At 52.1% G+C, this 69814-nt stretch overlaps 3 protein-coding genes and 1 pseudogene across 6 annotated transcripts in view; 3 read left to right on the top strand and 1 right to left on the bottom strand.

Annotated features, from left to right (window-relative positions):
* CIMAP2 (ciliary microtubule associated protein 2) overlaps positions 1-22729 on the bottom strand; it is a 25253-nt gene extending 2524 nt beyond the window's left edge. The window contains 10 exon segments of the mRNA XM_060003579.1: positions 7862-7995; positions 12232-12357; positions 13417-13578; positions 15229-15372; positions 15507-15644; positions 20573-20695; positions 20900-20934; positions 20937-21063; positions 21524-21611; positions 22524-22729. Coding sequence (XP_059859562.1) covers positions 7862-7995; positions 12232-12357; positions 13417-13578; positions 15229-15372; positions 15507-15644; positions 20573-20695; positions 20900-20934; positions 20937-21063; positions 21524-21611; positions 22524-22729 — 1283 coding nt within the window.
* LOC132425324 (charged multivesicular body protein 4b pseudogene) lies at positions 9063-9739 on the top strand (annotated as a pseudogene).
* Positions 22730-27343: 4614 nt separating the features above from the next.
* On the top strand, positions 27344-49710 carry TTC22 (tetratricopeptide repeat domain 22). 2 transcript variants are annotated; one of them, XM_060005352.1, is made up of 7 exons: positions 27344-28111; positions 41492-41547; positions 41751-41866; positions 42495-42613; positions 43856-44017; positions 47203-47355; positions 47899-49710. In XM_060005352.1, exons 1-7 carry the CDS (start codon positions 27545-27547, stop codon positions 48436-48438), a joined length of 1713 nt encoding a protein of 570 aa, XP_059861335.1. In that variant the 5' UTR covers positions 27344-27544; the 3' UTR covers positions 48439-49710. The 2 variants fall into 2 exon arrangements, with proteins under 2 accessions (XP_059861335.1, XP_059861344.1); XM_060005361.1 differs by having other exon boundaries at positions 47825-48100.
* A 12137-nt stretch (positions 49711-61847) lies between these two features.
* On the top strand, positions 61848-67551 carry PARS2 (prolyl-tRNA synthetase 2, mitochondrial). Of its 3 annotated transcripts, none has more exons than XM_060022604.1 (3): positions 61848-61894; positions 64284-64418; positions 65052-67551. In XM_060022604.1, exon 3 carries the CDS (start codon positions 65334-65336, stop codon positions 66759-66761), a length of 1428 nt encoding a protein of 475 aa, XP_059878587.1. In that variant the 5' UTR covers positions 61848-61894; positions 64284-64418; positions 65052-65333; the 3' UTR covers positions 66762-67551. The 3 variants fall into 3 exon arrangements, with proteins under 3 accessions (XP_059878587.1, XP_059878577.1, XP_059878597.1); XM_060022614.1 differs by lacking the exon at positions 61848-61894 and adding an exon at positions 63574-63618; XM_060022594.1 differs by lacking the exon at positions 64284-64418 and having other exon boundaries at positions 61858-63618.
* Positions 67552-69814: the final 2263 nt, after the last annotated feature.

Genomic DNA, 69814 nt, shown 5'->3' with positions numbered 1-69814 from the left:
GCCTTCCCCAGAAAGGTGGGAGCCACTCTGGGACAGAACTGCTGTCTGTCTGGTTCTCTTCTGCCATGTCCCAAGATGTGCCCGCCACATAGCAAGTTCTCAATTAATGTTTGAAGATTACATGCATGAATGCTGTTGCCTAGCAGCAGCTTTAGGAAATCCCTTTCTCTCGCCAAATTTCAGTTGTCTCAACTGAAAAACATTGAGAGCAATTCCTACCTTTTAAAGTTATCGTATACAGTGAATACATATAAAATCACTTTGAATATTATAAATATACTCTAGTGATATAAGAATTTATTATTGTTGTTATAAAAATGGATACTTATGATTTCAATGTCAGATTTCTGGACAAGGAATGTGACTTTAGTTAAAAATCCTAAAAAGTTAGTATGCCTACTGAAGTATTTAGGAGGAAGTATTGATGTCTGCCATTTACTTTGAAATTTATCAGATTGTAAGGTAATTCATAGATGGGTAGAAGGATGATCATAGATAGGTGATTCACAGATTAACAGACAGGAAGCTATGTCATAAAACAAGAAGAATAAAACATTAATGGTAGAATCTAAGTGATGCATATACAAGGGTACACTGTAAAATCCTTTCTATTTTGGTGTACGTTTAAATTTTTCGTAAAACAATGTCAAGTGAAAACACTTAGGAGAAATAAGCTTCTGCCCGATCGAACTGGAAGTTTCCTTTGCGTGGAGCACTGACTCATCCTTTAACAAATCTGCATTGAGCTCCTTCTACACGTGCCAGCCAGACACTGGAGTTTGAGAATAGAGAAGTTCTCTTTAGTAGGGACCACAGGCATGTGAATAAATAATTACAATATAAAGGGAAAGTGCTCCCAACTGGGAATGCACAAGAGGCTGAGAATACAGAGGCATTGTCTGGAAAAATCAGGGAAGCCTTCATATTTAAGCAGAGTTGTGGAGGATAAATAGGAATTTTCCAGACAGAAACTAGGAGAAGAGTGTTTCAAGAACAGATCACAGTGTGGCCAAAGCGTGGCCTGGCTGGAGTGCAAAGCGAGCATGTCCACACGGCCAGAGGGTGGCCAGATGGAGTAAAGAGACCAGGCTGTAACAGCCAGAAAGGTGACCAGGTGGAAAACTTGCTCCATGGGTCCATCAGCCACATTTATGAAGCACCTCCTATGTGTATAGCTCTAAATAATGGAAAGCAAAAGGCTGCCTTTCCACACGGGAGTCAAATCCCAGGCTGCCTCGCTGGAAGCCCAGAACCAGCGGTTTGGCAGGAAGAAGCAGGTGAGGCTTGGCAGTGACAGGTGAGAAAGATTAGCTGTCACTACACATTCCAGAAGGAGACTTTACAACTCTCCCACACACGCCCTCCCTCGCCTGGACTGAAGACAGCAAATTGTTCAAGGCCAAGTTGTGTTCCACACCCATGGCCTCTGCAAACCTGGCCAAGGAGGAGAGGCTGAAGTACAGGACCTGAGTCAGAGCCCTGGTCCCCGCCCTGCCTGTTTGGCTGCGGGCCTCTGAGCCATTTCCCCCACCTCTGCAGGCACTCACGTATAAGATGGGAAGACAGCCCTGACCATCGCTCTTTGCCTTTCTACAGCAGCCTCGCAGTCTGTGGACCCTACACTTTTCCATCCACACCCACACTGAGTCGTGGCCCGCATCCTACAGCCGAAGCAGGGATTGACAATAGCACATCAACATGGAGGAGTTGTGAGGCCCCAGTGAGAGCACCTCCATCCTTCCAGACTCTACTTGTTCTCATTAATTCTTTACTCCTGCCTTAGTTTTAAATTTATTTTGACGTTTTTAAACTTCTAGAGTAGAATGATTGCTTCTGTTGGTTTCAATCTTTCATATTTAATATTAAAAGCTATTAAAGCTATGAATTTTCCTCTAATGGGTGCTTTGACAATATTACATAGGTTTTTTTTGTTTTTTTTTTTTGTGGTATGCGGGCCTCTCACTGTTGTGGCCTCTCCCGTCGCGGAGCACAGGCTCCGGACGCGCAGGCCCAGCGGCCATGGCTCACGGGCCCAGCCGCTCCGCGGCATGTGGGATCTTCCCAGACCGGGGCACGAACCCGTGTCCCCTGCATCGGCAGGTGGACTCCCAACCACTGCGCCACCAGGGAAGCCCCTTACATAGGTTTTGATACAGAGTTTTTATTGTAATTAATTTCTAAATGGACTGTAATTTCAAACTAGATTTTCTCTTAGACCCAAGAGCTTTTAAGAAGACTACTTACTAGTTTCCAAGTACTTGGTTTTGAGGGTTATCCTTTTATTGTTAATGTCTTGTTTTATTGTACTCTGTTTAGAAAAAGTAACCTAAAATTTTCTATGTAGGGTGTTTTTAATTTAGATATTTTAAATGAAATTTTCTTAGAAGATTAACTTTTATAAGTGTTCCATGAATATCTGAAAATGATGTGGAGTAAAACACACCTATTCAAATCCTCTAAATAATTATTTACATGTCCTTGTCTGTCAAATTCTCAGGTCTATTAAGAATTCCCGGGCTTCCCTGGTGGCGCAGTGGTTGAGAGTCTGCCTGCCGATGCAGGGGACACGGGTTCGTGCCCCGGTCCGGGAGGATCCTGCATGCCTCGGAGCGGCTGGGCCTGTGAGCCATGGCCGCTGAGCCTGCACGTCCGGAGCCTGTGTTCCGCAACGGGAGAGGCCACAACAGTGAGAGGTCCGTGTACCACAAAAAAAAAAAAAAAAAAAAAAAAAAAGGAATTCCCATTATGATTGTGGGAGTTTGTTGCTGTTATTTTGAGTGCGTGAAGGGTCACGGTTTTTATAACTTCTTCATGGATTTCATTGTTTACCATGATTAAATACTCATCTTTGTCCCATTTAATATTTTTGCCTTGAATTCTATTTTGCTTGGTATTTGTATTACCACTTTTTGCTGTTGTTCACAGTTATCTGGTAAATCATAGCTAGATATATTCTTACATTTTATGTCTTCCCCTTTGTTGAGCTCCTATGCTAATTCATTTTTCACTTGCAGTATACCCCCCAGTAATATTTTCAGAAAAGATACATTTGGTATACATCCCAAATTCTTGTGCACCTCTATTTGCCCATGAATGATAGTTTGGCTACATAGAGAATTCTAGTCTCAAGTCTTTTTCTTGTGGTATAAACAGTGTTTTCTATCATTCATGTTTCAGAAGAGAGGCCCAAAACATGTCTGATTGTCTTTTATCTAGATCGTAGGTTATTTGTCTTCTTAGATCTGACATCTCCAAGATTTTTACTTTACTTTTGAAACTCAGAAATTTCACCACACTTTTAGTGGATTGAATGCGTATATTAACCTCCATCCCTCCTGAAATCTCACTAAAACAGGAGTAAAGGAATACAAATTTAAACTCATATACCCACAAGGACAAAAAGCATAGAAGCAGCAGCAGTAAGAGAGAATATTTAGGAAGTTGAAAAGCAGATGGAAGAATGGTAACTATGTTAGCATACCCAAGAAAGCTAAATCCTAAAATAGAAGAAGTTAAAGCTAAGAATTCCCTCACTCTAAAAGACCGAGGAATTGGCAGCACTAGGTACCCCTGGAATTGGGAGTGCACCAACACAAGGATATGGATTGAATGTCTGTGTAATATCAACCTCCCTCTCCACTCTCTGCAGCCAGATGAATACCCTTCATGAATGAAGATTGCAGAATTTATTCTCTGGAGACAGAGAGGTTCTCTGTACAGGATGATACCGGGAAGAGTTGATGTCACGAGTATCCTATTTAAAACAGGGAATCAAATGGGAGTTTGATCACTAAATATTGAGATCTCTAAGTTCTTCTCCCCCACGTAACGTTCTGGCATCCAGATTTACATCTCTCAGAAGAGCTTTCTCCAGCCAAGGCCAAGGGAAAAAGATCTAACAACACTGACACTGAAATTCCCCCAGTGAAAACACTCAGCTTGGTCATGCTATGGTGAACCAATGGTCAACAAGTGCCCCAGAGTCTCTAGTAGGATTTTCAATTAGACATGAGTGCACTGTCAAGGATCACCAGATATTTGAGAAAAATCTCTGATATGGAAGATTGAGGCCAAAACAAACACGTGAAAAAAAAAATTGAAACAGAAGGAGACTATGTCAGGCAAATTTGTCTTAATAATATCTTCAAAGGATAAGAAAGCATTGTATCCATGAAATATGAGCATGTTGTTACTAAAAGGAACATTCAGAAAACAAAAATAACTCTTAGAAATTAAAATATGAACTCAGAAATAAAAAACTCAGTGAATGAATGAGAGAACATTTCTCATCACCTGAAAACAGTCAGCAGCGCAGCTAATACTCAGGGCAGAACCAAGCACAGAACAGGTCTTTCAAATGAATCAATCCATGAAAGAGCATATAAGGAAATCCTTCTTCCCAACTTATGACTTACCTTCTGTGCCTCGTGGCAAAGTCCTCCTGACCCAAGAGTCCAATTGAGTTGGGGCTTCGTGAACAATGAACCTGAGTCCCAGTGAGAATCAGGCACCGGCCTGACCATCAGACACCCTCAGGCACCTGATGGTTGGCTTCCATTCAGTAGCATTCATAAGCCTTAATTACGCCCAGCCATGTCCTGTAGGGTATAAAGTATTTCCCTTTTACAGATGGGAAAACTGAGGTCTGGAAGACAAAGGGTGACTCTTGGCTAGAGATGGGTCCACAAGAACCCATAATTGGTGTAGTCTGCCTCAAGAGTTCTTGTCCTTTTTTTATTTGTTTTTTTCTAATTATAAAAATAATATATGTTTACTTTGAAAAATTCAAACATTTCAGAAATAAAACAAGGTAGAATGCAAAAGACCCCCCTGGTGTAACCATGGTCAACAGTCTGGGGCCTAGTCCTCCATGGGGTGTTGTCAAATGCCTGTGGCAATGCATTTGTTAATGGGATTGTTAGTCTCCTATTTTTTAATATTCATATGTATTTACTCTTTCAGACAAAGCTTATAATAAATGTATTCAATTCCCCCTACCAACCCCCTTACAATTTGATTAAAAATGGCACTAAATGTGTGCATCAATGGGGAGAATTACTATTTTTTCAATATTGAGCCTTTCCATCCATGAACCTGGTATTCGCTCCAGTTATTCAGGCCTTCTTTAACATCTTTTAGTAAAGGTTTATATTTTTCTCCATTTATGCCTTGAATATACTTGATTAACTTTATCCCAATGCATTGTATTGTGTAGCTCATAAGAATAGAATCTTTTTCTCAATTAAGTTTTCTATTTGTTGTGGCTGCAGAATCAAAGGAAACTATTTACACACTTTATTGCACTTGCTTCCTTACTTTGCAGTTTTAAAATGAACTCTCGGGACTTCCCTGGTGGCGCAGTGGTAAAGAATCCGCCTGCCAATGGAGGGGACATGGGTTTGATCCCTGGTCTGGGAAGATCCCACATGCCGTGGAGCAACTAAGCCTGCGTGCCACAACTACTGAGCCCGTGTGCTACAACTACTGAAGCCTGCACGCCTAGAGCCTGTACTCCTCAGCAAGAGAAGCCACCGCAATGAGAAGCTCACGCACAGCAATGAAGAGTAGCCCCTGCTCGCTACAACTAGAGAAAGCCCGCATGCAGCAATGAAGACCCCACGCAGCCAAAAATAAATTATTTTTTTTAAAAAAAGAGTGAATTTAAATAAATAAATAAAATGAACTCTCTTGGATTTCTTTAGGTAAACACACATACCATTATAAATTGTGATGATTTTGCTCTTCTTTACCAATATTTTTATTTCTTGTCTTACTACATTTGCTAGAACCTCCAGAACAATGTTGAATAATGCCACTGATATAGGCATCCCTTTTTTGTTCTTGACTTCATGAGAAACCTTTGGTATTTCACTGTCACATTTAATGTTTTTGGCCTCTACTTTCAAAGCTCCCACCCTCCTTCAGGGTGAAATGCCCTCCTGTTCCTCCCTGTCTCTATCAAATCTCCATCTTAGTAGTCTTTTCCTTGGGTCTTTGACAACAAAGGGTGATTTAAGCCATTGTAGTTTCTTTTCCTGGGTGATGTGCATTTTCAGCCTCTGTAAAGAACTTACCCCTTGTCCCCAATGTTCATTGCAGCACTATTTACAATAGCCAGGTCATGGAAGCAACCTAAATGTCCATCAACAGGTGAATGGATAAAGAAGATGTGGCACATATATACAATGGAATATTACTCAGCCATAAAAAGGAACGAAATTGGGTCATTTGTTGAGACGTGGATGGATCTAGAGACTGTCATACAGAGTGAAGTAAGTCAGAAAGCAAAAAAAAAAATCTTATATTAATGCATATATGTGGAACCTAGAAAAATGGTACAGATGAACTGGTTTGCAGGGCAGAAATTGAGACACAGATGTAGAGAATAAACGCATGGACACTAAGGGGGGAAAGCGGCGGGTGTGTGTGTGTGTGTGTGTGTGTGTGTGTGATGAATTGGGAGATTGGGATTGACATGTATACACTGATGTGTATAAAATGGATGACTAATAAAAACTGCTCTATAAAAAAATTAATTAAATAAAATTCAAAAATTTAAAAAAAATAAAAAGAACTTACCCTTGTATTAACAAGACGGAATTCGGCCAAGGCCTAGCGGCAGCTAAGGGCCCAGGAAGCCAGCACTTGCAACATACCTACAAAACATCATCCACAGGGCAGGGCACATTTACATGCATTATGGCCTTCAGTCCTTAAAGCAGACTCTACAAGGTGGTTATTTTGTTTACTCTCACTTTTCAGATGAAAGTCTGTCTCCAAGTAACATGTCCTAGGTCGCACAGCTGAGTAGTAGACACAGAATTCTAAGCCAGTTTACAAGGGAAATCCTGTAGCACTCACGCAACGGGAGAGGCCACGGCAGTGAGAGGCCCACATACCGCAAAAAAAAAAAAAAAAAAAAAAAGAAGACGACACAGGTCTACTTTGATAAAAATATTTAAAAGCTGGGGGGTTTTTTGTTGTTTTTTTTTAACCTCTCACTGTTGTGGCCTCTCCCGTGGCGGAGCACAGGCTCCGGACGCGCAGGCTCAGCAGCCATGGCTCACGGGCCCAGCCGCTCCGCGGCATGTGGGATCTTCCCGGACCGGGGCACGAACCCGTGTCGCCTGCATCGGCAGCGGACTCTCAACCACCGCGCCACCAGGGAAGCCCTAAAAGCTGTTTTTAAATATTTAGATCTGGTCCCCCAGAATCTGGTCCTCATGCTCTCACCAGAATTTCCGATGACAGAATGACAGAATTTCCAATTCTAAAGTCCATGTTTATTCATATTTTAACATTTCTGAAGTTGAGATTATATGGCAATTGATGGTATCTTAGGTCAATAAGACACGGCGGCAGCTAACATTTGCAAGCTGTTTTACAGTTAGCCACAGTATTCCATGCACTTTTTTCTTTAGGTTTCACAACAACTTCCTGAGGTGAGTTTTCCCAGCCCCGTTTTCAACACCAAGAAGCAGATTCCATGTGGTGATGCCATGCAAGGTAATCCTAGACTGTGTGGGTTGTGGGTGGAGGAGCTAGCCTTGATGGAGTTCCTTTTCTCCTTACCACCAACTTTAGACAGAATATTCCATTTGGGTCTCCACCATCCCCTGCTCATTGACAGCTGAGGGAAGTGAGGCTCAGAGAGGTTAAGCGATGTGCCCCACCTCACATAGCCAGTAAGCATCAGAGCCAGGATCTGAACTCTTTCCACTGCCACAGCTGTTTGCCTGGCACTAGGGGCAGCAGCTGTGCTCCCATGGGAACCAAGCACAAGATGCTGGAGCCCCCAGCCCAGCCCAGGGTAAGCCCCTCTGTGCCCTTGCCCCTCTGCTGGAGCTCCAGTGGCACTCACTGCATGAGCCTGTCCCGGGCTGGGTCCGAGAGGTAGCGCTTGGATCCACCCATGAACAGGGACCGGTATCGCTGCCGATGGTCCTTTGTCTCCATCAGCTGGGTGTTGAGGTAGCGACCCACACCCACGGGGTTCTGCACCAGGGAGAAGAGGCAGGACGTTAGCAAGCTGGATGCCTGGCTTGGAAACCTGATCTCAGGCCTCCTCCCCTCCCTTTAGGCTCCTCCTTACTCCATCTGCTACACAATGAACCGTGTTCCCCAAAGGGATGTGGAAGTCCTAATCCCCAGGGCCTCAGAGTGTGAGCTTATTTGGAAATAGCTGCAGACGTAATCAATAAGATGAGCTCATACCGGAGTAGGGTGGGTCCTTAATCCAATGTGACTAGTGTCCTCATAAGCAGAGACATACAGGGGGAAGATGGCCATTCAACATGGAGGCAGAGGCTGGAGTGATGCACTTACAAGCCAAGGAGTTCCAAGGATCGCCAGCCACCACCAGCAGCTACAAAGAGGCCAGGAAGGATTCTCCCCTACAGGTTTCAGAGGAAATGCGGTTTTGTCGATACCTGGATTTCAGACTTCTGGCTCCCAGAACTGAGAGAGGATAAATTTCTGTTGTTTTAAGCCATCTAGTCTGTGATACTTTGTTAGGGCAGCTTTAGGAAATGAATACACCATCCCACCCAGAAACCCGGGTTGTAGTACAAGAAGCGCCAGTGGAGAGGTTCAGAGAGGAGATGTAGCCTGTCCAGAGTGACGAGTGAGGGCAGGAGAATGGCAGGACAGGAAGCTGCCGCTTGTAGAGAATCTGTCCCAGGGTCAGACTGGGTCCCCAAGCGAAGACTCTCTCCCCTTGGAGGAGGTGCAGGCTGGAGGTGAGAAAAGGAAGAATGTAGGGACCTGACCGTCTGGACCTCACAAGAACCGAGCAGGGCAGAGGGTGTGGGCACACTGGGGGCCAAGGCATCGCTCGGGAGACAAGGAGGTGGAGTGGAAGAGGGAGAGCTGGGGTGTGGGCCTGCGGGATGGGGCAGGGGGAGCTTAGTAGGAAGGCAGGTTCCAAGCAAGATGTTCCCAGGGAAACCAGGAGAAAGCCACAGCTTAAAAAAACACAGCTGTTCAGGAGGGCTGCGGCGGCAGGGGGTGGCAGGGCGGGGAGCAGGCAGTGCAGGCTGGCACGTCCAGCAGCAGCAGTGTCAGTGTTTGGGCAGCTGTTCGGGGCTGGAGGGGGTAAAGCCGGCAAGGGCGGCCCAACCCCCCCACCCCCCGGGAGGCCATCCAGAGGCTTTGGAACACAGAGGAGATGCTCAGTAAGAAGTAAGAATTCCTGGAGAAGAAGATAGAGCAGGAGCTGATGGCCGCCAAGAAGCACGACACCAAAATCAAGCGTGCTGCCCTCTAGGCACTGAAGCGCAAAAAGAGGTATGGAAAGCAGTCGGTACAGATCAACAGCACGCTGTCAACCATCGAGTTCCAGCGAGAGGCCCTGGAGAATGCCAACACCAACACCGAGGTGCTCAAGAACGTGGGCTATGCCACCAAGGCCATGAAGGCTGCCCACGACAACACGGACGTCGATAAAGCTGATGAGTTAACGCAGGACATTGCTGACCAGCAGGAACCTGCAGAAGAAACTTCAACAGCTATTTCAAAATCTGTAGGCTTTGGAGAAGAGTTTGACGAGGAGGAGCTCGTGACAGAATTAGAAGAACTAGAACAGGAGGAACTAGACAAGAATATGCTGGAAATCAGTGGACCGGAAACAGTCCCTCTACCAAATGTTCCCTCTATATCCCTACCAACAAAACCCACCAAGAAGAAGGAAGAGGAAGACGACGACGTGAAGGAATTGGAGACCCGGGCTGGATCCACTTAACCGGTCCAGTGCGGGCTGGGCCCAGTCTGATGGCCTGCGCGGCGGGCAGGCACGTGCGTGTGCAGGGCAGGCAGGTTCCATCACTCTCGAATCTTCCTCCAAAGCAGTAGGGCAGCATCACTGCTCACTCTGCATAGCATGGTCTGCACCCAGCGGGACAGGCAAGGGGCGGGGGAGGTGCCTGCTCTTTATAATGTTGACTTTCTGTAAAATAAACTGTATTTGCAAATCCAACATTGAGCTTCTGGACTACACTGACTCCACTGCTGAACCTCAATGGATAGGGTCGACCGTTTGCAGTTGAAATGACCTGAAAATGTAGCCTCTGTCCTTTTAAGTCAGCTGACTTGTCACACATCTCTTTGTAAGACTTGTATGGTACTGGCAGGAGTTGTTTTGTATTTTTTTAATAAATTTATTTATTTTGTTTAATTATTTTTGGCTGTGTTGGGTCTTCGTTGCTGCGCCCAGGCTTTCTCTAGTTGCGGCGAGCGGGGGCTACTCTTCGTTGCAGTGTGCGGGCTTCTCATTGCGGTGGTTTCTCTTGTTGTGGAGCATGGGCTCTAGGCACGCAGGCTTCAGTAGTTGTGCCACGCGGGCTCAGTAGTTGTGACACACGGGCTTAGTTGCTCCGCGGCATGTGGGATCTTCCCGGACCAGGAATCGAACCCGTGTCCCCTGCCTTGGCAGGCGGATTCTCAACCACTGCGCCACCAGGGAAGCCCAGGAGTTGTTTTTTAAAAGCCATAAGCTTTTCCTTGTCCTTAGCTGTAATAATGCATCTGATTTTGGTTTCCTTGAGAGCTGTATTTCTGTCCATCACCTGTGTACTGGCCCCTGTGTTTCCCACTCTGGCCCACTCCTCACTCCCACTCCCCTGGTCTTTTTGGAGTTTGTGACACTGATTTGAAATGGATGGTGTTCTCTTGAGAGCGCGTGAGATTGTTAGAGTTAAGTCCCAGCTATACATTTTTCTAACGTAGCTCTAAGGTCCTTGTTGCTGTTTGTGATAACTGATAGATAACTCATACATTTATAATCAGATGAAACTATGGTTTGCACTGTCTATTAAATATCTCAATTAATTAAAAAAAAAACAGCAGTTCAAAACCAGGCAAAACTAACCTGCACTACTGGAAGCCAGGAGAGGAACCACCTGACAGGGAGGGAGGTTGGGGGGTGGCCCTGGGGTGCTGGAAACGTGCCCTTCAACCCTCTGGGGGGTGGTTACATGGTGAGTCCATTTTGTGACAATTCATGGAACTCTTCACTTAGGACTCATGCTCCCTTCTCTATGGTTATTAGACCCCAGTAAAAGGTGGGCTTAAAAAATGAAGGACAGGAATGAGAAACGGAATGAGGCTGATGACCAATGCCATCTGGTGCATGAAGAAGGCAGGCACATGAAGGCAAGAGCTTAGCTGTCTTACACAAACACCAACAAACCGAAGATTACGTCATATATGGGGGATGGCTGCCTCTGGGGAGGGGGGGGAGAGGGGAGGGGAAGGAGAGGGGAGGGGAGGAGAGGGGAGGGGAAGGAGAGGGGAGGGGAAGGAGAGGGGAGGGGAGGAGAGGAGAGGGGAGGGGGAGGAGAGGGGAGGGGAGGAGAGGGGAGGGGGAGGAGAGGGGAGGGAAGAGAGGGGAGGGAAGAGAGGGGAGGGGAGGAGAGGGGAGGGGGAGGAGAGGGGAGGGAAGAGAGGGGAGGGGGAGGAGAGGGGAGGGGAAGAGAGGGGAGGGGAGGAGAGGGGAGGGGAAGAGAGGGGAGGGGAGGAGAGGGGAGGGGGAGGAGAGGGGAGGGGAAGAGAGGGGAGGGGAGGAGAGGGGAGGGGGAGGAGAGGGGAGGGGGAGGAGAGGGGAGGGGAAGAGAGGGGAGGGGAGGAGAGGGGAGGGGGAGGAGAGGGGAGGGGGAGGAGAGGGGAGGGGGAGGAGAGGGGAGGGGAGGAGAGGGGAGGGGAGGAGAGGGGAGGGGAGGAGAGGGGAGGGGAGGAGAGGGGAGGGGGAGGAGAGGGTCCTTGCTCAACCAGAGATGAGAAATGGGCCAACTCCCTGAGCTGCCCCTGAGGCCTCAAGACAAATATGAAGAGAATGGAGGGAGCATTTCCCTAGAAAATAAGAGAGTGGGATGGCTCTGGGTGATGTCCATTAGCACAGTGGTTCTCAAACTTGTCCCTGGAACACAGGATCAGCATCACCTGAGAACTCATTAGAAATGCAAGTTCCCAGGCCCCACCCCAGGCTTACTGAATCAGAAGGTCTGGCGTGGGGCAAGCCCTCCAGGTGAGGCTGATGCCCGCTCAAGTTTGAAAAACCACTGCCTGAGAGAAATGAGACAGTGGGAGTGGGTGTTAGTCCCTGGTAGAAAAAAAAGAGGTAGGATGGGCTCCCTCAGAGCATCAGTTCCCAGGGGTAAGGAGAACTTGGGGCTGCCTGTAGAATTAGGAGAGTGTTCCCTGCTTCTCACTGTCTATCCCCTACCCAGACGCACTCACCCAGGTTCCCAGAATCATCGGGGAGGCCTTTATGCCTATCCGCTTGGGAGACAGCAGGAACGGTGGTTGGTTGATGTGTTTGCATTCCTTCTCTGGAGGAAGCCACATACCGGGACCAGACATGGCCTAGAGGTGAGGAACAAAGGCTGAAAGCTTGGCGAGGTCTGGTGGTGGTCAGCCTGGGGCCAGGCCTGATGAGGGCTCTGGGCAGCTGACCTCACACCCCTGGCAGCCCTGAGACTTGAGCCAAGGATGGTAGGAGGTACCTGGCCACCTCCCAACTTACCAGGAGCCCATCCTCTGGGGGTGAAGGGGCCCTGCGGTACTCTCATGACCCCTGCCACCCACTCTATGCCCACCCATCAGCCTGAAACCTCTTTCCAGGTTCCCAAGGGCTCTCCCGGTCTGGCAGGGTCCAGAGAGGTGCTCCAGACCCCAGTCTGGGGAGCAGAAGCCACACGGACTTTGCAGCTAAATGAGCTGGGCTCCAATCTTGGCTCCTCCCCCTTGCTGGGAGCCTGGGCAAATCCCTTCCTATCTCTGGGCCTCAGTTTCCTTTCATGAAATGCAAAAGACAATCCCTCCCTCCAGGGGGCTGAAATGTGCCCTCCCCAGAGCAGGTGTTCAGGAAATGTTGGTACCCTTTTTCATTCCTCTGGACACGCCCACCTTCCCAAGCCCTTAGCAGTTCCCCCCCTGGGGGGCAGAACCTGCTTGGGGGTCGACTAATGTCCAGACCCTACTGCCGGAACCCCAGAAAGGAGCCCACCGCTCCCCTAAACAGAACCGGTGTGTGGCCTTCTGTCGGGCAGACCCCTTATTCACACTTGGTCCCGCTCCAGTTTTCCCCTCATCCTCTCTGCAGGGGAGGGAGGGGCAGAGATCAATGCCCACTGGGCACTTCCCGGGTGCCAGGCTCCATGCTATAGGCTCTAGTACTAACCTCAATGAATTCTCACAGCCACCTGGTCGTGCTCACGGGACAAGCATGTAAACAAAGGCTCAGAGAGTGACAGACACTGATCCAATGTGACTAGTAAGTACAATACCAGGATTGGGAACCAGGTGAGTCTGGTACCCAAGGGTGACCTTTCGGCTGAAATAGCCACTTCCACCCCACCCTGCCCCCGCAGGAAAGCCCCCTTCCAAGAGAAGAAGGAAGGAAGGCCATAGGGGCACAGTGACTAGTTTTGGGGGACACTGGCTAAGTGTGGCCCAATAAATTCTTTCTGGAGGGGCTTCCGGGTTGTGGGGAACTTTTGAAAAAACTCCACGCTTCTTATTGTGACATGAGTTAAGTTCTTCCATGAAGCTCTTGAAATTCATCAGTTCCCTGGGCCGTTTTTTCTGAGAAACAGAGGAGGAAAAAGAATATGTTATGTCAGGAAAAGCAAGAGCTGCGATGCTGGACCCTTACCACAGTCAGAGACAAGCAGTGATCCAATGAGGCATCACTCTCCCCCATGCCTGCCACTGTCCCATGGCCAGGCCAGTCCACCCTGACCTGGGCGACAGAGACGAAGCCCCCCAGCCAGGGGTGGGGTCAGTCTGATGGGGTCTCTAACAGCCCCTCCTCCGTGCGGTGCCCTGCAGCCCAGCTTGCCTTCATCCATTTCTTCTTTCTTTCACTTGTTTCGTGGACATTTACTGAGTCAGGCACTGTTCTAAGCAGGAGCGATAGTCCAAATATTTAAAAACCAGTGTGACGGGGGAACACTCAGGATTCTTAGGGCAGCAAAACTACTCTGTATGATACTATAATGGTGGATACATGTTATTATATATTTGTCCAAACCCATTGAATGTACAACACCGAGAGTGAGCCCTAATGTAAACTGTGGGCTTTCGGCGATAATAATGTGTCAGTGTCGATTCACTGATTGTAAGAAATGTTCCCCTCTGGTGCTGATTACTGATAGTGGGGGCCTGGGCATGTAGCGGGGACAGAGGGAACATGAGAACCCTGTACTTTCTGCCCAATTTTGCTGTGAACCTAAAACTGCTCTTTAAAATGTTTATTTTTTAGATAACACAAAATAATATCCTGTGGCCTGGGCATTGGCTCTAGGGCCTACGGAGCGTCTGAGGCCCCTGCTCTGCTGACAGGACACCTTCGTAGCTGGTCATGGGGAGGCCTGGGAAGCCCCAGGGAGGAGCCAGGTTGCAGGGCTCATTCAGTGGCTGTTTACCCACTGGTCCCAAAGAATTTCAACATTTCACCACCGCCACTTCCTAGCGCTCCTGATGCCTTTACCACAGCACCCACTCCCTGCTAACATTCTATATTGTTTTCACTTGCGATTGTGTTTCTTTTTGCACGAGAAAGTAAGCACTTACTAGAAAGTAAGCACCACTGGGGCAGGTTCCCCTGCACTTAGACGATTACCTGGCCCAAGGCACACATGAGTGAAGGCACAGTAGAGACAAAATAAACAGTTAGACAAATACTTAAGTCCAATTACTATGAAAGCAAAGCCCACAGTGCTAGGGATCACACAACAGGAATTTGACTGGTGCAGGAAAGGGGGGCATCAAGCTAAAATTCTACCTCAGCTTCCCCTCCCAGCCCTCCAGTTCTCTGCCACTAACCCACTCAGCTTAGCTGGGTCTGAGATGGCTGGGAAGTGTCTCCCAAACAGCAGGACACTCAGGCCTGCACCATCTAGGTCCCTGCAGGCCTGGCAGCCTGTCTCCCATCCAGGCCTGGTACTGGGGCCCCCTGCACCTCCCCTGCAATTCGTGCTGGTACAGAGGAGAGGGGACTGGAGGTGAAGCCAGACAGATGCCGTGGGGTTCAATCCCGGCTCTGCCCCTACCAGCTGCGTGGCTAGCCTCAGTCTCCTCCTCTAACACAGGGCGCCTTACCCTGCCCTAGCTGGGAGGGGGGAGTGAGCAGGCTACGGGAAGAGTCCTGCGCAGAGCCTGGCACACAGGGTGCCGTGGATAGGTGAGGCCTGTTTTCCTGCCAGGAGAGGCATAGCCCGCCTGGGCACACACCCGCACAGAGTAATGTCCATAAGGCTGAAGCTTGCTTTGGTCACCCAAGAAAGTGTCATAGAGGCCGCGGGTGCCCATGGATCGTGCCAGGTACGTCTCGATGCCACTTTTGAAGGTGTAGGTGCCCAGTGCCAGACTGCTCCCCTGGAACAGAGCACAGAGGACAATCCCTGCAGGTCCATCACCCCTTGGGGCCTCAGTTTCCCCATCTGCCCTGGAGTCCCCCCTCCAGGTCTGCGCAGCGAGGTGGGTGAGGCCTGGCCAGGGTAGGGGGATACCTGATGAGCCAAGGGGGGCGGTTTGTTGGTCATCCTGCACATGAGGCCCTTGGAATGAGACCGGTTCCAGGCACTCTCCTCCAGCTTCGTGTACGGGTTGCCCTTCTCCCCATAATTTCCAGGGCCTGGATAGTAGTTCTGGGGGCAAGAGGGAGGGACATAAAGGCTGTTAGTCCCACGCCTTGTGCTGCTGAGCGCACCTGAGGAAGAGATGTCCTCCAGAGGGTAACGGGATTTTCAGAGTCCCTGTGTGTTAACTGCCCCCCAAAACACACAGCACTGTGGGCCTGTGAGCCTCTGCCACTGCTCAGACCTTCAGTTCCAAGTTCAGACTTCACTGGGGCCCCACTGGTCTGTCCAGCTTATCCCTCACTGTTCCCTTCCTACATCTGACGCTTCAGCCAAAGTGAGGTCCTTGCTGGTCCCCAAACCTATGCCATTCTGGCAACCTCCTCGCCTTTGCTTGCTTGTGCCATTACAGCCCTTCCCGCCTTCTTGGCCTCGGAAAGTTCTTCTAATCCTGCAAAGCCAGCTCGAATGCCATCTCTCCTGGGAATGAAGGCTTCCTTCCCTGATCACCCCAGACAGCTGCTTGCCTTGGTGGTCTCGGAAATCCCAACCACTACACCCCTGTGTTATAGCCCTACGTTTACATGAATGGGTTTCCCACTGTGCTGTGAACAGCGCTGCGACCTGGAGGGATCTGGAGTCCTGGGTTCGAATCCTGACTCCACTGCTTCCTAGCTGAGTGACCTCGGGCATATGCCACTTACTCCTTCTTAGCCCCATGGCCCACATTTCAAGCACAGGGTTAGTAGAACTTTCTTCCAAGATAATGGGGATGATATGAAATAACGTCTATAAAGCCTCTTGCACGTGCCCAGCCCCTAGTGGGTGCCAACACCTAATAAGACAGGGTGGGGTGGCTGTCTCGGTGGGGCGGGGTAGGAGAGAAAGAGGTAGGAGAGGTTGAGAACTGTGGCTGGAAGGAGGATCTGAAGCCTCGACGGCCAGGGTCGGAAATATGGCCTTTGTAGGTGGAATGAGAAGGGCCACCCTGCAGTACAGGTGGGTGAGTGGGTAGCCATCGTTGGGTCAAGACCCGGCAGGATGTTTTCTGCTGCTTTGCACCTTTTAGCCACACGGGATCGCTGCCACTCCACATATGGCTCAGCCCTGACTACCTCCAGTCCCTGGAACCTCCCAGGAAGCAGCCCAGAATCAAGGCCTGGCAGAGAGGGTGGGTAGTCAGGCCGTGGCAGGCATCAGGTTCATTCACCCTCAGAGGAACCAGAATGCACATTGCCTCCTTCCAGGGCCCAGGGTTTCCAGGTACGTTCAGGAGAAAAGCCCCAAAGTAGGAAGGTGGGTCTCAACATCATGTGCCGGCTGCTCTACTAGGCTTAATATCTTGGTCCTGGAGACATCCTGATGAGATCAGATCAGTGCCACTTGCAATCAATAGATGGGGAAACTGAGTCTCAGAGAGGCAAACCTTGTGTCCAAGGTCCCACCTCCAGAAAGGGGCAGCACAAGGGTTCTAACTTCAAAATCCATGCATGATCCTCTGAGCTTCTACTGTTTCCCAGGCACTGTGCAGGCACCAGAGGTGGGAGAGAAATAAGCACCACGGTGTCTAGGGAGACCTCAGAAGCGAGGGTTATAACAAAGGGGTGGAGCTGCTGATCCCGGAGCTCACAGACCAGGAGGAGCCCAGTGCCGGCACTCTGTTGGCAAAGCCTCATCTCTCCCTTCAAACCTTCAGGTTCAGAGGTGCAGCAACACACCTGGGCTGATGTGAATACCCCTGACTTTAACTAGAATGTTATGTTTCAGGGCTTCTGGGACCCAGGCAGGAGTGCTTAATTCTGGGGGAAGTGGGAATTGTCATTTACAAGATTTCCTTTTAGGTGGACCTTGAAGAAAGAGTCATCTTCCCAGAAGATGAAGGGGTGGGACAGGTGTCCCAGGTGGAGGGGGCCATAAGAGCACCTTTGAGGCAGTTGGGAGAGGTATACTGGGAAGAGAATGGGAAGGCCTTGAAGGCCAAGCGGGGCATCCAGACTTGATTCTGGGGCATGAGGACACTTAGGAAGGCAACTGGGGCAATAGTAAGTGACCAGGACATCAGTCCTGGGGGCGCCCCTGGGTAGGGGGAGTGTGGCTTGGGCTTGGGCAGAGGTCAAGGGGATGGAAGGAGGAGGATGGGAGACAGAAGCACAGACACCCGTGACTACAGGAGAACAAGGTGCCCGTGGGCCTCCGGCTCTGGCCGCTGGGCGGTGCCATTGCCCAGGAAGAGCAGGCCTGTGGGAGATGCTGACATCGCAGGAGCAGGGCATGCAGAGTTTGAGGAGCCTGGAGGACCCCGGCGTGGGGATCTGAAGCCATGTGCATGGAGCCTGGCTGCGCAAGAGAGAACACCCCACAGAGGGTGGTGGGGAGGGCAGGGCCTGGGAAAGAGAAGCCATGGAGGGAGGCTGGCGGAGGAGCTCCAAGGACACAGAGCCCAGTGTCCCCACAGCCAAGGGAGGGCAGAGCGTACTAGGAGGAGGATGGAGGCAGAGCCCAGTGCCAGCACAGGAGGCGCTGGCTTTGCAGGGGTGTGCTTCAACGGCCCATCCGCTCTGGGGAAGGGTTCACAGGACCCAAAGCAGGCACCCACAGCTTTGGCACTGGCGCTGCGGAGGCCCCCATGGAGAAGTCAGCACCCTGCACAGGTGGCATTTGTAGGCCTGTCCCACCCACACTGGGGGGACAACTGGAGGGACCAGAGGCCAGAGGAGGCCATCAGGTTCCCAGCCCAGAGCAAGATGGTAGCTGAGAAAGTCAGGCCTTGGATGTGAGCTCTTCCCGGGGCTGCCTTCTGCCCACTGGGGCAGTGCCACCTCCTTGAACTTTCTGTCCAGCCCTGAGCCCAGGAGAGTGGCTCGGGGAAATCCCGCAGGGCCCAGTGAGGTTACTGCAGGAGCAGATGTGGGGACCAGAGAGAAGAAGAGACAGCTGGAATGGAGGGACAGGCCGTGGGACCTTCACCCTTCTCAGCCAACCTCGCAGATGCTCCAGCGCTGGGGACCGGGCACAGGAGGAAACAGACAGCATCTGATTTGTTCCCCCAACTCCTCTGCCTTCAGTGGGGCTGGGCTCTGCCATTAGATCCTGTCCTCCACGGATGGTCAAGGAACAAACCAAGTGAGCCCAGCCTACGGGTCAAGTGCAGTTGTTACGTGTGGACACCTTGGACTCAATCCTGCCTCTGCCGCTTAGTAGCTCTGTGACCTTGGGCAGTCACTTAACCTCTCTGTGCTCGTTTTCTGTCTGTAAGTGGCGATGACAGTGCCTGCTTCACAGGGCTGTGGTGAGGACTACATTCATTAGTACACTCACGTGCTTAGAACAGTGCCTGGCACATGGCAAGTGCTGTATTAAGTGTCGGCTATTATTACTTTAGACTTGAAGGAAATCACTCATTTTTCAGTGCCTCCAGGCAGCCCCTCTCCCCACAGTGCAGTTACAGCTTCTGCACCTGAGGATGCATGTGCACGTCCCCTGAACGTGGCAAGGAGTAATTCCCAGGCTCCACAGAAGGCTTCACAGTGGTGAGGTGTGGAGGAAAAGCCCTGGCTTGGGGTTTGCCCATTTGGCCCACTGGGGCAAGATGTATATCCTCTCTGAGCCTCCAGGGCCTCGTCTGGAGTGGTTATAAAAAATTAGAGTGTTTTGGAGAACCAGTACTTAGTAGGCAGGCATAGGCATAGTCCACAAAGACTTATCACGTGCCAGGCGCTGCTAGGACCTGGGGATTCTGCAGCGAACCAACCGGGCAGATGTGGTCCACCCTCAGGGGCTGCTGTGCTCTGGGGGAGAGACACTGAACCCACAGCCACAATTGGGGCTCCTGGGAAAGGGAGATGGCCCCTCATGGGTTCAGGTCAGACCTCGGAGCTGAGAGCTGAGGGATGAGCAGGGGGTCCTTAGGTGAAGGGGCCGCTGGGGGCGGAATGGTACTTCTGGTAGAGGGGAGAGCAGGGGCAAAGCACAGGGCGAGTGCTTTGCCTCACTTTGAGGCGTGAGGAGGGCAAGGGTGTCCAGCCCAGGGAGCGTGAGGGGCAGGGGAGGAGGGGTGGCACTGGCAGCGTGGGTGTGACTCCCGCCTTTGCCCACACGACCCTATGGAGCCTGAACCCCACTCATCCCGACCCACACCGATGCCACGGCAGCCCTCCCGCCACCCCCACTTCTCACCACAGTCACCTCCCCTCTGGATGCCTCCGATCCCCTCCCCCACAAGCATGTCACTCAGTACCCCCCCACACACACACAGCAAAACCCTCCTCCGCTGTCCTCCCACAGCACCTGGAATCAAACCCGAGGCCCTCACCTTGCCAGAAGGGCCTCATGTCCTATTCCTCACCCCTCTGCTCTTGCCTCCTCCCCCCTCACTCACAGATTCCGTGAGTCTCCATTGCTCACCTACCACAGGTTTTGCTCGAACACCACCTCCTCCCAGAAGTCTTCCCTGACTACCCTATAAATGGCACCTCATCGTTCGCCATCTCTCCCTGTCTCATTTTTCCCCATGGCCCTCATTATATATGATTTGCTTCTCTGTACCGTTGTTTCTACCACTAGGACCACAGCTCCACGAGGGCAGGGACCTTGTCTTCATCACTGCTGGATCCCCAGGGCCTGGAACAGTATGTGGCACTAGAGGGCGCTCAACCATTATTTACTGGATGGCTGGATGGCTATAGATATGGAGGAGTTTGTTGAGCACCTAATGTATGCCTGGCTCTGTGCCAGGGACTCAAAGATGAACCAGACCCATCCCTGCCGGCAGGGAGCTCCTGATCTGGTGGGGGAGACGCAGAAACCTACGACAGCCAGTGGGCTGAAAGCTGTGGAACTGGAAAGCAGAGGGGCTGTGGGGTCCCAGAGGGGAGCCTGGCCAAGCCTGGGAAGAAGAACGGTAGGAGAAAGGGCGCTTCCAGCCCCACCCAGGCTGCATGCTCTTCAGACAGAGCAGAGGGTAGGAGGGATCCCACCCCGTGTATGAGAACACCTACCCCAATGAGTCCTCGGAAGCGAATCTCCCCGGAGCTGAGCAGCCCCCGGGTGCTGCCCGGTTTCTCCTGCAACTCTTCTAAGAAGTCGTTGGAGTTGTAGGAGCCAGACCCCAGCTCTTCCTTCTGCCCCAAGAGAAGAGAGCAGAGTTGAAAACTTTACACTTGGGAGTGTCCACGCGGGCAGGAGCCCAGGCGAGGATGTGTTCCTTAAAGGATGAGGTCTACCTGGGCCCGGGAGGACACTGCAGGCCACCCTGGGGGCAGGCAGGACCGGGCAGGAGGACCTGGCACCAGCAGTAGGGCAGGGTGGGGCCCCAGGGGCCTTACCTGCTGCCGCTTCTCTTTCAGGATGGCCCGGTACGGAAGTGGGGCAGCTGCGTCAGCCAGGTGGCTTCCTGGGCCTTGGCGCAGCCTGTGCCCACCTCCTTCTTCAACTTCTTGATGCTGAAGCAGGTCTCCTTGCAACCATAGGTCCCAGGTCCTATGTGGGACTGAGTCAGAGCACAGTCAGAGCGAGGCCAGCCACACCCACGAGTCCACCCACAGAGTCCACCCATCCTCTCCAAGCTGTCACCCTGACCTGGGAGTGGACAGGCAATACCCCTCTGGGGGCCCCTCCCCCAGCCCCGAGCCTGGCCCTCAAGGTGCAACCATGACATCCTCTGTCACTGGCCCCCTTACACTTCAGAGAGAGCCCGCAGCCAGTCTGTGCAAGAGCTGCAAGTGGAACCCAGGTCTCTGTGGATCCGACCCATGCTGTTTTCATTACAGTCCTGCGTTTATCAAACACATTGAGGCCCCAGCTCTGATTCAAGCTCTGAGCTGTGGGCTGAGGGCACGGAGGGGTGTGAGGCATGCCCCTTACACAGATCAGCTCATCTGTCACGGGGAGGGACTCGGAGGGGCAGTGGCCAGACCATGTGGGAGACTCGGGAAGCTATGCAAACTCACCACATCCACAGAGTAAACCCTGGAGTACGGGGCCTCCCTGAAGGCGCTGAACTTCTTCTGGTTGGGATAGACAGCAGAGACGTCAAACCTGGGAGGGACAGATGCCCAGTGAGAGGCACCCAGCCCTGATGAGGGCAGTTCTGGGTGGTGGGGGAGTTGGCATCCCACGGGAGGTGACTTTAGAGCTGGCCCATGAAGGATGAGCAGGGCTGCTGCCTCCTCAGGGTCTTCGTCCTTCCAGGTTCCCTCTCCCTAGATTCCATCCTTGTCCGGTTCCCTAACCCCCTGCTGGGAACCTTTACTCAAAATCACCTTCTCAGTGCAACCACCAGCCGCACCGCCCCCTGCACTCGCAGGCTCCCCCTCCCCACTTCCTTTTTCTCCATAGCCCTTATCACTAGCCAACATTTTATATCTTTTTCTTTTTTTGTTTATTATCCACTCCCATCACCCCTCCCATATGAAGGCAAGCTCATGAGCAAGGGCTTTGCTGTTTTGTTCACTATTTTATCCCCAGATGCTAGAACTGTGCCTGGAACATAGTAGGTGATATATATATATCACCTATCACATATATATATATATACACACACACACATATATATACACACACACACACATATATATATATCATATATATACCACCTATGATATGATACATATATCATAGGTGGTATATATATGATATACACACGATATATGTCATACGTATGAATGAAGAAAGACACCTGGGTTGAAATCCTACCCATGACTTTTGGGCTGAGTGACCTACTATGGGCCAGGCCACTTGGCCTCTCTGAGCAGCACATAGTAGGTGCTTCTGAAATGATTTTAAATAATAACGGTGGTAAAAGACTCTGGGCCGGGAAGTGCGGCAGGCAGGAGAGGTATAGAAAGTCCCGCCCCCACCCCTCACTGCCAGCCCTAGGCCCCCCCCGCCCCCCCCCCGCCCCCGCCCCCCAAGGGAGCCCGTGAACCAGTTGGTGGCCATGGCGCTGGCCCGCCCGCCGCGGCGAGGTCCTCGCGGAACTCGACTGTGGGAGTTTTCCGCGCCCGCCGGCAGGCCAGACCGGCTTCTGCCACCGCCGCCACCGCTGCCACGGCAACCCAGGCCTTGCGATTTGTGATCGCCACAGACCTGTGCGCTGCGCGTTTGCCCGCGCTGCGCCCCTGCAGGCGCGCCCGCAGGGTCCCCGACTTTTCCATTCGGCTATGCACATTTTCATTGCTGCCTTGCCAGACATCCTTCCCCAGCCCGGCAGATTTAATGGCCCCTCGCGGTGGTTACTATGGATGCCATTTGGTCGGGTTTTAGAGTCATTAGTTGAGGAACCGTTTCCGATTTCTTGCTTTATGGCAGAGCCCCGCGCAGGGCCTGGTGGAGCGCAAAGGCCTCTTGATGTTCACCTTATTATGCTGGTGGGACCAGTGAGACACACAGAAACGGCTTGGCTTGGGCAAAGGGCATTCCATTCCTTCTCCACTCTGGGGAGGGGAGGAGGAGAAAGAGGGAACAGGCAAGGGGGGCCAGAGCGTGGAGGGCAGGAATAAGGTGGTCAGGAGAGAAGTAGGGTTGCAGGGATGGTGTCAGGACTCATTCCTCCCCCAGTTACCTGGACACCCACTCTGGGCAGACATTGTGCAGGGTGCCTGGGACCTAGATATGGTCCCTTCCCGGAGAGTCTAGTCGGGGAAACAATGACTACACAGTGTGACCAGGTCAGTGTGATAGGGAGGCTTCTGACCCAGACTGTGGGTGTGTAAGTCAGGGAAGGCTTCCTGGAGGAGGAGAATTCCAAACTCAACATTGAAGAGTGTGTGTGGCTTGCTAGGTAAAGAAAGGGGTTGAGGGTATGTGCCCCCAACAGGGCATGGTCAGCTCTCTCCTCTCATCCTCCCTTATCTCCCACCAGTGTCCCACAGTCATGCTACAGACTGTCTAATATCATCTCCCACGATTGTCTTTGATCCCTCCAAGGGTTTTAGGCTAAGGTAGGGCAAAGGGCCATATGCCATTTGACGATGACAAGACTGAAACCAGAGAGAAACAGGACTTTCCCGGGGGTCCTGCCTCCAGCCTGTGGTGGAAGTGGATTGCCAGGACAGTGGGTCTTCTTCCAGGCCCCACCCGATATCCTTCTGACATCCCAATATAGCACTTAAGCCATGAGCTGGGCTCACGGGCCCCAGGCTGGCAGGCACATGGTCGCGGTTGACAGAGCCTCCACCCTGCACTGCTGAGCTGAAGGTGAGAGGCATCAGGCCTCGGGAACACACACAGAACAGTCACCCCAGGTCATCCAAGCACGGACTTTGCCCCTTCCCAACCACGTGACCTTGGGCAAGTCACTTCCTTCTCCGATTCTCAACTTTCTTACCCATAAAATAAATCCCGTAATCTCTTTATCTCCAGACTGCTGTGGAGATTAAATGAGCTAATTTAGGTATGCTCCTGGAACATAGCAGAAGCACAACAAGAGGTCATTCCTAGCCCTTGGAAAGGGACCTTACAGAAGGTCCAGGGGCAGAGATTGTGTGTCATTCACTCCTGGTGCAGTATGTGGCACATAGTATATGCTCAGCAAATATTTGTTGAATGACAAGTGAATGAATAAATGAATCTAACCCAGCTTCCCAGTAATGCATAAATCTTCAAAGAGAATCATGCTCGAATCCTAGCCCTGCTGCTTCCTAGCTGGTGGGCTTGGGCAAGTTACCCTCGCTAAGCTTCAATTTCCTTGTCTGTGACACGTGACTGCAGTCTCCTGGTGGAGCTGTTTTGAGGAGTGAGTGACATGTGACTGTGTCCACTACCACATCCTATGTGCTGGGGAGGCCCTGCAACCAGCCCCAGGGCTGCTCAGGTGTTCTTAGGTTCTCGCAGCATGAGAGCCTTGGCTCTGGGACTTATGGAGGAATAACCACAGGATATAGGCCAGGGTTCACTGGGCTGGGAGTTCCGGCTGCCAGGCAGCTCAGAACAGGCCAGAGTGAGTCAGCTCTGCAGCAAGGCAGCCTGCTCTAATCAGCCCAAAGCCTTCCCATCACAGCAACTTACTGATCACAGCAATTAACTCTCTCTTGTAGGTATGATTGCAATCCTCTCCAACCCCTATTATACAGAAGAGGAAACTAAGGATCAGACAGGGAGAGCACCTTGCCCTGGTCACATCTAGTGAGCATCACACAGCAGATACAAAGCTCATAACTAAGTTTGCAAGAGCTTCTAACCCATCCTCTAGAGCCATCTATTATGTCAATAAAGTCAAATCAAGTTTCTTAGCCAGGATTCAGGCCTCTGTGATGGGGCTATGGCTGCTGCCTTATGTCCTCATCTGTGGTCATCTCTTCCCCATGCTCCGTAAGCTGCAGCCATATGGGGCTACTCTGTCCCTAGGCATACCCTGCCCTGGCAAAGATCTAGCCTTTTCATGTGCCTTTCCTGCTGCTGAAATGCACCAGCAACCTAACCTCCCCATCCAACTCCTACTAATCTTTTCAGAGTCAGATCAAAAGCCAAAGCCACCCATTAGGATGGCCATTATAAAAACAAACAAACAAACAAAAACAGAAACAAATTACAAGTGTTGGTAAGGATATAGAAAAATTGGAACACTTGTGTATTGTTGGTGGGAATATAAAATGGTGCAGCTCCTGTGGAAAAAAAAGTATAGCAGTTTTTCAAAAAAATAAACATAGAATTACCATATGACCCAGCAATTCCACTTCTGGGCATACAGCTAAAAGAAGTGAAAGCAGGGACTCAAACAGATATTTGTACACCCATGTTCATAGCAGCATTGTTCCCAACAGCTAAAATGTGGAAACAACCCAAATGTCCACTGATGAATGAATGGATAAACAAAATGTGGTATATACATACAATGGAATATTATTTAACCTTAAAAAGGAAGGAAATTTTGACACAAGTTACTACATGGATGAACCTTGACATTATGCTAAGTGAAATAAGCCAGACACAAAAGAATAAGTATTGTATTATTATTCCACTCATATGAGATACATAAAGTAGTCAAATTCACAGAGATGGTTGCCAGGGCTAGGGGAAGGAGGGCATGGAGAGTTGTTCAATGGGTACAAAGTTTCAGTTTGGGAAGATGAAAAAGTTCTGGTGATGGATGGCAGTGATGGCTGCACAATGTGAATATACTTAATGCTACTGAACTGTATAGTTAAAATGGTAAATTTTATGTAAAGTATATGTTATGACAATAAAAAGGGGGGGGGGGGAAGCCGAACTCCCTGGAAATCTGTCTCTGATCCTCCCAAGCAGGTCAAGAGCCCAAGTTTCATCTCATAATCACCAGCAATTTATAGTAACAATTTTTAATTAAAAGTTATTAAATTTTACATTTAAAATTACAGGTGAGGGATTTCCCTGGTGGTGCAGTGGTTAAGAATCCGCCTGCCGATGCAGGGGACACGGGTTCGATCCCTGGTCCAGGAAGATCCCACATGCCGTGGAGCAACTAAGCCCGTGCACCACAACTACTGAGCCCACAAGCCACAACTACTGAAGCCCGCGCACCTAGAGCCCGTGCTCCACAACAAGAGAAGCCACTGCAATGAGCAGCCCGTGCACCGCAACGAAGAGTAGCCCCCGCTCCCCGCAACTAGAGAAAGCCCGCGCACAGCAAGGAAGACCCAATGCAGCCAAAAATTAATAAATAAATAGATAAATAAAATAAAATTACAAGTGAAAAATATCTCCAGAATGTTGTTTTAATTTACCTTTTTATTGCTCAAGTCAAATATTTTTTCCAAGTTTACAGACTGGCTCTATTTCCTCTTCTGAAAATGCTGGTGTGTTTTTCAAGAAGATAAAGCAACAGGGTCTCAGGAGCCCAGCCCCAGATGGAATGAGGGGTGGGAGGGACTTAGAAGTTCAGACCTGGGACTTCCTTGGTGGTCCAATGTGTAAGACTCTGTGCTCCCAATGCAGGGGGCCAAGGGTTCCATCGCTGGTGGGGAAACTAGATCCTGCATGCATGCTGCAACTAAGAAGTCCACATGCCGCAACTAAAAAAAAAAAAAAAAAAAATCCCACATGCTGCAACTAACACTGGCGCAGCCTAAATAAATAAATAAATATTTAAAAAAAGAAGCAGCTCAGACCTGCTACAAAATCCAAGTCCTGGAGGACTAGCAGCTTTGCGTCAGGGAGCACAGCCCAATCTTCTGGAGGATAGGGGACTGATGCCAGGCCTGGGGGAAGGCTGGCAAGAGCAAGACAATTGGGCCACAGGTGGAACGCAGACTGAGTGGGAGCTGCTAGTTACCCAGAGTGATTAGAACCAGCACCTGGAGCCCCGTCCTTCCACTGGGGCCGACTGCAGGGCAGAGAGGAGGCAGAGAAATCTCAAGTGGGGAAGCCTGCTAAATAATGACCAAAGGAAGAGCTGCAGGAGGGGGCAGGCTCCATTCAGAGGAAGCAGAACACTGAGGGACTGTGGCGGGGATGGGAGAGCAGCAGGACTGAGGTGGCTTGGGTGCTGCGTTGGAAGGGCCAGGCCTGACTCTCCTGTTCAGTGAGCTCGCACAGGGTGGAGCAGTGCTCAAGGAGGAAGGGCCTGGCTTTTTGGGGTTCAGCAAACTGGGTTCCCAGGCCTGCTCGGGCACACCCAGTTCTGTGACCTGGGCAAGTCCTTTTCCTCGTCTGAGCTTCAGTTTCCTCATCTCCTGAGCAGAGAGAGTAAAAGCACGCCTTTTGCCATGCACCGGGGGTTACACGCCCCGCGTTTGGCACTGCACCTAACAGGCACACCTGCTTGTGCAATGCGGGCGTCTAAAAGCCGTTGAGCTGCGAAAGCGTAAACACCCACAGGGCGCTCCCGAGCCGACGCTCTGACCCACCCACCGGCGGGCGGCGCCCCGGGATGGGAGGTGGCTGCGCCCCGGGCCTCTGCGCGCTGACCCTTGCCTCCCGCGCCGGGCTCGCTTGAGGGGCGCCCCCATCCACGGCGGCCTCCGGAGCAAGGCTCGGGGAGCCGCGGGGCAGCCATGGCGGAGCCCGAGGCCGCGACCGAGGAGGTGGACGCCCTCATCGACGACCTGGACTACCTCCCCGGCCACTTCCACCTGGAGATGCAGCTGAACTTCGAGCCGCGCTCGCCGGCCTCGCTCCACGCCCGGGACCTGAAGCTGCAGCGGGACGGCCTGCGGCAGGAGCTGGCGCTGACGGCTGCCACGCAGCGCCCCGCCGTGCGCCACCTCCTGGGCGCCTTCGCCTTCTACCTGGAGGAGCTGGATGAGGCCCGCGAGAGCTTCCTCGAGGTGGCCCGCGAGGACCCGGGCAACCTCAACGCCTGGGCCAATTTGGTGCACGTGTACGGGCGGCTGGGGCAGAAGGAAGAGGAGGAGGCGTGCGCCGAGCGGCTGGCCGGTCTCATGGGCCTGGCGGGGGACCGCGGGGCTACCGGGGACCCCCCGCTCCGCGCCGCGCGCTGCCTGGCCGAGCAGGGCTACGCGCACGGCTTCGACGTGGGCTGCGCCAGCCCAGAGGAGCGGGCGCGGGTGCTGGAGGCCGGCATCGAGCTCTATGACAAGGCGCTGGGCCACGCGCAGCAGGTGGGTGATCCCTCCCCAGACTGGGAGGGCTGGGGTCGCGGCCCCTAAAGTCTGCAGGGATGCCCCCGGCCTCCAAATTCTCACCGAACCCTGGCCCTTTGGCTTCCGGAATACGGTTCCAGCGTGCCCCTCCCACCTTGGGTCCTAGACCAGGCTTGTAGCTTTTCTCTGTCGGACTAGGGCGTGGACCCACTTCCCAGCGGGTTAGCTTGCGTAAGTTTCTTTGCTGGCAGCACTGCAAACTCCACACACCAACTCATCCCTCTCACCTTGCTCTTCCCAGCAAGTACCTGTCCCTGCACCTGTCCACACCCACCTAAGTATAAGGCACAGCTCCACATCCCGCCAGAAACAGGCAGCATTCTTGCCTCCTCTCTCCCGCTCACGCACCATAGCCATCCACTCAGACCCCGGATCCTGTCCGCTCCGCCTCCTCATATCTCCAGGGTCTATCCGCTCCTCTCCTGCCTCCCCTCGCCAGCCCAGCCTCCATCATTCCCTGCCTGGGTTCCTGCTCTCTGGCCTGACCCTTCGGCCTCCTCCTCCACCCTTGCTGCCAGTGTCATGTTGCTCAATCCTGCCGGCCATATCCGTCAGCTGCTTACAACCCCCAGTGACTCCCCACTGCCTGGCACGTAAGTCCCAGGCTCTCCGGTAGGCACTAGAGACCCTCCGTGACCTCGCTCTCTGCCTTCCCTCTGCCGTGTTCCCCCTTCCAACCAGGCTTTTGCCACCGTCTACATCCCCTTGTTCCCCGTGGGCCAGGTCTCCTTACAGCCCACCTTGCCACTCTTTCGGCCTCTTTCAGAGGTGCCCTTTGCTCTACCCTTGCCTGGAAGGTTGTCCTCTCTCTCAGGCATCCACTCCGCTGACTTTTCCAGGCTGGGTCAGGCATCTCCCCTGGGCTCCCACAGCACTGCTCACACTGTCCATGTACAAGTCTGTCTCCCCACCTCAATCTTGAGATCTTCAAGAGTGGGGACAACATCTGTCTGGTTTACCACTGTAAAGCCGACACCTGGCCAGTGGCTGGACACAGTGGCACTCGGTAAATGCATCTTGAGTGAATGCATGTGTAGCACAGGGCCCGGAGCTACATAGACAAACGCTAGGCATATCAGTTACCCATTGTTGTATGACAAATAGCTCCTGAGACTTAGCAGCTTGAAACAATAAGCACTGATCGTCTCAGAGTTTGCCTGCTGAAGAACCCAGGCATGGTTTAGCTGGCTGCCTCTAGGCTGTGGTCTCATCTGAAGGCTTGCTCAGCTGGGGGCGGTGGGGTGGGGGTCTGCTTCCAAGCTCACACTCATGGCTATTGGGAGAATCAGTTCCTCACTTGCTGTCGGCCGGAGGCCTCCCTCAGGTCCTTGCCACGAGGACATCCCATCACTTTTGCTATATTCCCTTCATTAGAAGCAAGTCACTAGGTCTAGCCTCCAGGCAGAGAGCGGGGGTTACACAAGAGCACAGATACCAGGCAGTGGGGATCACTGGGGGCCATCCCAAAGGCTGCCTGCATTGGATGACAGACAAATGACGTAGAGGCATTGTCCTCTTGTTACGGAAGAGGAGATCACAGTTCAGAGAGGTACCCTGGCTTTTCCTTGAAGGCGCTGCATAGGCAGGGTTGAGCTGATAATGATGACTGTTTGATAGTTAAACGACAACAAGCCTTCGCACGTGGGTAGGATCGCTCCATTCACAAAGGCTCTGCACACCCCCTTGGAGCCTTTTCCACCAAAGCTTATGGCTCCCGCATAAGAGGAAACGTGGAGTCAAGACCTCAGGGAGTGCTGGGTGGGAGGCACGGACTTGACTTAAGGGGGGCAGGGCAGGGTGGAGGTTAAGACGGTAGACTCTGGGTCAGACAGTCCAGGTCCGAATCCCAATTCCCCATGCTCTCACCTCCAACCGGTCCGTAGCATGACTGAGCTTCCCTTTCTATGAAATGGGGATAATAATAGTGCTTGTATCCTAGGATTCCTCATCCGTAAAATGAGGAACAGAGCCTGCACAGAAACAGCAGGATCACAGACGACCTCTGCCTCTCCTGACCTGGGAGAGCCTCCTCCCCGCTAAACTGTGTGCAGCTGTGGCTGTCCCCTGGGGCCAAAAGGAACCCAGGTCTCCTGTTTTAGAGCCTGAGCACAAGGCCCTGAATGCCAGCCGCCCTCAGTGGAAGGCGTGGTCAGCTTGGTGTATGTTGAGTATGGTCACAGTCTCAGAGCAGGACCTGAAAAGCCCTGGACTGGGAGCCAGGAGTCCTGGGTTCTCATCTCAGCTGCAACCACCCACGGTGGGGCCTTCTCCTATCTGGGTGGTGGTTTCCCCATCTGTGAAAGTGAGGGAGGGGGGACTGGATGGTCTCTGAGGTCCCTTCCTGCTCTCAGGAGAAGGCTTCCTGGAGGAGGTGAGCAGGGAGGCAAAGTTTGGGGCATAGGGAAGGAATGGGGGCCGACTCCTCCCTCCCTGCTGCTGGTCTGCCCAGCCACAGTGGGGGCCACACCGTCCCCTTCAGTGACCGCTCAGAGGAGAGAGTGTCAAGCAGGGCACTGCCCTGTGCTCCAGGGAGGGAGCTGACTGTCTCAGGTGGGAGGTGGCCTGTGCTGTGTCCTTGGGCCTGGCCCAGCGGCTGCTCCCCAGGTCTGCACAGAGGTCAAAACCTCCCCCCAATCCCAGGAGAAAGTGGGTATTTGAAGCTCCCCCGTTTCATCATCTGAGGATTAGGAGAGATCGTGCTTATAAAGTACCTGGCACAGGGTAGATGCTCAAGAAATAGTCGCAATCAGGATGACAGTGATGATTTTGTATAGTGAGAGCAGGAGGCTGGGTTCAAGCACCCAGGTCGCTTATTATTTTGCTGTGTGACTTTGTACAAGTCACTTGTCATCTCTGGCCTCAGTGTCTGCTTTATAAACATTAAACAATAGTGATTTCTGCCTCAGTTTACTATGATTATCCAATCAAATCATGGGGTAAAAGTGCCCATAAACTGGTAAATTCTGGGCATGTCTGAGACACACATGCTCAGCATCTTAACGTTTATTGAGCACCTACTGTGTGCCAGGCCCTATCATTAAGAACTCCTGCCTTTTAGAAGCTCATGGACAAAGGGAAGAGCAAACATTAGTTCCTTCAGTAACCAGCCTTCCCTGAGACCCATCTCTGGTAGTGGGGGCCAAAGGGGTGTGTCAGAGGTGTGCCTATGACTGGCTGAGGTCACAGGCGTTCATTACATGGCCTGTGCCAGGTGACAATCATCTCTGAGTGCTGTACACCAGAGACCATAGTTTCTGAACCAAAAACAGGACCCCCCCCCCAGAGGCTGACAAGGGAAGTGCACTTCGAGGACATCAGGACCCGTGTTGGAGTCAGCAGGGACCTGGCAAGTCCAGGTCCGGAGGATAGAGTGACAGTAACTGAACTTCAGAGAGGACACACTTCCTTTCAGCACAAGTGACTGAGGGAGGCTTCTGGAAGAGGCAGTAGTGTACTGGCAGGAATGAGAGGAGGGCAATCCTGGCAGGGGCGTGGTGTGTGCAAAGGTCCTGCGGTGGGGGCTTTAGTGACAACTGAACTGGATGAGACCTGGAAAGAGGGCAGCCAGAAGCTTCATGGGGAAGAAGAGCACGTGGTGGCCCTGAAGAACTGCTGATGTGGCCTCTGAGGTCTGGTTCCTGCCCTCCTCTGAGCCGCATTTCCTCTTACTTCCCTTGAACCTTACTTCCCAGGGACTCTAAACTTCTCCTACTTCTCCAGACATGCTGTGCTGTTTCACAGCTGCCTGTGCAGGAGCTTTTCCCTCTGCCTAGAAAGCAAACTCCATCCATCAAAACCCAGCTCAAATGTCACCTCCCCCTTGAAAACCTTCCTTCACACAATGCCCACTTTCACACAGTAATATTCATGAACGCTCTTCTCCAGGTGCCTTGCGGACTTCATCTTAGTCCTCACAAGAACCCCCTGATCCCATTTTACAGATGTGGGAACTGAGGCAGAGCGAGGCTAAGTAACCTGCCCAAGACCACAGAGCTAGTAAGTGGCAGTTGAGTTTACACCACTCTGACTCCAAAGCCTGTGCTCTTTCTGGAGAGGTGGGAGAATTGGGGTGCAATAAGTGTGAAGCAGATGGCCGGCAGGATGGAGAGGGGAGCCCCCCACACCGGCCACCTCCTGGAAATCTAGGGTGGAAGTGTGGAGAAGTAGAGAGAGGGTTGCCGTGTATAGGGAGTGGTGGGGGGATAGGAAGGACGAGGCCAGAGGTGAAGTCAACATGGGGTCAGGGAAGGAGGAGTGGGGAGAGTGGGGCAGCCGCTGAGGGACCTCCAGTTGAGAGGGTTGCCACCCACAGGAGCGCAGCTGGGGGTGGGCGGCCAGGAGTCCGACCCAGCCGGTGCTGCAGCTCCAGGAGATTTTCCATCCTGAGGGGGCTGGGACTGTCCCAGGCAAGGAGGAGCCCCCGGAGCTCAAAGAATAAAGAGCAACCGAAGAACCAATGACGGCTGCTCATCTGCTAACTAAAATTACAAGAGAAAACATTACAAAAGTTAGTAATTCAGCCCATAATCCAAAAATAAGCCACATGTCTGTGGACGAGTGGACGAGTGTCTGTGCCTTCCCTCTCAGCCCTTAGTTCCCTCCCTTTCCTCGTCCTCAAGTTACAAAAATATGATGAGGCAGATTGCTTTGTCCGTCATTCCTCCGCACCCCCATCACCTCTCCACACACACTCACAGACGGATTCTTGGTGGAGTCTCCAGGCTGAGTGGGTATTAGGAGCAAACACTTTGCAGTTAGACACACTCGGTTAAAATTCTGCCTCCATCACAGGTGGCTACGGACAAGTCACTTCACATCTCTGAGCCTCAGTTTCCTCATCTGCAAGGTGGGATTCTAACATCACCTTACAGGGTTGCTGTGAGGATTAAGTGAGAGACCGTGAAGGGCTCCAGGCAGAGTGTCGATCATGTTGGGGCCCAGCCCCTCACCTTGCCCACCCTCTGGCCGCCACAGCCCTCAGCTTTGCTCTATAACAGTGGTTTCTGTCTTGCCCCCTAGAGGGTGAGCCCTCTGTCTTGGGCGACCCTCTATCTCTACCTACCACCCCGTGTCTGGAACGGGGTTGGACACCCAAGAGGGGTTTGTGACTGTTGCTAAATTTAATTTGTTTTTTTAGTCTTAAAATTCCCATTATTTTTCTAAAATAAAGTAACTCGAACTTATATTTCTCTAAAAAAGTAATATCTCTGTCCCAAGCTAACTCAATCATTTGAGTTTCTTCCCCTTTTCCTGGAATATTGTGTGGCTTCACACACACACACACACACGTGCCTGCACACACACGCACAGGTGCACACACATGCAGATCCTTCACCCCTGCTGCTGGCCCAGAGCAGGCTCAGGGTGGTAACAGGAAACACCACCACAGTGGGCGCCATTGATCCAGTCTGTACACCAGGCACAGAGCTCAGAATGTTACGTTCATTAGCATATCCGATTTTTATTCAAACCTCACAGACACACTGCCACTGGTATTGTGATTCCCTGTTGCACAGAGGACAGAACAGGCTCCGGGAGGGGACTCGTCCCAGGTGACCGGGTGCACACAGGCCATCCAGGTTTCACCGGGCCTGCTGGGGCGGGCGGGGATGGACCCAGTGCTGGTAGGCCCAGCAGCCGGCCTCACAAACAAACAAAGGTGCAGGCATCCACACAGTCGCCAGGCAGGAAGGACCGACACACACACACAGCTGTGCCACCATTGGGGAGGCCAGCCCCAGGACCTGGGAATTCCTCAAGGAGCTGCCCTCCCAACAGCTCTCCGCCTCCCACATGCCCCCCTCTCTCCCCCAGCCTCCCTTTCTCCCACCTCTTCGTCCCACAGCTCCAAACCCTGACAACTCAGGCGCACGGTGCAGGCAGATGCGCTGCTGGGACTGAGGTCAGAGTGTTGGTGTGGGAATCTGCAGGCTGCAGGGATGCCCTGGGTGACCTGGGCTGGCTGTGTAACCTCTCTGAGGGTCCATGTCTCCCTCTGTGAAATGCGGACAGTGGTACCAGCCTGGCAGGGGTGTGGGAGGAGGAACTGGGGTCACGGAGGGAAGGCCCAGCCCCAGCGAGCTTTGATGGACGCGTCCTTCTCATCCTCATCCCCTGATGGGGCTGCCAGGACTCCTTCTAAGTGAGCCCCCGCCCTCTTTCTGCTTCCTCCCACTTCCTCCTGCCCCTTCCTGAGCTTGCCCTCAGCCCAGCCCAGCCCAGAGCCAACTTTAGGAAAAGAACAATGACATCGGGGAAGACCCCACTCGGAGCCAGGGGTCAGGATTTGGGTTCCTGCCTCAGCCCTGCCCCGACTGGCTGTGGGACAGTGGGCAAGTCCTCTGTGGACGGTGGACATTTCCTCCTCTGTCACTGGACTAAGGTGGTGGCCAGGGTGATTTCAGGGACAGGAAGGACTTTGATAATAGAGAAGTGGGGGAAGGAATGAACCTCCTGGCAGAAGAAAACACAAACACACAGAGGGAGGTAGGAAACCACAGCTTGGGGAATGTCAGGCACGGCGTTTTGAGGACTTTAGAGTTGATCTCCAACTTTTGAGATCATGGGCAGGGTGGTGCTTGCAAACACACACACACAGCTCCACGAATCTGAGTGGTTTGGTTTGGATGACGCTGGACGATGAGCTAGGGACTGTGCACTTGTGTTTTTTTTCACAGATTATCTCACTTGCTCCTAGAAATGCTGGGGAATCAGAACTGTTATTAACCCCATTCTACAGATGAGCAAACTGAGGCTCAGAGAGCCGTAACAACTTGCTCAAGGGCACACAGCCATGAGTGGCTGGCTGGAACTGAACTCAGTTCTCTCCGACATAAAGCCCAGGCTGAGGGACAGCTTTCCTGACACTCTAGCCCCAGCCTTCTGATGGCCTCGGTGCTGCTCACATTTGCATAACAGCACCTTCTGAATTTGCTGCTGGCTTCTTTCCCTCCACACCTGGCAATTTTGGGAACTGGGTCTCCCCTCCTTATTGATACAGGACCCCAGAGCCAAAGTTGCCTGTAGCATCATCTGACCCAACTGCCTTCTTCACAGGAGGAAAGATAGAGTGTGTTAAGGGTGCACACAGCCCGGACCCATGGGAGGGGCTGAGAAAATGCAGGACTTCTTCAGACCTACCCGGTGCCAGAGCTGGATTTGTACCCAGGACTGGACAGGGTCCCTTTTCTCTAGGGACCATGGAATAGAGAAGTGGCTCTACTCAGTCCTGCGAGTCTGTGGAACCAGTGCAAAGCAAAGCTGGCTCACGGAGTCTGCATCTGCGTGACAGATCTAGGACCAGAAAGGGGGTGACAATGGGGAGCTGCAGTCGATCTGCTCCACTCTTAAAATCCACAAAGACCATGCGGGGAACCCAGCGAGGGCTGAATAGGTGACTCACCTCCATGGCACAGCGCCCAGTCACACTGATCACTCCCACCCATGTGCCTGTGACACAGGCAAACCCAGTCGATCATCCCTGCTTATAGATGCAGAAACTGAGGCCCAGGCTGGGCCAGCGGACTTTCAAGGAACCCTGGGGGAGGTAGAGGCAGGGGTGGGACTCCAATCTCAACCCTCTGTTTACTCCCCGCCCCCACCGAGGCAGGAGCTGCATGAGGAGAAACCCCTGCCCAGCCTTTCTGGGAAAGACCCCCAGGGGTGCCAGGCCAGCCAGGTGGGCTGGGGCCGGAGCTCCGCGTGCAGAGCCCGAGGCTGCTCTGTCATCACAGAGGACATTCCAGTTGAGCAGGAAGAGCATGGTCCCGAGACCTGCCACCTGGTGACTTTTATTTCTGCAGCGTCAGCCTTCACAGACAGGGTCAGCCTGATGAGGTGGAAAGAACAGGGGCACTGGAGGGAGGCAGATCTGAACTTGAATCCTGGCACCTCTCCCTGGGCTGTGGGGCTGGCCGGGCGGCTTTTCTCTTAGCCTCTGTTTCCTCACCTGTAAAAGGAGGAGGCTGCATGACACCTTCTCGGGCTGCTGTGTGGGTGGATTCAGTGCCACGATGCACGAAAGTGCCCAGTGGACAGTTGATGGTTGAGAAACGTTCATTCTCTTTCCTCCTTCTCATCCCCCCTCCCCTGAAAGAGAATCAGTCAGCTCTCAGGAACTGACTCTGAAACACAGAATACAACATCCACAGGGGCAGAGTTCAAACTGCAAGGCAAACATTTTCCTTAAGAACCAATAAGGTCTCTGTATAGCCTATGCAGACACATATAGATTCATAAACCGTTAGCACATTGAGATCTTCTATTGAAATCCTCTAAAATAGCTAAGCCCTGCAACATTTCCTTCTGTGGGGACCACCTTTTGAAGTAAATGGAGTAGCCAGCTGAGACCCATCCTTCTATCTGCCAAGTTAACACAAACCTGCTCTGTAACGTCTAATCCTCATCCTGATATTCTCTGCAGGTACTGCCAGGTCACCCACCTTTGCCAGTTACCCACCCAGCTGTAGCAGCTTGGATCGTCAGGCTTCCAGAGGGTCACAACTGCTGATCCTTTTGTTCATTTAAAAAGAGATGCACTGGTGCACTGGCCTGCCATTTGCACCTGGCTCTCTGCAGTGCTAGACTCTAGTGCAGTGGTTCTATCAGATTCCCAGGTGCTGCTGGTGCTGCTGGTCGGGGGACCCCACTTCGAGGACCACTCGTCTGCTGCTGGGTTCCCAGCTCTGCTACCTTCTAGCTATGCCACTCTGGGCCACAGGTGCCTCTTCTGTAAAACTGGGATAATCGTAGTCCCTACCTCCTAGGTAACCCCGGAGTTAACACATGTAAATTATGTGCCTGGTGCATAGTAAGTGCTCAATAAAAGGCACTATTATTAGTATAGCTAAAAAAGCAGCATTTCCACGTTTCAGTCCAGGATTTCACACGGCTTTGTGTCTGTGAGGATGTCTTCTCACCTCAGTGTTCCCATCTGTACTAGGGGGGTGATGATAACCCACTCTACATTCCACAAAGGGCTTTCTGAGGGTCATGTGGCATCTGTGTGAGTGCACTTTGTAAATGGTAAGCACTGTACAAACACTTGCAGCGAGGTGTTGTGGGAGTAAGGTGCACTTGAAGTCAGAGACCTGGCCTGAAATAGGTGAAGTAGGCACATCTCTGCCTCTTTGAGCCTCGGTTTCCCCATCTCTATAATGAGGGAAATACCGGTGAGGGCCTCGGAGGAGCTGGGAGATGTCCTGACAACCCCTTGCCTGAAGTCAGTGCCTCACTCTCACCCTCACCTAGTACCAGAATCTAACCAGCTACTTAAGGGCAGTGCTGGTGCCTGGGCCTTGCCAGCTTGAAGCCTCGGCGGGCTCACGCTCTGGCCAGTGCCCCCTCACAGACCCCAGAAGCCCCGGCTCACGGGGTCCTGATGAGGATGAACAAGAGAAAAGGTGGGGTGTCCTGCCAAAGCCCACATGGGGAGGCCCTCAGTCAATATTCCTCTCCTGGCAGAGGTGCTGTCAGCCCCTCCCAGGCTGCCTCCAAATATATTGCCTCTGGGAGCTGTTAACTCTGGAAGTGAATTCCTTGCAGCCATAAGAGGTTTCACAGCAACTTCATTCTCCAGGAGAGAGGAGGGGAGGGGGCAGTCAGAGGCCTGTTTAATTTAATTTAGCATAGGTGGCTTGCCAGGTTGCCCCTGGTAACAGCTTCAGCTGCTGCTTCAGTTACAACTAGAAGGATTTTTAAAGAGACAGCCCATTTTAAGACCAGAATTGCACAGCAAAATGAATGGACTCTCTCTACTAGCTCCATCACAGGGATGGAGGATTAGAACCCAAGCACAGTGAGGCTTCAAACGAGGTCTGTTTATACCGTTAACTCCATTCCTGATTCGCAACCCCATAAGCCCTCCTGCAAATGTTACTTTTTTTTTTTTTTTTTTTTTTTTTTTGCGGTATGTGGGCCTCTCACTGTCGTGGCCTCTCCCGCCACGGAGCACAGGCTCCGGACGCGCAGGCTCAGCGGCCATGACTCACGGGCCCAGCCGCTCCACAGCACGTGGGGTCCTCCCAGACCGGGGCACGAACCCGTGTCCCCTGCATCGGCAGGCAGACTCTCAACCACTGTGCCACCAGGGAAGCCCTGCAAATGTTACTCTTAAGTGGGATCTGAGGAGGGGCTACATTTGGGATTTGTCATAGAGATGTCACTCAGCTAGCTACTTCTCTGAAAATCAGTTTTAGTCTTCAAGTAGAAGGGGAGTTAACCTTTAGGAGTTGCCCCTGCAATTCAGGCACTCTGCCACCAGGTGGTAGTATTGCTTACTTAGTGCAAACCATAACCAGGCTTGACTTACTCAAGACTATCACAATGGTGGTGAAACCACTGGGTTTTAAGTCCTGATACTAACCAGTGTGTGACCCTGAGCAAGCTGCTTCACCTCTGTGGTCTCACTGTTCTCAGAGACATAATAAGGGGATTGATTGGATCAAGATAACTGAGTGCTGTGGACAGGCTTCGGGCTAGGACTAGGAAGGCATGAGTTTATGTCCCAACTCTGTCATGTACTAACCGTGTGATGTGGACACATAACTTAATTTCTTGCATCTTGAATATCAAACAAGAAAGTGGCTATGAACCAGGGAGAGCCCTGAGGACAACACACTGCTCTTCAACACTGGGGACCTGTGGACCCCATGGGGCATGTGAGGCCCTAGGAGCAGAGTGGTGGGGTGGAGAGGTGGAGAGTGGGGTGAGGCAGGATAGCCCCGGACTTCAGAGCCTGAGACTTCGATGCCCCACCTAGAACCGAAATAAGGCAAAGCAGCCTCCTAGACACGCCTAATTCTGCACGTTTCTAACCCAAACCAGGAGAAAGGGGGCGAACGTTTATGGGGATTTATGGGCACGGTCCCCAGGCTGGTCACTGCCTCACAATGCCCCTTTGCAGGTAAGGACACAGCCTCTGAGGGGTCACCCGCCCTCTTGTGGCCAGACCTGTTGGCCACCCGAGCCTCTGCTCTCTGCACTGTAGCCCTCCCTTAGTCTAGGATACCTGCTGTCACTTGTGGTCACATCTCCTTGTCAGGAGCCTGAAAGGGGGAGCAAGTTCTGTGTCTCCCCACCATGACTCAGTCTGGCCAACCTCAAAGCAGGCATGGGGCCAGAGGTCACGAGATCACAGCCACAGGCAACCAGGGAGACTGAGGCACACGTGCCTTTGGTCCTTCACACAGACAGGTGCTGACATTATATCAAGGTCCTTGGCCAGCTTGGCCCACAGTAGGTGCCCCACGACTCTGCATCCCCTTCCCATGTCCCAGGTCCCGTGCAGGTGCAGCAGGTAAGGTCATCTGGCAGCCCCTCCAGCTTTTTGCTTTGGCCAGTGTTCTCCATTGCGCTCTCAAGGATGCCCTTTAATCCTTGGGTCCCGCCCCTCTCCCCTCCAGACAGCCCTGTTCCCAGCCGAGCCCGCATACACGTATTCCAACCTAAGTAACAGGATAACTCCCCACCTCTAACCCCTTCTATGCCTCCCCACTGCCTTGCAGATGACTTCCAGGTCCTGAGCCTGACACTCAGGGGACCCTCCTGATGTTCCCCTGCTGGCTCATCCCCTCGCCCCTTACAACTGGGGTTCTAGCCGCTCTGGGCTGCATGCAGCCCCCGACACACCTGCTCGCTCATCTCTGAGGTTTTGCACATGATGTGCCCTCCATCTGACGCCCTCTCTCACTGTATCCACCTGGTTGGTTCCTACTTGTCCCTGAGAACCCTGCTCCAGCACGTCCTCCTCTAGAAGTCTTGGGGGTACCCCTGGATCATGTAGGAAACCTCCTCCCATAGCCCCTGGTGTTCCTTCTGCTCTAATTTTGTCTTTGGTCTGGCTTTCCTGCCAGACCTGGCTTGGGTCAGCGTTCAAGACACTCCCCTATGGGCAATCACACTGCTCACTGAGAGCTACTCACAGGTCCCCCTTCCTCTCTTCCTCCGAACCAACCAAGGCCACCTCAGAGCAGTCGCAGCCTAACTTGGCAACGTTAGCTCCCGCCACACCCCAATCATACTCACCGTGCCCCATGCTCCCCAGCTGCCCACTCGTGTCCGTGCTGAACCCCCCGTCTGGAATGCCCTTGTCCCCCACCTCACCCTCTCAAATACCACTGCTATTCAAGGCCCACCTTACAGCCCATCCTCTATGAGACCTTCTCAGAGTCTTCTGGCTGGAAGTGGCCTCTTCATCCTGCTGCGTTTGTCTGCAATCCCCTCTCAGCCTTGATCAAACCCTGCTTCATATTATAGCTATTGGTAAGCAGTGTAATGAGGGGAGCAAGGGCTTTGCAGACTAACAAATGGGGTTCAAATCCCAGCTCTGACACTTGCATGCTGTGTGACCTTGGGCAAGTCATTTTGCCTCTCTGAACTTCAGTATGTGCCTCTGTAAAACGGGATGACACCTACCTCACAGGTTGTTGTGAGATTGAGATGATGAGTGTCAGGATCCTGGCATGTGGCAGGCGCTCCTTCAAACCCCATTATTTATGGTCTCCCCAACCGAGTTGTGAGCCCATGTGGGCCAGGGTGCAGGTCCCATTCAGTGCCACAGCACCCACCACATCATAGTTGGGCCTCACACCACAGATGCCTCACACCACAGAAATGCTGGCTGGACTTAATGCTTCATCCTAGCTGCTGAGGGTGGGGTGGAGGGATAATAGGGGCCCTGAGCTGAGAAGGCCTCTGCGGATGGCGGCTGGTAAGTGCAGAATGGAGCCTGGAGATCAACCACAGGAGATGAACGTGGAGGGAGGGGCTGGAGCCTGAGGCAGAGCTGCTGATATGCACTGGGGGTTTTATTGGTTTTCATTAAAATTCCTTCCCAAGGCAGGAGCAGCTACTCCCATAAATATTTTATCTGGTGCCCAAGTCAGTCTAAATGCACAGCAAAGTTGGCAAGAAAAACAATGGGAAACAGTTCAGGGTGGGGTCCTGGGCTTCAGCTGAACTCACTCACATGCCCAAAGGGGCTTTCTCAGGAAGGTGGAAGCTGAGGGATGGCGCCAAAGGGGAGAAGCGGGGGGAGAGAGAAGGTGACTGGTGGAGTGTGGGCCCTGCGGTAGTGGGGAGGGAAGGAAATGGACGCCACGCCCGCTCTGTGATGGACACCTTGCTCGGGGCATTCACACAGGTCATCTTGTCAAATCCTCTGTGGTCACAGAAGTGAAGTGACTCGCCCAAGGTCACCCAGCCAGCCAGTGGCAGAGCCAGCGCTATGACCAAGAGTGCACTTGCTGCTTCTCAGGGTTCAGGGAAAGCATGGGAGTCTATGAACAATGCTCCAAGTGCTTCAAGAGCAGCAGCACAAGCCATTCTCTGCTTCCCTAGATCCCGAACGAGGAAAAAAGGGGCTGGTACTTCACCATGGCAACGCTCTTCATCAGGTCAGGCTATGGGTTGAGGATGGGATGGTGGGGAGGGACGGGGAGAGGTGGGGCCTGGAAGCCAGGGGAGAGATGGCTGAGCCCATCCGCGTGGCAAGGGCTCCCCGAGTTCCTCTCCCTGCCCACTGGCCTGGGGAGGACTCGCGGCACCCTGGGGACGGCTGGAAGGGTGCTGACCAGCTGCGTCCCCTTCTCTGCCACAGGTTAGATGGCATCTTCCTGGAGCTGGGCAGCGAAGAGCAGAAGAGGTTGCCGGCCTTCAACCGCACGCTGGCCCTGCTCCAGCAAGTCCTCAAGTCGTCGGAACCCCACCACCAAGGCAGGACCCGTGGGGACGGGTGGGAGAGGAGCCTCTGCCCCGTCCTCCCTGCACCCGCCACCAGCCCTGCCAGTCTTGTCACTGTCCCCACCTCTAGCACTGTTTCGCTGTCCCTCACCCTCTGTCTCATCCACTCCCTTGTTCACCTCAGGGAGCTCGCACACCTCGCACAGGTGAACGGGCGCCTGCAGATCACTCCAGGTGCACGTGTCCAGGCCTGTCTGTGACCGAAAGTGTAAGAGACAAGAGTTCTCACCACTGCAGCCTCTTATCCCCATTTTGTGGTGGGAGGAGGGAAGGCTGTTCTGGAGGGGAGTCGAGTCATTTTTCCACAGGGACCAGAGCTCCAGAGCTGGGGAGAGCTGGAGTCAGAAAGCAGGGTGTCCCGCGTGACACAGTAAACACAACAAGCACTGAAACTGTTCATCCCTCCACTCACACGTCCCTCTCCCCACCCTTGTTTCTCTCGGTCCCTGGCTGGCCCACAGTGATTTCATGCCACTTCCCCTCCCTTTGTCTTCCTGGGGGCTGACACCTGGGGTGGCACTGGCCCCCTGCCTCCTCGTGGTTCCCCTCCCTCTCTCCACCCCGCTGTTGCCTGAGACCCCTCTCCCGGCCTCACCCCCAGCTCTGGCCTGGTGCTACCTCGGGATGCTGCTGGAGAGGAAGGACACCTTCTCCATCACCCCCATGGGCATCCATGACTGCGGGTTTTCAGGGACCGACCCCCTGGACTGCTTTGGCAAGGTATGTGCCCCCGGCCACAGAAGCTCTCCGAACCCGAATTGAGACTGACACCTCAGCCTCCTCTCCTGGAACCCGCTGCTTCTCTGGGTGTCATCCCCACCTCCCTGCCTTACTCAGGAAGTGCCCTTACTCCAGACCTTTCTCTCCATCCCAAACAAAGCCAAAGTGCTCCCTTGTCCTCTTGGCCTATCAGTCAGACCCTCTCCACTTCTCTAGGCCTGTCTTCTAAGCTAGTCATGATTTCCCAGATATACCCTCAGGCCTTTCCCCTTCACACCCCCGGGAGCAAAGTGGAAAGAAGACGAGGTTAGCTGGGGTCTGGATGCCAGCTCTGCCCATAGGCCCTGTGACCCTAAAACAAGTCACTTCCATCTCTGAACCTCCTTATCTGTTAATTATGTGATCCGTCCACCATCTAGGATATTGAGAGACTGAAAGGAGGTAGTGGATGAAACCGTTCACTGTAAACTGTAAAGTGCTGTTCAAGCCTTATTCTTGGCACCTCGTTTCTGTGGCAGTTTCCACACTTAGCTCAGTTTTTGAAGACCTTCCTGGAGGCCAGGGACCCTGTGATTTTCGTTCCCCTTGCAGTCAGCACGACGCTCTGGCCGGGGCACGTTCCTAGCATTTGCTGCTCAGTAATGAGCAATTTCTTGGTGAGAGATCTTAGTGAGAGCAGAGCATAAACACTGGTTCACGTGTGTTCCGAGAGTTTTGTCCAATTTAACGCACTGCCTTTGCCCCTCCTTGGGAACCTACTCTGTGCGGGGCACAGAGGTGGACAGATGGGGCCCCTGCCCTGCAGTTCACCATCTCAGGGGCAGCAACAAACACAAGGCAGGCAGCTGTCAGTAACAATATTGGGGTGGTGGCGGGGGCAGTGCTGTGCCCAGCCAGAAACACTGTGTGAGTCTGGGGGAGGTGGAGGCTGATTCTGGCCCCTCCCCCGACCTGCCCCAGGAAAATGGGGGAGCACACAGCGACGTGTCTGAGGAAGAGGGGTCTGCCTGGGGTCTGGAGGGATTCACTGGACGTGTCCCGTGAACATGGCAGAGAGCATGTCAGTGAGTCGGGCTCTCAGGAGTTGAGTGCCAGTGAGCTGTGCCCAAAGTGTTGGGTCCCATGATGTGGTAGATATGAAGAATAAGATCTTTGGGGTAATATGGCTCTACTGAGAGAAGGGGTTCCAGTTCTGGCAAACAGCCAGACAAATGGTTTGTTCTTACCTCCTCCCTTACCCAGGCCATTGAGATTGCCAAGGACCAACCCCCAATCCTGAATCACCTGGCCAAAATCTTCCACTTCCTCGGAAAGCAGGATATGGCCATGGGTACCTGCAACATGGCCCTGGACACCCTACGAGATCCGGAGCTCAACTGGCAGGCGTACTGCACAAGGGCCAAGGTGAGTCTGCCCGCAGCTCCACCCCATCCTGCCATCCAGAATCAGAGAACGACGGCCAAGACCCTGTGGCCAGAGCCCGGAGGTCAGGGAGCCTTCACGGTGGAAGGGAGCGTAGGTGTCATCAAGGCTCACAGTTTGTGTTCTCTAAGATTGTTGAGTGAGAGAATGAAGGAGCTTCCCACCCACTGCTCATCCCTTCTGTAATGACCTGGCCAACAACCTGCCAGCCTCCTCTTTGATTAGAACCTTCGGCAGTCATACTGACCTGGGTGGAATTCGGGCCTCCCCACTCATCACTGTGGGACTTGGGGCAAGCCACTTACCCCTCCAAACCTCCATTCCCCAATCTGGAAGATACGGACAATAACATCTATCTTAAAAGGTGGTCAGAAGACTAAGTGAAATAACATCTAAAGCAGGTGCCTGGAGCATGGGAGGTGCTTGGGAAAGGCAGAGGGTATATTGGAGGAGGTCTGATGTCGTAGATCAGAGCTCTGGCTCTCAACGCCGCTGGCCTCGGTTCAAATCCCACAGCACCGCTTACACGCTATGGGACTGTAGACAGAATACTCTTGCCCAAAGTCTGAGCCCCAGTTCCTTCTTCTATAGACTGGAGGTGATTGTACCTGCCTCACAGAGTTGTTATGAGAATTAAATTAGACTCTTGTGTAAAACTCAGTACTGACCACATAGTAAGAGTTCATAAGTGGTTGAACAGTATTATTAGGTATATATATATATATTTTAAATTTATTTAGGGCTGTGTTGGGTCTTCGTTTCTGTGCGAGGGCTTTCTCTAGTTGTGGCAAGTGGGGGCCACTCCTCATTGCGGTGCGTGGGCCTCTCACTATTGCGGCCTCTCTCGTTGCGCAGCACAGGCTCCAGACGCACAGGCTCAGCAGTTCTGGCTCACGGGCCTAGTTGCTCCGTGGCATGTGGGATCTTCCCGGACCAGGGCTCGAACCCGTGTCCCCTGCATTAACAGGCAGATTCTCAACCACTGCGCCACCAGGGAAGCCCCTATTAGGTATATTTTTAACTGGCTCACTGTCACTTGGGGCAGTCCACTATGGTCACTGAGCTCAGCAGATTACTCATTTAACTGAGAGCTGCGTGCCTCTGGCTTCCCCCTACTGGTCCCAGATCTGCCCTCTGGAGCCCCTACAGAACCCATCTGCTTGTGGGCAAAGAGGTGGAGCTCTGAGTTCGCTTTGCTCCAGGCTGGACAGCCTCCTCCACTACCTTTCATGGGACATGATGGCGAATCTGCTCCCTTGGTCTTGGTCTGCATGACATAATCATTTTGCCAGCAGGTACTAGACAGTCAGTTCCTTCATGGCAGTTGATGTGGTCATTATCAATAGTAGTGATATTACTCATGATTGATAGTAAATAATAACACCTTTCTATAACACTCTGCATTTCACCCAGCACTTTCATATTCATGGCCTGATTGAATTCTCGCAAGATCCTGTGAGAGGCCAAACGTGTGTCATTTTACTAATGAGGCAACAGAGAGGCAGTGACCTTCAAGGGGTCCTGCATTCCGTTAGGGGGAATCCAAACCTCACTCTCCTCACGCCATCACAGGTTGGCCTGTAGCATAGGCTCGCTGTCTCCCTGTAGCTCCAAAGATCACACTTACTACTCAGATGACCAGACTGGCACCAGGATGGAGGCAGGGCATAGTGAGGAGGAAGGATCAGAAGGGAAGGGAACTCATCTGTGTAAAAGCCTCAGGCCCTGCTGTGAGCCTAAGGCCCTACCTGGCCCATGACCTTGACCCACCCCGGCTCAGCTCCCTCCCTCCCAGCCACACTGGGGTCCTTGCAGCTCCTGAGGCATGATCTTGCCTCAGGGCCTCTGCCTAGAATGCTCTTCTCCCAAATATCCAGTTGGCTTCCTCCCTCACTTCCCAGAGGGCTTGAAGAAAAGGCGGAGCTGCTAGCAGCCGTCTTCTTGAAAATGTCAGCTTCTCACCAACACTTTGTGTCCTCCTGTCTTTGTTTGTTTTTCCTTTTTAGCACTTATCACTCCCTAGCACACTATTTGCTGATTTATCATGTTTACTGTCTCTCCCCCCAGCTGTAATACACACTCCACTGAGGGCAGGGAATTTTGTCATTTTGCTCTCTACTATATATCCTCAGCTCCTGGAACGTAGCAGGCTCTTGATGAATATTTGTTGAAAGAATGAATGAATGAACTGAGCACCTACCATGTGCTAGGTCCTGGCTAGAACATATTCTCTCCATTGTCATGGTAACTCTCCAAGGAAGATCTTAGTGTACTGATTTTTCAGATGTGGAAAATGAGCCTCACAGAGGTCATGCTAATAAAGAGGGTGAGGGGCTGGAATTCAGCCAAGTTCAATTGGCTCCAAAGGCAGAGCTTCCCACTCCCACCCCACCCCCACCTCATGAAGCTGTCTTAGAACCAGAGCCCACCAATGGCTATAAAGCATTAATACCTTCAACGACAATGACCCCCTTTTTCTTACTTCCTCCTTCTCCACCCCTTCCCTACCCCTCCTGAGTCTCTAGATTTTCTAAATGCTCCAGATAGATGTGGGGGAAAAGGGAAGAAGTGGTGATGAAAGCAAGGGTCTGGAATCATTTGTAATTTGATGCTTGTAAGCTGGGCCACCAGCCATTCTTCCCACACTACTTGCTTACACAGACTCTCACATCCCATCTCAAACAACCCCCTCCCCTAGTCACCTCTATCCCATCACCCTGTTTATTTTTTCATACCACTTGTCACCGCTTGAAGTGGTACCATGTACTTTTTTACGATCATCTCCCCTACTAGAATGTTCTGCCAGGGCAGGGACCTCCTCTCTTATCAGCACTGTACCCCAGTACCTAGCACAGGGCCTGGCATATGGTGGGCACTCAATACATATTTGTTGAATGAATGAGTGAATGAATGAATGGCTCTTACTCCATCCAACGCCCTTCATTGTACAGAGAGGGGTCAGTGTAGTAAGGCCCAGAAAGTGGAGTGGCTAGCCCAAGCTGGCCCAGGAGTAGGACCTCGGACTCCCGAGTCCAGTCACAGGGGCTTTCCACGGCACCACAGGACCTCCCTGAGCTGCTGTTAAGAAAAAAACCTTTATTTAGGATAGAAAAGAGGGCAAGGGTCCTTGCTTGAGCATCTTCCCTGAGCTGACTCTCTGTGGGCAGATCCACGTCAGAGCCTACCTGCATGACCTGGAGCGAAGCAAGATGGGGCTCGGGGGCATGCCTGACAGGAACCACCTGGCCTGCGCCAAGGCCGACCTCGAGGAGGTGGTCAAGGTGTGCCCAGGCCTCAAGACCTACCTGAACATCGGCCAGGTAAGGTAGCCTCTTGGCTAGGGTAGCCAATAGCTGACTAAAAACCTATTAACTCTCTGCCAGGCCAGGCCTGGGCACTGAGGACACAGGGAGGAACGCGGGGCATCCCCAGGCCTGATAACAGTACCTGCCTCCTACTGCATTGGTGAGGATGATAGGAGATGATGCACCTACAGCATTCAGAACAGGGCCCAGTGCTTTCTAAGCACTCAGAAAGTGTGGGCCATTATTCTGTATCCTTCTGTGCCTTCCGCGAGCACGGAATGACTACCAGAGGTTACAATATCTTATATATGAGAACACTGAGGCCCAGAGATTGCCCCGTTCACGGTTATATGGCCGAGAGCGCTGGGGCTGGAACTGGAATCAGAGTACTGTCTCCTTTGCCAGGAGAGGGGCACCAAAATTTGCGATGAATAATTGTCGAGGGAGGGAGGGTGGCAATGAATGCGTGGAATTTTTAAAACAGCAAGTGTGGGAATGGAATGAACGGGCAGCGGCGACGGCAGGGGAGAAAGGCTCACCCCGAAGCCCCCACCCCAGGTCTACTACTACATGGGCGTGGACGCTGTGCAGGAGCAGCTGGCGGTGGACGAGGCGGCGCTGAACCAGGCGCTGGTGTTCCTGGCCAAGGCCGGCGAGTCGGAGCTGGGCGCCACGCTGCCCGAGCTGCAGCTGTTGCGCGGCAAGTGCCTGCGCATCAAAGGCGAGGAGGCCAACGCGGCGGCCTGCTTCAAGCGCGCCGTGGAGCTGGACGACGCGGGCTCCAGCCACACCGAGGGCTTCGGCTGCCTGCTCGAGGTGCTGCTGGCGCAGTGGAGCCAGGCGCAGCTCAGCGACGGCGAGCTGGGCAGCGAGGTGGACGCGTGGCTGCGCTGCGCCCAGGACAAGTACCCGGCGGCGCGCCTGCGCCAGGAGCTGCAGCGCGTGTGGCGCGGCCACACGGGCGAGGTGCTGGGGCTGGCCCGGGCCTTAGTGGCGCAGGGACGGCCGGCGCTGGTGCGGCTCCTCTTCGAGACCATGCAGCGGGAGGGCACGGGCCCACGGAGGGGCCGCCGCGCGTTCTCCTTCGAAGGTCCCTGAGGCCCCGCCCCGTTGAGGCCCCGCCCCGTTGAGGCCCCGCCTATAAGTGATTGGACCTGGTCGGGGCGCTGCACACCGGCTTTCACTGCCGTAAGCTGGCGGGTTCGGGGAGCCCGTCAGATTCTCTTTCGGGAATTGTAATGGAAACGTTAGGACCCTAGGACGGTTTGACGTGCCTACGGAGGCAAAAGGGCCTGATTCAGCTGGGGCAGACGCGAGGGGCCACTGGGAAACTGAATTGAAGGACCAAATTGTACAAATATGCAGAAAAAATAATAGGGAGCCTCCCAAGAGATACAGAAGATAATTGCCTCCATTTTGGTGGCTTTCTAGTACCCAAGAGCCTGTCTTTGGATTCCGTGAGCCACGCTCTATCCTTATAATAAGGCCCCCTTTACTTAGGTTGACTGGAGTAGGTCTCAGGTCCTGCCTCCAGGGAAGCCGTGGCTAGAGAAGAGGGCACAGCTGCTAAGGAGCAAGTAAGGGAAGGGCGGTAGTCTACACCTGGCTGCTCAGGGCTCTTTTCTGCCTCTCTAGCAGCCTTGCAGCAGGCCTCATCCTTGGCCAGCTTGGTCTGAAAGGCCCTCAAACTCCCTGAAATAAAGCCCATCAGTAGTATCTTTGCTTGGCTTCTCTGTTATTGGGGGAAAGTAGGGGCACCACCCGAGGAAGTGCCAACTGCCCCCAATCTCAAACCTTCTACAAAAGAGTGAAGAAAATCTTGGAATTTTGGAATCATAGTCATAGACTCTTAGACGTGGAATTTTATTGTCAAAGTACTTAGGCTCTGATTGCCAGCAGAACGTCCAAGCTGGATTCTTGTGGTCCTACTTACTTACAAGAGCTAATTTAACCTAAAATTCCAAATCAGGTTCTTTCCAGACTGCAAGAATGCTGGTTGTACGTAAATGCAATGGCAAGACCCCCTTCATGGTTTGTGATTTATTTTGCACTTTTCCCCTTTTAAAAAAAAAGTTATACTCACTGCTTTGTTCATTTTCCTGTCCTGATGCTCAGACTGTACCCAGGATAGGCCAGCACCCCTGCATCGCTTCTCATGTCCCCAGTGACAGATGGAGAACAGACCGAAAAGTGCAATCCCTAGAGATCACGCACCCGGATGTCTCACTGTGCACATGGGAAGACTGAGAGCCCTGGAAGGGAAGTAGCTTGCTCAGAGTCACACTTCCTAGCCTCCCCACCCCTGTCCCTCCAACTTACTCTCAGCATTTTTCAGGTTTGGAAAAATACTAATAAACTGGTAACACTAAAGCATTAAGTGTTTACGTGTTAAGGGTCTACGTGTCACCTGTCACCTGGGGCACTCTGATATCCATTGGGATAATGCTGTCGTTCCAGGCACCTGTGAAATCCAGACAGTGAGGCCACCCTAGGGCCCTTGAATCCCACCTCAGGGCTCATCATGGCTCACCACTTCAGGTGGTGACTTTCTTTCCCTCCTTCCTTCCTCTCATCTCCATTGCAGGAGAGTCCAGGAGGTGACTGGACAGCAGGCAGCATACACAGCCCTGTCCACTTCTCCCCCATCCCTTCTCCACCCATGGCTGTGACCTGTGACCTTCCCTATGACAGGAACCCATCTCTTTCTTCTCCTGCTTCCCCAGACAGACAAACTGAATTCAAGGTGGTTTACTGGCGAAGTTGGGAAGTTGGTGAGGTTTGTCCCTTCCCCAGTCTTCCCAGTTTGTTTCCTTCCTCGCTTTTCCTGTCCTCAAGGTCATGCGTTTCTCCCTCCATTCCTGCCAGACCTTTTCAATAAGCTTCTTTCCGATAATCTCATTCACAGAATCATATAAATGACTAACAAACACCCACTAGGGCTTCTGTCAGGGGTACTGACAGAAGCCAACAAGAGAAAGGAAACCCCATTTCTGGAACTGCCTCTTGTGTGCGATACACTTCATACATGTAAACTCATGCAGTTTTCTCACCAGCCTTGAAGAGTAGGCATCATGATCCTGGTTACAGATGAGGACATTGAGACACTGAACAAGGTCACACGTAAGCATGGGAAGAACCAGACCTGCCCCGTGTGTGCTGTCTCCTGGGACACAGCCCTTCCTGGGAGATGTGTCATGGGTAGTCTAGAGTTGGGCCTGTGATCCCCAACGCAACCTGTCACTACCCTGCTCCCTCCCCACAGTGTACTGGTCTCCCTGCTCGAAAACTGCCTTACCTCTGTGCCTTTGTACATCCCGTTCCTCCACTGGCTTTTTTCCTGTAATTTCTGTCCCAAGTGCTAGGCTCGAAGGTGCCTCCTCCAGGAAGTCTTGCCAAATCCTCCAGCTCTCATTCATCGCTCCGTTTTGTGCACACTCTCAAGGTATTGTGTCCCTCTGCACTGCTTATATCCCCTTGTCCTTGCACCGTAATGATGTCACCATGTCTGTTGTCCCCATTCAACTCTGGCTCTTTACAGCAAGGACCACGTCTGATTCAGCCCCATGACCCAGCACTGAGCTTGGCACGTAAGACAGGCTCAGTTTTGGTTGTGAACTGAGTAAACTCACAGTAGGGACGTGGCTACGTCAGTCCCAAACCGGCGACTCCATCACCAGGTCCACAAGGGCTGAGGTTGGGGCCATGTCTGCCAGCTAGGGAACTTTGCAGGCTAGAGCTCAACCGGAGAGCATGGGCTTTCTTTCCACCTCCTCTCCAGCTTTAGACCAAATCCCCAAATCTGAGGCTAGGAAACTGAGGCCCAGGTAGGGAAACTGAGGCAAGAGAGCAGGGACTTGCCCAAGGTCAAGCAATGAATCAGTGACAGACAGAAACTCAAACCCCACCTCCAGCCCCTTGGTCCAGTGTTCTCTGCCCTTGGGGCTGCCTCCTTCGCCAAGCTCACTTCTGTTAAGTCCAGGAAGACCACAGGCCTACCAGTCATTCACTCAGCATTTATCGAGCAACGGCAAAGTGCCAAGCATAGTGCCAAGCTCTGGGGCTACTGTGCAGAACAGAACAGACCCTGCCCGGGCCTTCAGGGAGCTCACAGTCTAGAGCATGCAGAGCAGCTCATGCAGGACCTTGTGGGCCACAGTGGGGACTTTGGAAGACCAATGGGAAGCTCTCGGAGGTTTAAGGTGGCAGAGCTGGCTACTCCACCCTCCACGCTGTTCACACTCATTCTGTGTTAGCGGCCTTTCCCCAGTGCGGAGGAGAGGATGGCCGTCCCTGGGGCTCAGGACGTGTCCTTGGCCACGCCTCTTCAGCAAGCCCCTGCTGAGGCCAGGCCTGGCAGTCCGCCAGGATCGTGGCTCTGGCTGGTTTGATCTTTATTCAATTACAGCTTTGAGTCCTGTGGAACACCCCTGCCTACTGGGCAGCTGGGAGGACAACTCTCTGTCACACAGCTGAAGCAGCGGGAGCTCCTTAGGGGAGCACTGCAGAGTAAAAGCCTTAGTGACCCCATAATCGGAGTAATGAAGATGAATCGCACCTTCTGCTGCCTGCCCATTCCTTCCTCTGTGTCTAGCAGCCCACATCAGGTGCTAGAAACTCCTGTTTAGCCAGCATGAACTAGGCATGTTACAGATCATGAAAACAGGTAAGATTTTTCAGTTATAGGTTTTTAGAATCTCAGTATTGAAAAGAACCTTAATCATCACCTCTTCCAGCCTCTCCATCTAAATCAGAATTCTCTCAATAGTGAGTGTTCTGAAAGGAGTATCTAAGCCACTTGCATGCCTCTGGCAGACAGGCAGCTCACTACCTATTGATGGAATCAATCCATTTCTTAACAGTCTAAGTTTTCTGAGTTTGTCCTTTTATTGAGCCGAAACCTTCTTTTATGTAATTTCTATGTCTTGATTCAAGTTCACCTTTGCCACATAGAACACAGACCCTAATAAGCAAGGTGACCTTGATCAAGTCACTTTGCTCTGGCTCCCATTCTCACTTTATGTTGTGGCACCTATTACAGTGTTTGAATTGTTCAGAAGGTGGCTGGCTACTCTGCCCGCAGCCTGGCTGAGCTCTGGCCTGGCCTCTAGCTGCCAGTGCCCACCCTGGAGCCTGCACAGAGCGGGTGCCAGCAGCTGAAAGCAGAACAGAACAGGTCTTCTCCCGTCTCTAATCAGGCCCCGAGGGAGCACCCTGTGTAGATGGTGGTGGCTGGATGCCAAATGAAGTGAAATATCTCCTTTTCTCAGGCTGTTAACGTTTTTTCTTGTTTAAGGAAGGGGAGGATAATGACATTTAGCACTTTACAACTCAGCAGTAAAATGAGCAGATGGAAACAGATCCCCAGCATCATGGGCATGCTTCCAGCAAGAAACCCTCCCCGGCTCTGGCTCTGGCGCCGCGGGGCTGAAGTTACTGGCAAGGTTTGCTGAGAGGGTGAGGGACACCACCTGCTCGCTCCTGCCCGGGCTCCTCCCCCAGGCAGCCTCTCCAGGCTGCACAGGTAGTAGTGGCCCCCACGTCCTGCTTCCCGCCTCTGCTCACCCTGTTCCACTTACCTGAAGGACCTTTCCTACCCCCGGGTCTGTTTGGACTCTGACCTCTCTAGTTTGGAGATGAGGACGAGAAGCAGAGGGGGGTGTTCTTGGAGAGAGTGGTGAGCAGAAACTCCTGTGGAGCTGTGGAAAAGCTCCAGCTGGCCTCTAGATGGCCACAGAAGAACAATTTGAGCAGTGACTATTCCCACAGGGAGGTTAAAAAAAAAAAATCATCATCATTATCATCATCAAAACTATTTACTGAGAACTTGCCATGGACCAGTCCCTGTGGCCCATGTTTCACACGCCTCACCTCGTTTAACCTTCACAAGCCCAGGAGCTATGTATCAGCATTGTCTCCATTTTACAGATGAGGAAACTGAGGCTCAGGGAGCTTCAATAACTTTCCTGAGTTCCTCCCACACTGCCTTGATTTTTAAAAAATATTTAATTTATTTTTGGCTGCGTCGGGTCTTAGTTGTGCAGGCTCTTTGTTGTGGCGTGCAGGCTTCTCTCTAGTTGCAGTGCACGGGCTCTCTAGTTGTGGCACGCAGTCTTAGTTGCCGCGTGGCATGTGGGATCTTAGTTCCCTGACCAGGGATCGAACCCACGTCCCCTGCATTGGAAAGTGGATTCTTAACCACTGGACCACCAGGGAAGTCCCCCCCACACACACCCAACACACTGCCTTGAATGGCAGACAGGCTAAAGAGTACTAACGAATGGCTTTTTAACTATTTGGGGTTTAGATTAGTTTCTCTCCTAGCACATATGTTGCTCTATAAACTGCACACTTAAAAAATCTGAATGCACTTTTCATATTTATGTTCCCAAACCAGTCTATAGCTCTATGCTGGGGCTTGTTCTATTTTGGCATGTAAATTTTTCCATTAAATTGCAGCTCCTCTGTGAGTTTTATTTGTCACCCACAAAGTAAAAGAAACAAACCTAAGAACCCCTACTGTGGTGGAGAGCTACTGCTTCCATCTGCCCAGTGCCCCTCCCTGTTGGGAATAGAACCTCTCCTTCCTGGGCTACTAAGCACTCCTTCCCCTCTCTGAGTGGTGGCAGAGGGCTGCCAATCATAATACCCCACCCCCTGACTGCAAATGCAGACATGTGATCCAGGTTGGGCCAATCAGAGTCCTTCACAGAAAGTTTTCCAACTGGGTGCAAGGGACAGAAGATGCTCTCTGGGGACTTCCCTGGTGGCGCAGGTTAAGAATCCGCCTGCCAAAGCAGGGGATATGGGTTCGAGCTCTGGTCCGGGAAGATCCCACATGCCGCGGAGCAACTAAGCCTGTGCACCACAACTACTGAGTCTGAGCTCTAGAGCCTGCGAGCCACAACTACTGAGCCTGAGCTCCATAACTACTGAAGCCTGCGCACCTAGAGCCGGTGCTCTGCAACAAGAGAAGCCACCGCAATGAGAAGACTGCGCACCTCAACCAAGAGTAGCCCCCGCTCGCTGCAACTAGAGAAAGCCTGCGTGCAGCAGCAAAGACCCAACGCAGCCAAAGAAAGAAAGAAGGGAAGGAAGAAAGAAGATGCTCTCTGTCTGTCTGTCTGTCTACTGGAACAGCTATTAGCGACTGTCCCTGTTAGGATTAGGCTTAGCTGTGGGCATCAAAGACCTGAAAACAGTATCTTAAACAGGATGGTGTGTGTTTATCTTGCAAGGCCAGCTCAAGTATCACCTCAGTGCCCGCCACGCCCCCTCTCTGCTCACCAACCTGGTACCCACTAATGTCATCCTACAGCAAGTTCCTGACACTCTCCACCTGGCTGGAAGCACTGGGTAGCTGACACCCCTGGGAGCAGCCTTCAACCAATGGGGAATGGAACCTGGATAAATACCTGAACCTTATAAACAGGGGTGGGTGGGGGGATAAGATAATTTGGAGGAATGTGGGATTGAGACCCAGTGGTCCATAGCTGTAAGCTGCCCGTTCATTATCACACACTGTATTCATTTCTGGCCCTTCTTTCTCTCATTTCCCTACTCTCCCACCAGTGTTTCCTGAGATCACCTCCCAAAGAAACTGCTTGCCCTCTAATCCTTGACTCGGGGCCTGCTTCTAGGGGAGCCCAGCTTTAGACACCCTTGAAGTCCTCCCTCATCCCAAGAGAAGGACTCTGCCACCTCCCAGTACTTGCATGGCACCTTGCTTGTACCTCTAATACAGTACATCATGGCCTACCTTGTTGTATTTATTAAGTATAAAATAGGAAGGAATAAGCATTTATTGAGTACCAGTCCCTGTACCAGGTGTCTTGTGCTCATTCATTCACTTATTCACTAATTAATTCATTCACCAAATCTTTATTGAGCATTTATAATGTGCCAGACAATGATTTAGGCCAGGCCTTGGCAAACTGTGGCCCACAAGCCAAATTAGGCCCACTGCCTGTTTTTGTAAATAAAGTTTTCTTGAAACACAGCTGCGCTCATTGTTTACATATTTTATGGCTGCTTTCATGTTATAAGAACAGAGTTGAGTAGTTGTGACAGAGATGACATGGCCTGCAAAGCATAAAATATTTCCTGTCTGGCCCTTTGCAGAAAAAGTTTGGTGCCCCTTGGACTAGGCACTGGGGCTCCTGCAGTGAACAAAACAAACAAAAATCCTGCCCACCTGGATGGAGCTTACATTCTAATTGGGGTGGAGTCAGGTGGTAGAGGGAGAATGTAACACAGTAAACCAAAACCTAGATATTTAGCATGTTAAATGATGATAAATGCTATGGAGAATAAAAGTAGGGAGAGAGAGAGTATCAGGAGTGCTGGGGAGCAGGGATGGGGATCAGGGTGTCAGGAAGTCCTGGCTGTGAATGTGACATTGGAGCAAAGACCTGAAGGAGGTGAAGGAGTGAGCCATGTGGACATGGTGGGGAAGAGCCGTCAGGTAGTGGAGCAGCAGACAGGAGGGCCGTACTGGAGTATTAACAATAGTTCATCCAATATTGAGCGCTATGTACCAGGTGCCCTTCAAGTGCTTTACATACATAATCTCATTTAATTACTTAAAAGTCATCATCTCATTACACATTTAATCTTACAAAAGAATGATCTGAATATATTCCTATTATTAATATTAATACAGAGCTTTCAGTTTACAAAGTTCTGTAATGTTTTTCACTTGCTCTTCATAGTATTTCAAGGAGGTTACTGACCCCATTGTAGTGCAGCCAAAGACCAGAAAGGTCAAGTCCTTTGCCCCAGGTCACACAGCCAGTAAATGCTGGCTCTGGAAAGCAAACCCCTCTGTTTGGATCCAGATGCTGCCTTCTTCTCTCTAAGCCACCAGCCTTGGAGGGCGTCAACTCTACCTGGTCCACTCACACCTAACTCAACTCTGCACCAAAGAGAAAAGGCAAAGCCTTGTTGGAAGGAACTCAATTCCCATCATCCTTCCAGATGAGGGTGACCAGGTGAACTGCTGGAGTCACACTCAGAACTCACAGACGTGATGATTCCCTCTGTCCTGGGGCATCTACATTGTGCCCCAGACTTCTTCTGGCTATGCCAGTGCTCTGCAGCACTAACCCAAAGCAGGGGCTCAAAAGGGAGTTGTTGGTTGACAGATTAACTGTTGCTGAGAGTTTTGTTTCATTGCATTTTTAGCAAGCCTTTCTTATGAATTGAGGGAATTATTTAGAAAGACATTAATTCAGCAAATACGTACTGAGATTTACTATGTACAAAACTTTTCTACATAGTAAACAGATTTACTATGGCAGAGCTGGAGATGAACAGGACATGGGCCCTCCCCTCTGGGAGCTTGCAGTCTATGGGGGTGAGGAGATAAATGTTTTGCATGTGCTACATGCCCAACTCTGTGCCTGGCATTGTGCCAGCCAGGGCACTTTCACCATTAAAAATAATTGTAATAAGGGCTTCCCTAGTGGCACAGTGGTTAAGAATCCTCCTGCCAATGCAGGGGACACGGGTTCGAGCCCTGGTCCAGGAAGATCCCACATGCCGCAGAGGAGCTAAGCCCGTGCGCCACAACTACTGAAGTCCATGCGCCTAGAGCCTGTGCTCCACAACAAAAGAAGCCACCACAATGAGAAGCCCGCGCACCGCAACTAAAGAGCAGCCCCCGCTCGCCACAACTAGAGAAAGCCCGCGCACAGCAACGAAGACCCAAAACAGCCAAAAATAAAATAAATAAATTCATTTAAAAAAATAATTGTAATAATAGCAAACATTATTGAACCCTGGCTATGTGCCAGGCACTGTGCTAAGCGCTGTACCTGGGCTAACTCCTTGTATCTCACCACAACTCCATGGGGGAGAGGTCACTGCTATCTTCAGGATGAGGCATCTGAGCCTCAGGGAGGCTGAGTATCTCACCCACAGGCACACGGTAAGTGGGTGACAAAGTGAGGATTTGCACTCAGGTCTGTTTGCCCCACCGCATGTACACACTCATGTGACACACCTGAGAGAGAGAATGGGCCAGAGGAGAGACTCAGACAAAATGTCCAGGGGTCTCAAGAGAGGGGGAGGCCCTGCCAGAGGGGACTTCGAGGGAGGGTTCCTCAAGAGGATGCCATTGTGGTGGTCGCCAAAGAGTGGGCCTCCAGCAGAGGGGATCCAGTCAGACAGAAAGAGTCTGTCTGGGTGACTGCTCCCACAGCTTTGAATGTATGTTTGATACAAATAACTTTGGAGGCTCTGAGTGGGGAGATCAGGCTGTGCATCAAACAGACCGGGAGATGAATCCTTTCTCTCCCTGTTACTAGTTGTCTCAACCATGCACAAGCTAACCCAACTTTCCAAGCCTTGGTTGCCTGATCTGTAAAATGGACACAACAGTGATATTTGTACTGCATGGGGTTTTATTGTAAGGACTTAATCAGACATGGGTGTAAGGTGTTTAATACAGCCCATGGTACATAGCAAGGGCTCTACAAATGTGAACGATGATGATGATGACGTTTGGTGCCACACTCTTCAATTCTGAAGAATCTTGATTTAAAAAATGAGGCCCCCTCCCCAGCCCGCTTCTGACCTCTAATCATCCTAGACTTGGACAGCGAATAAATGAGCGAGGGGAATTCTGGGCCCAGGGGGAAGAGGCCCCCTGGAGAGAGAAGGACAATGGCATCCCGCACTGTAGCCAGAGAGGGGAGTCTGAAGGAAACAGAGGCGGCAGCAGAAGGATGGCTGTCTCCTTATGGTGGCCAAGGGCAGCCATAGGGTCCCCGGAGTTGGAATGGGCTGGAAGAATGAGCCAGTTGCTCTCAGTTACATCTCTCATGAACCCTTCACAACAGCCTTACGTGGTATTCTGTGTTACTGATGAAGAAACAAGGAAGCAAGTGGCCCAGGGTTGCACAGCTGGGAACTGGCTGGGCAGCATTCCCAGGCAAGGCCACCCTCCCACCTCCAGTCCAGTCTGTCTGGGCCAGGTTGGGCTAACAGGATGGGGGGTGGGCTCAGGAGTCCAACAGGTGGACTTTCCCAGTGGTTCTCTGGAGTCTGTCCTCTCCTCTCCCCCCACCACCCCAGTCTGGGCCATTACGGGAGTCTCCCATCCAGCCTCTCTCCCCATCCTCTTCCTCCAGTCTCAGTTCACATCTCACTCAGGCAAAGAAACACAACTGACCACGCCCTTCCCTGGTGTAAAACCCTTCCATTGCCCACAGAACTGCCTCTCACACTGGCCAGCGCCCTCGGCAGAGGAGGCAACCATCTTCCTGGAGTGACAGTTACACTTGTTTTCCAAATATAACAAATATATGTTGTAGAGTGGAATGCAAAATGCCCAGGGATTTTTCTCAGAAGAGGAGCTGTTTTGGGTTAAGCCTCAAAACAGATGTGTGTATGTTGGCGGGGGTGGGGCAGAAGAAGTATCATTCTTCATAGAAAAAGTTTCACTGGCCTCAAAGATGAGAAACTGGCAGTCTGGTCCAGCAGGCCCTGGCACAGTGGCGCCCACTGCCTTTCCAGTTGTGCTTCCCTGATGCCTGGGTGTGCTCTGTGCTCCAGCCAGAACTATCTTGAAGCCTTTTTCCTTACTTACTGTCCCTCTGACTAGAATGTCTTCCTATTCTTTTTAGCCTGGAAAGTTCATAGTTATCATTTAAGGTCCAATTTCAGGCTCCTCCTCAGAGAAGCCCTCCCTGATCCCACCCCCTTTTTGCAATGCTGCTCCCTCAGCATCTTGCTCTCCCCTCTGCATAACGTCTTACCACAGGCTGCCGTGACCACCACTTTGAGAGACAGCCTCTTCAGGAGGTTATGAGCAAGTTGAGGTCAGGGAGTTCACCGTGAACTCGGCCTTTGTTGTTCATTCAGCACACACTTGGAGCCTCTCTGTGCCAGGCCATGGGTTTGTTATGCAGGGATGACTCAACCTGTCCTCGGAGGAGCTCCGATCTGAGAGAGAGACAAACCATCCATTCATTTATTGATTGATATATTAAAACAAGCAAAAAGCAAAACCTTTTGCTGAGCCCTGACTGGGCCAGGCCCTGTGCTCAGGGCTGTGCCTGCCCCCAAGAGACTCCCAGTCTGGCCAGCAGCCGGTGGAAACCACTAACAGCATGGTGAGTCCCCAGGGCTGTGGGGCACCAAGGCAAGTGTGCGGTCCTTTGCTTTTGCTTTGTCGTAGATGACAACGAGTGAATGAATGAATTTTTCTTTTTCTTTTTTTCCGTTTTAGGGAACTTGTGGGTTTTAACCATGAATGGACTCTCTAAATCAAGGCACCCAATTAATGACTGATCAATTAATTGATTGAAACGTCACCCAGGAAGTTGCTAGCAGAGAAAGGGCTATATTCTGGTCTCCACCACCATGGACTTTCTCAATGGGGAGCAAATCTACTCTGACCAGGGCTGGCTGGAATGGACCCTGCAGCTCCCGGCTGCAGAGCCTCCTGTAAACTCCCGGTAAAAGGCAGCAGTTCTGGCCTGCCTCCCAAGAGGGTCATGAGCATTAATTAGTTACCATTGATAAAGTGCTCTGAAGATGTGGGGATGTTTAAACACGGCGAGTCATTAGGCCTCTCCACACCACTATGCTCTACAGCCGGCAACTGCTAATTGAGAAATAATTAACACCTCAGGGTGCAGAGGATGGATGCCTGGCTTTTTCAGGGTTGGAAAGGATGTAATAAAGTACACGAGCAGCAGGAAGAAATATAAGGCTACTTTGGATCCCGAAATATACTGGAGATTATTCAACTTCTGCCCCCAGAGAAGCATGGGGACTGTTGCCCCAGTAAAACCTTTGGGACTGCATTCCTTGGGAAAGCCCCAAGCACAGTGCTGGGCTGCAGAGGCTGTGATGCTCTTAGAGCAAAAGAGCTCAGGTCCAGCCCAGGTCTGCCTGGCCTTCTAGCTGGTGAGCAGATGCCAGTTGTGGAACTCACCAAGCTGTATTTTCCTCAGCTGTTAAGACTGGGATGATGACATATGTCTACCATCCCCCCACCTGGCACCGGGTTGTCTGATGCCCTTCCTCTAGGTCAGCAGATCTAGCCCACGCTTCACGTTAGGATCACTGGGGACTATAAAGTACCAGCATTGTGGGGCTGGGACTGGGGGCACAGGGTGATTCCCAGTTCAGTCAAAGTTGAGAACCGCTGGTTTGGTTTCTGTATCAGGCACTGCGTTGGGAGCTGTGGGAAATAAAGTTGTAAACCCTACCACACCCCATGTTTCCCTCACACCAGCTCAGTATTTCCTGATTCTGTGCCTGTGAGTTGTCCTGGACATTTCACTCCACTCCCACTGCCATTCTTGTTCTGCTAAACCCCACTCATCCTTCAGGCTCAGCTTGAAGCTCACCTCCTCAGGGAAACCATCCTTCCCTGTGCTGCCACAGGACTGTTCTCAGCCCCCATTACACCACTGATCGCACAGTGTTTTTCCTGGCAGATCCTGGCAGGCTGAGAGCTTCTTGGGGCCAATAGCAGAATCACCAGTGTCTTGCACTGGGTCTGGTAGATTTTAGGTGCTGAATAAACTATAGCTGTAATCAGTTAGGTAGAGTTATATGATATGCAGCTCTCGCTCAGGACATTTGCACTTCTTCCCTGTGTGTGAAACATACTTCCCCCAGATATCTGCAAGGTTCTCTCAACTCCTTCAGGTCTTTGCTAAAATGTCACCTTCTCCACCAGGCTTTCCCTGATCCTTCTATTTTAAATGGCAACCAGTCGACCTCCAACCCTTTCCCTTCCCTAATTAATTTTTCTCCATAGCATTTAACAACATCTGACTAACAGATCCTGTCATTATGTAAAATTTTGATAACTTGTTCACGATGTCAGTTTTTGGTTTTTTAAAAATTTAATTGCATTAAAATACCACTTATCTTGAGTTCTTTGGCCTTCCCTTAAATTTCATTGTATTGGATTATTGACTAGAATGTAAGCTATACTGAATGCCGGGAACTTTGTCTATTTTGTTCACTATTCCCAGCTTCTACAAGCGGTTGGTACGTGGTAGCTGCTCAAAAAATATTTTGTGAAAGTTTGATTTAGTGTCTTAAAGATTAAATAAAGGTGTCTTATTCCAATTGTTTAAAATTTTAAAAATTTATTTAAATTGATAGCCTGTAAAATCATAGGGTAGATTCGAAACCGCATGGCCTACTGTTGTCATGGTTACACTATAGCCGGCGGTTCTCCTATTCAGAGAGTGGGGCGGGCCCTGGCAGTGGGCGGGAACACCAGACTCAAAACCTAGACCCGAGGCCTTGATCATAGAGTTACACCTCCCTCAATCCTAGAGAGCACTTCCGGGACGGTGATTTACTTATTGCTGCGTAGGCCAACCTATGAGCCCATTCTCTCTCCTTGCCTAAGTTTCCGGCGAGCAATTCACTGGCGTCTAGAGTGGGGTGGGGCCAGTCCCCGTGAGCGCGGTTTTGTGATTGGCAGGAAGGGCAGGAGGCGGAGCTTCGTGCAGGAACGCCCCTGGCGCAGGCGCGGTGGCCCGGCGCGGCGGTCCCTGCGGGGTCGGCGTTCGCTGGGACTACGGTTGGTGATTGTGGGTGACAGTGAGGGCCGGGGGCTGAGGGACGGGCTGAGGGAGGGGCTGCGGAATGAAGAGAGGGCTCGGTTCTGGGCGCGGAGACCGAGGACCGTGGTGTCCGTTTTCCCACGTGCATCTCGTCATTGGATTGGGGCGGGTCACCATCGCAAACTCTTGAATAATACTCGTCTCCTAGTCTGTTTCCTCCGTTGTGAAATCGCAGGACTTCCTTGTCTGCCTCGGGTCGTTGTGACTGGGAACTTGTTAGAAATACAGGTTCTCTGCCCACACCCCAGACTTATTGAATCAGAAACTCAGGGGATGAGGCCCCACCATCAGTGTTTTAACAAGCTCTCCAGGTGATTCTGATGCTTGCTTAAATTTCAGAACCACTGGGCTACCGTAATGTAGCAAGCTGTACTGAGGGCCTTCTCAACCCAAGCTGAGAAAGTAAGAGAAAGAAAGGAGGGGGTGGACTTGAGAGAAGTCTTGGAGAAAGACTCAGTTGCTTGAGGAGGAGTCAGGGGTGAAAGAGTTTCTGGCTTGGGCCACGGGCCTGAGGTGGGACCTTAAGTGATGGCTCCAGGTGTCAGCCACGTGTGCCCTGCCTCCAGGCCTGCACTTTTCCGCGCAGTCACACTAGGGCTCTGTGGCCGTGCCTCCCAGCCGTTTTCAGGTCATAGGCCACATAGGAAATGATAATATTTGTACAGTGCCCAGGGGAAATGGATGAAGCTGCTTGAGGTTGGAGGAGACCGGCTGGAGGATTGAGGCTGCTGGAAGCTGGAGGGAACCACCTGGGGGGATTTGAGCTTCCCAGAGCTGGGGGAAATTAGTAACCTGTTCTCAGCATACTGCAGAAGAGCTTTGTCCCATGGGATTTGCTGAAGATTAGGGGTGCTCACTAAATTTGGCAACATAAATCAAGAACCTTGAAAGAGTTTATACCCTTTGACTCAGTAATTCCATTCCTGAAGATCTCTCCCAAATATATAACAAAAGAAAAGGAAGCCTTCTGTTGTAGATTACATACAACAGAGAAAATTAACAACTCTCTGGAGAATCGTTTTTGATCTAGTCAGTCAATGAAATGTTGTACTGCCCTTAGGAATGTGTGAATATTTTGTAAAATCATAAAGAAACCTACGTGCTCATTCATTAGACAATTGTCTAGTAAGCCCCTGCTCTGTGCTGAGTGGTGAGCGAGTTAGCTCCACAGAGCTGACTGCCTGGGGGAAGACCCAGCCGAAGGAGCAGTAACTCCAGAGTGATTGGTGTTTGATAGGGGATCAGGGGCTGGGGCAGGAGAAGCTGGTCTTTGGAGTATGGGGAGTGGATCAGGAAAGGCATCCTAGAAGACAAAGTGGCGCTCCTAAGGCCTGGAAGATGAGTAGATGTTGGTACGCAAAGGGGAGAGGAACATTCTACGCAAAGGGAACTGTGTTTTAATAATGAGTGTGCTGAAGCTGGAGCACAGAGAGGGCACTGGTGAGAGGAGGCCAGAGGGGACCAGCGGCTTGCTCACATGGGGCCATGTGCACTGTGAAGGTGAGAAGGTTAGACCTGATTCTAAGGGTAACAGGAAGCTGTTGGAGGATTTTAAGCAAGAAAAGCTGTTGCTGTATGTGTCTTGGAAGTATCCCCTGTGGCTACAGCGTGGAGAATGGATTGGAGGAAGGTGGGCCTGGAAGCTGGGAGCCCAAGTGAAGAGGCTGTTGCAATAGCCCAGGTGAGAGATGATGGTGGCCTGGACCTGGGTGGAGGCTCTGGAGGTGGAGAGAAGGAACAGAATCAAAAGCAAGTGAAGCAGTAGGAATCACAGGGCCAGAGGGGTTGGTGAAGGTGGGGCACAGAGGGAGCTCAGAGTGAATGAACCCGCGTTTCTGTTTTGGACAAAGGGTGGCTTGCACTACCATTCAGAGTGACAGGCAGCACTGGACGGGGAGCAGGCTTAGGGGGAAGATGCCAAGCTCCCTGTGGGGTGCTGAGTGTGAAGTACTCATGCAGTGTGTTCTCTAGGAGGCAGTGGGATGGGTAGATGTGAAGCTTAAGAGGCACAACGTACAGAATGGAGATGTTGACTCGGAGCCATGACCATGTGGCCTGACCAGGGACTGTGCTGTGAGGGGGGAAGAGACATTAAGGACATTGAAGGCATGGGTGGGGTGGGGGCTCGTGGGCAAAGACGGCTCGCAAAAGAGACAAAGGATTGTCAGTAGCAGTTGTCTCTGGGCTGAGAGATTATAGTTGATTTCCTTTCTTTTTTGTTTCTGTTTTTCTTAGCAAACTTAGATTCAGTTCACAGAATATACCAGATACTGTTCTAATAACTTCTTATAACTCTTCTCTAAATTCCCACAATAAACCTATATGGTGGGTCCCTTCATTTTACAGGTGAAGAAACTGAGCACAGAGGAGTTGAGTCACATGTCCCAAGCTACACAGGGTGCAGTTATTGGGAAGCTGGACTGGGATCCAAGCTGCCTGATTCCAGAGCCAATGCTGTCACCATGCATTGGTGTCTCCACAGTATGCTGTTGTATTTTTATAAACGGGAAAAAAAAAAAAAAATATATATATATATATATATATTTTTTTTTTCGGTACACGGGCCTCTCACTGTTGTGGCCTCTCCCGCTGCGGAGCACAGGCTCCGGACGCGCAGGCTCAGTGGCCATGGCTCACGGGCCCAGCCACTTCGCGGCATGTGGGATCCTCCCGGACCGGGGCATGAACCTGTGTCCCCTGCATCGGCAGGCGGACTCTCAACAACTGTGCCACCAGGGAAGCCCCAATATATCTATGTTTTTAAAATTTAATTTATTTTTTAAATTTTTGGCTGCGTTGGGTCTTCGTTGCTGCACGCGGGCTTTCTCTAGTTGCGATGAGCGGGGGCTAGTATTCGTTGTGGTGCACTGGCTTCTCATTGCGGTGGCTTCTCTTGTTGTGGAGCACGGGCTCTAGGCGCACGGGCTTCAGTAGTTGCAACACGTGGGCTCAGTAGTTGCGGCACACGGGCCCTAGAGCGCATGGGCTTCAGTAGTTGTGGCTCATGGGCTCTAGAGCGTGGGCTCAGTAGTTGTGGCACATGGGCTTAGTTGCTCTGCGGCATGTGGGGTCTTCCCAGACGTGGGCTCGAACCTGTGTCTCCTGTATTGGCAGGCGGATCCTTAACCACTGCGCCACGAGGGAAGTCCCGTAAACAGGAAAATATTGATTTTTTTTTTTAAACGGCAGTAAATGGTGAGAGAAGTACAATAGTACTTTGATCTGCAAGGATATTAGAAAAGAAAGGATTTGCATCCACAAGATCGGTGGTGGTTGTAGAAGTTTGTTGGCGAGCAGCCTGCATTGACTACTGCAGGGTGTTGGATCACAGTTAACGCCTACGTCTGCTCGGCTCGTTTTTCTTCAGGCGCAAGTGCCTCCTTGCGCTGGGCTGTGATGGAAGGGCTGCTGACAAGATGCAGAGCGCTGCCTGCCTTGGCCACCTGCAGTCACCAGCTCTCGGGGTACGTTCCCCACAGGTTTCACCACCGTGCCCCAGGGAGAGGGAAGCGCTTGGTGCTGTCCCGCATGTTCCAGCCCCAGAACCTTCGGGAAGACCAGGTGCTCTCTCTAGAGGGCAGATCTGGCGAGCTGACCTGTAAGAGCCAGCGGCTGATGCTGCAGGTGGGCCTGATTCACCCAGCAAGCTCCGGCTGTTACCACCTCCTGCCTTATACTGTCCGTGCCATGGAGAAGCTTGTGCGGGTGATAGACCAGGAGATGCAGGCCATCGGGGGACAGAAGGTCAACATGCCCAGCCTCAGCCCAGCAGAGCTCTGGCGAGCCACCAGCCGGTGGGACTCGATGGGCAAGGAGCTGCTAAAACTTAGAGACAGACACGGCAAGGAGTACTGCTTAGGACCGACTCACGAGGAAGCCATTACAGCCCTGATTGCCTCCCAGAAGACACTGTCCTACAGGCAGCTCCCGCTCCTGCTGTACCAGGTGACGAGGAAGTTTCGGGATGAGCCCAGGCCCCGCTTTGGTCTTCTCCGAGGCCGAGAGTTCTACATGAAGGACATGTACACCTTCGACTCCTCCTCTGAGGCCGCCCAGCAGACCTACAGCCTGGTGTGTGATGCCTACAGCAGCCTGTTTGACAGGCTGGGGCTGCAGTGCGTCAAGGTCCAGGCGGACGTGGGCAGCATCGGGGGCACGATGTCTCACGAGTTCCAGCTGCCGGTGGACGTCGGAGAGGACCGGCTTGCAGTCTGTTCCGGCTGCGGCTTTTCGGCCAACATGGAGACTCTGGACTTGTCACCAACAAACTGCCCTGCTTGCCAGGGGCCACTGACCAAAACCAAAGGCATCGAGGTCGGGCACACGTTTTACCTGGGCACCAAGTACTCCTCCATTTTCAGTGCCCAGTTCACCAATGTCCACGGCAAGCCATCCCTGGCTGAAATGGGGTGCTATGGCTTGGGTGTGACGCGGATCTTGGCCGCTGTCATTGAAGCTCTCGCTACAGAAGACTGCATCCGCTGGCCTGGCCTCCTGGCCCCTTACCAAGTCTGCCTCATTTCCCCCAAGAAGGGCAGTAAGGAGGAGGCGGCCACAGAGCTCACGGGGCACCTGTATGACCACATCACAGAGGCAGTGCCGCAGCTCCGAGGGGAGGTCCTGCTGGATGACAGGACTCATCTGACCATTGGAAACAGACTGAAAGACGCCAACAAGTTCGGCTACCCCTTTGTGATCATCGCGGGCAAGAGGGCCCTGGACGACCCTGCACATTTTGAGGTTTGGTGCCAGAACACCGGAGAGGTGGTCTTCCTCACCAGAGAGGGAGTCCTGGAATTACTGAGCCAAGTGCAGGTTGTCTAAACGCCCCCGGACCCCTCCCACTGCATCTCATAGTCTCGGTGTTCATTCTAACGCTGCCTTTCTTATACTGCTTTCCAGAGCTGGTCTCCCCAGAAAGAGGGGAGCTCATGGAAGGTGAGACCATGTTAGGAAAACCAGTTGTTATCCAGTCATCTGTTCGGACTATTTGTATTTAAAGTCATTATCTTGATCCCTTTGTCTGGTTGGCCCTGCTGCCACATATCATTCCTTTTATATTCTATTTGGAGGTAGTGGCTAGGAGGAGCCAAGTTGTCATCTTGGCCCTCAGGAGAGTCACTTCCCTTCTCTCAGTGGAGTTTCCCATGTGTAGGATGAGGCCTCCCCAGTGGCCGAGGCCCTTCCAGCTCCAGCAGTCCAACCACGGGCCTCTTGCTGCATTCGGTCCAGAGAGGCAGCCCGCCTGTCTTCCTCCATTGAGAAGTTGGCCTGATGGTCTGGGGAGAAGAATCAGGACACCTGACTGCCACTGACTCACTGGAAACTTGGACACGACCCCTCCCCTGCTGGTGCCTCAGTTTCCCCATCTGTGATGTGAGAAAATGGAACTAGATCTGTAAGGTCCTTACAGCTGTGACTGGCTGGTTCCCCGAGAGGTTCATGACAGGCAGATCAGATCTGATCTGTTGCTCTGATCCTCCATCGTCTAAGCTACCCAGAAGGTAAATACAATTAGCTAATTGCCCCCAAACCACCTCCAGAGACCTGGCCCTTCCTCTCGAGGTGGCTTAGCACTGAGATCATGTTACATTGATTGAATAAAGTCAAACTGTTGGGATGAGCCTTGCATGTTAATTGGAAACAGTGCCAACACCAGCCATGTTAACAGTGCAGCAGCTTCCTGCCTGGAAACTTTCCTTTTTCTACTCTTTCTCCACTCAAAAAAGAAAATTGGGTGGCTGGGAAAATGTGTGTTAAACCATTTCTTCCCACAAGTGTGAGGGGCAGCAGGCTTCAAGTGCCGTGGTGACTTCGTCCTGCATGCAGAGTTGCGTCCTAGTGCCACGCACGACAGCGGTGAATATTAAGGTCTCTGCCTGAGCCCTGGGGAGAACTGGCAGCAGGCTTGAGCTTTCATTGCTCCTGCTTCCAGGAGCAGAATCAGGTTCTCCATCCTCGGCCCCCAGGGTCATGGCTTGTCCAAACCTAACAAGAATCTCTCGGGGCCAAGCTCAAAGCCACCACCTCCTGAAACATGCTCGGCAGCTCCTGGCAGTGGTTCTGTCTTTGGCTCCCCCTATGCTCGCCTGCGCAGCACCGACGCCCTTCTTTTTCACTTGGCGGGCACAGCTCACTGTATGGCGGCCAGCCTCTTGTTGATGGTCAGCTCCCTGAGGCTGGAGCCCTAGGCTGATTCCTAGTGCACTGAAGTTCTTGTCTCGGCCTGTTGTTCTACTTGCCAAACAGCTTCCCTGCAGCTTGTGACCACTGTTCCTGCCAGAGTAACCTCACCCCCAGCACACACCATCAGGTTTCCTAATGACTCCCAGGCCTACCGCTGGGCTCTAGGCCAGCATTCAGGCCAGGAGACAGGGATTCTGAGAGCAAACCCAGAAAGGCTGGATTGTAAGGCAGGAATCTTACCCTTGGCTGCACAGTGGAATCCCCTGCGGCCCACCCCGAGGTTCTGTTCTGGGGTGTGGCCTGGGCACTGGCAGTTTTAAAACTCCCCAGCTGATTCTAATTCGTAAAGTCGGTGGAGTGCCTTCCGAGGCTACACTGCAAGGTGGAGTATCTGAGTCATTTCGGTTGTGCGTCGTCAGATTGACGTGAGCTCTCTGCTTTCAGTGGTCTGGTCATTCATTTGTTGAGGGCCTGCATGTGCCACTGTGCTGTGAGGCCCTTTTATATGCCGTGTTCAGAACTTAAAACTGTGCAAGGTAGGTCCTGTGAAATCCTCATTTTACAAATGAGGAAACCTGAAACTCCATTTAAGCAACTTAATCAAGGATGCACAGCTATTACGTATCAGAGCTAGAATCTGAGTACTGACCAAAACCTGTGCCTGTCCCACTATACCGCATGGCCTCTGCCTGGTCAAAATGATTCCAGTAAGTAAAAGATTATGTATGTCTGTCTGATCAAGTTAGCCTGAAGTAGAGAAATTAGAATTCGTGCAAATGGGTGCTTTATTGTTCTGAATCTTTTTTTTTTTTTTTTTTTGCGGTATGCGGGCCTCTCACTGTTGTGGCCTCTCCCGTTGTGGAGCACAGGCTCCGGACGTGCAGGCTCAGCGGCCATGGCTCACGGGCCCAGCTGCTCCGCGGCATGTGGGATCTTCCCAGACCAGGGCACGAACCCGTGTCCCCTGCATCAGCAGGCGGACTCTCAACCACTGCGCCACCAGGGAAGCCCAAGAATAAGCACTTTTAAAAATCAGATTCAGACTTCCCTGGTGGTCCAGTGGTTAAGACTCCACCGTTCCACTGCAGGGGGCACGGGTTCAGTCCCTCGGGGAACTAAGATCCCACAGGCTGCGTGGTGCAACCAAAAATAAATAAATAAATACGCATTTGCCTCCTTATTAAAAAAAATCAAGACTCAGGGAATAGAGAACCAATTAATTTAAAATGCTCATAAATGTGTATGACACAGAACGATTTGAGGGTGATGTAGAATCATGGACCTTTAGAATGGGAGAACTTGGAGTGTGCCTGTCCAGCCCTTGTTTCACAGATGGGAGACAGGCCTGCAGTGGGAATTAACTTGCCACCTTACTGGCAAACCGCCTGATTGCAGGCCAGGTGCTACGTCTCCTAATTTAGGCTACCTTGGGTCCATCTTGTTGCAGGGAGTGATGTCTGGCTGAGTCAGCCTTTGAGCTACAGAAGTGCTGTAGGTTTGAAACAGGTACCCATGCTCTGTTTTCCAAGGGAGACACGTACAAGGAGCACAGTGATTTGCTCAAGGTCGAGCTGAACTGAAACCCAGGTCTCCTGATTACTTAGCCAGTGTCCTGTAGCCAGGGGCAGTATAATTTGGTGGAAAGATCAGAACCTTGAACAGACAGTCCTAAATCCACCACTTAGCAGGGA

Source organism: Delphinus delphis, chromosome 1 (assembly GCF_949987515.2).
Source record: "Delphinus delphis chromosome 1, mDelDel1.2, whole genome shotgun sequence".
Lineage (NCBI taxonomy): Eukaryota > Metazoa > Chordata > Mammalia > Artiodactyla > Delphinidae > Delphinus > Delphinus delphis.
The sequence above is the reverse complement of the archived record's forward strand: the minus strand, read 5'-3'. Positions and strand labels throughout refer to the sequence as shown.

Bases quoted from the DNA above. Each gene is read 5' to 3' on its own strand.
- TTC22 (XM_060005352.1), top strand. From the start codon at position 27,545: ATGGCGGAGCCCGAGGCCGCGACCGAGGAGGTGGACGCCCTCATCGAC. The intron at 41,867-42,494 runs GCAGGACCCGTG...CCTCACCCCCAG, and splicing joins GTCGGAACCCCACCACCAAG to CTCTGGCCTGGTGCTACCTC. The intron at 47,356-47,898 runs GTAAGGTAGCCT...CCCCCACCCCAG, and splicing joins CCTACCTGAACATCGGCCAG to GTCTACTACTACATGGGCGT.
- PARS2 (XM_060022604.1), top strand. From the start codon at position 65,334: ATGGAAGGGCTGCTGACAAGATGCAGAGCGCTGCCTGCCTTGGCCACC.